The 72,089-nt window shown below is 38.6% G+C and overlaps 1 protein-coding gene across 3 annotated transcripts; it reads left to right on the forward strand.

The window, feature by feature from the left end:
* The first annotated feature begins 18,144 nt into the window (after nt 1-18,144).
* SLC38A4 (solute carrier family 38 member 4) lies at nt 18,145-56,490 on the forward strand. 3 transcript variants are annotated; one of them, XM_036019136.1, is made up of 17 exons: nt 18,183-18,288; nt 18,489-18,550; nt 29,011-29,244; nt 32,995-33,085; nt 33,596-33,711; nt 36,439-36,512; nt 36,975-37,067; nt 40,853-40,934; nt 41,024-41,106; nt 41,207-41,265; nt 42,124-42,396; nt 42,532-42,611; nt 43,876-43,976; nt 45,709-45,833; nt 51,828-51,972; nt 53,119-53,216; nt 54,664-56,482. In XM_036019136.1, the coding sequence occupies exons 3-17, from the start codon at nt 29,123-29,125 to the stop codon at nt 54,763-54,765; spliced, it is 1,644 nt and encodes a 547-aa protein (XP_035875029.1). In that variant the 5' UTR covers nt 18,183-18,288; nt 18,489-18,550; nt 29,011-29,122; the 3' UTR covers nt 54,766-56,482. The 3 variants fall into 3 exon arrangements, with proteins under 3 accessions (XP_028388819.1, XP_035875030.1, XP_035875029.1); XM_028533018.2 differs by lacking the exon at nt 18,489-18,550 and having other exon boundaries at nt 18,145-18,288; XM_036019137.1 differs by lacking the exons at nt 18,489-18,550; nt 36,975-37,067 and having other exon boundaries at nt 18,145-18,288; nt 54,664-56,490.
* The last annotated feature ends 15,599 nt before the right edge of the window (nt 56,491-72,089 follow it).

Here is a 72,089-nt window from a genome sequence, read left to right on the forward strand (position 1 = left end):
ATCCACACTTGGAAGAGTGAAACCAAACACAATGCTCTGCATTATTTTTTATACCAGAATTCCATAAAGTTTAAACTCCTTAACCTGGCAGTCAAGGTCAGCCTCAGCCAGACTCTCCACAAACATTCCATCCGAGCTAAAGTAAACTCTAGTTGTTTTGGGGCCAAACTTCTGATCCCATTTCTCCTGCCTGGAACCCTCTGCTCTCTTGCATCATTCTTTCTCCATAATACCTGCTGTATTGGCCCTAGCTCTCACGCTGTGCTCTCCAGTTCACTTCCATATGTCCTGAAGATGGTGATCCTGTTAGGAATAACACCTCATGCAAAGTACGTTCCCAGTGGTAACGGAATGTCATGAGAAGCTGGACTCTGCAGTCAGACTTGGGGATGTGAGTTCCGACTCAGCCGTTCGTTCACCAGCTTGGGTCTTCCAATGAGTTACTCAATCTTTTTCAGTGTTAGTTGCCTCACTTGTAACATGGGGATAATAACAATACCTACTCCAAAGCTGAGATATTACTGATTTGATACATGTGATGTTGTTTGGCACAGTGCTGGGCTATCGTGAATATGATTATTACTAACGAGAACTTTAAAAACTGAGATTTCAGACTTCACAACATTCACAGAATTATGGTCTGAGTGGGGGATGCAGACCACAAAACTTGATGATTTAGGCTTCTCTGTGTCTCTCAACCCTAACTGCTGCCATAAGAAGGGGCATGGCGCCTCTATACCTATCAGCTGGGAAGAGAGAATCTCCAGTTGCCCTCCCACTGAGATTGGACACAAACAGATTGAAACAGAATGATCCTTTCCTTCTTAGATCTAATAGAAATATGTGTGTGGCTTGGTGGAGATTTTCTTGTGGCATGAGGTAATCAAATGATGAATGAATTTCTGTAAAGAAGGGAACAGATGCTAGATAGTAGATTCAAAGAGTAATTAAAATAGCCTCATGATGAGTCATCTGTCTTTGAAGTATTTACAAATCCAACCTGTGGCCTGAGAAAAGTGAAAATTTCAACAAATGAACTGGTTGTTTGATCTACACATTCAAAATCTTTATGTTTTCTGATATTTCCCTATAAATTGGTGGACATTGCACTGAAGCCTGGCTTCAGTCCAGTCAAGGACGTGACCATTCACGCTTGTTTTGGTCACACTGATGTCTAAACAAACCCCTTTTGCGTTTTGAATTACAGATCTAACAATGGTTGTTTAGACCAGAGCATACAATTATTGTTATTACGAACAGAACAATACTTTGAGTTAGCAGCAAGGTAGATTGGGTTTGGGACAAGGGATGGAGTCCCACATGGATTCTGATTTCCTTCTGTCCAGAGGCCACACCTTAAATAATTATTCTTTGTTAGGTGGTTGGAGCTTTGTGTATGCAAGTGTTTCATAATTTCTGAAGATGTCATCAAAAGTTAGGTGTGGTGCACATGTGCACATGGACATGCATAAATTTCACAGCCACAGAAGAGGGAAATTTCTGCACAAAAGTCTCACTTGTCTGACTAAGGGTATACTAAAACACTTTCTAACCTAATTAGGGAATGAATGTAGTATTCTGGTTAGGAAGAAATCATACCAGCCATAGACTGTCGATTTTCAAAGAATTAGAATACAGCCAGAGTGCTCAGCATTGTTAACTTCAACTATAGTGGCAAAACTCATAATTGCTAGTTAATAGAAATTTCTGGCTGGTTGAAGTAATTTATAATATCTTTGATCTGCTTTCAAACTTTTGGAAGGAATATCAAAACATACATTGTAGTAGTTCCAAACTAAGAAGTTCAAACTTTTTTAATATGAGAAATTTCTAACATATTCCAAAGTAGAGAACAGTATAATGAAATTCCATCTTCACCCAGCTTCCACAATGTTCAATACTTGTCTGTTGTTTTCATCTGTTCCCACATCTCTCTTCCCTCTATGCCTACCACAATCATAACTAAATTATTTCTAAGCAAATCCAAGATTCAATATAATTTGATCCAAACATGATTCAGTATGTATCTCAAAAAGATAAAGAAGTCTTTAAGAATAATTAAAATATTATAACACCTTAAATAAACCAACACTTCCTCGATGTTATTATGTTTCCACACAGTTTTCAAATATCTCTGATCTTCTCTTGCTTTTTGTTTCACCCTTAGTTTCTTTGAATCAGAACCTAAACAGGGTTCATACACTCATCAGTTGATATGTCTGTCTCTTAAGTCTGTCTTAATTTGTAGGTTCAACCACCCTCAGTCTCTCTTTTTTTCCTTTTACAATTTATTTGATGATGCAACCACATCATACGTCCTATAGAATTTCCCATATTCTGAATTTTGTTGATTTATACAACGTTTAAAATGTAATTTTGAAACATCAGTATTCTGCTTCTTCAATCTCATAAAATTACTCTTTGTTAAAAAACAAGTTGCAACTTGTTGTCATTTCTTTGCCTGTGTCCTTGAGGATCTTCTGGCCTATGCTTTGCCCAAGTTTGCCCAAATATCCTTTTTTTCTAAGTAAATCTTCCATGATTTACCTAACACTTCTTCCTAATAGAACCTGACTGACCTGGAGTGGCCATTCAATCAGGTTTCAAAACATGTGCTTGTCTAATCACTGGGAGCTGCCCCAGCTTTCTCAAGGATTACAAGATATCACCAGCCATCAGTAGGGGATGTTTTGATTTTAACAGTTGTGACACATGACTACTTTTTAAAACATACTTTTCTGTTTTTGATATATACAGATATATTTACTAGGAAATTATATATTTGAGATTTGATTTAAAATAATGGGTGGGAGGGGTGGTAGTTTAGATATAATAAGATTGGCTGAGGTTGATAATTTTGAAGCTAGATAATGCACATGTGAGGTTTCACTATGTTATCCCATTTACATTTGTACGAATTTGAAATTTTCCATAATAAGAAATAAAAATGAAATTTACTATTCTATCTAAGCTATGTAATAAAACATTTCATTTGGAGGGTTTATATTGTAACACTTTTACCAAGGATCATGAGAAAATCATGTCTAAGGTGGTGAACACACAATACAATATACAGATGATGTATTATAGAATTATATACCTGAAACCTATATAATTTTATTAACCATCACCCCAATAAATTCAATAAAAAAGAAAAAATAATGTCTAGGGAACAGAAAAGCACTTGCTTTTCTCATTCTACATGTCTGGTTTGCCTTAAAAAAAAAGTACCTAGGAATAAATTCAACCAAGGATGTAAAAGACCTGTACTGGGAAAACTATAGAACACTGAAGAAAGAAATTGAGGAAGATACAAATAAATGGAAGCATATACCATGTTCATGGATTGGAAGAATTAATGTCATTAAAATTTGCATACTACACTAAGCAATCTGTAGATTCAACACAATCCCTATTAAAATACAAATGGCAAACTTCACAGATCTTGAACAATATTCCAAAAATTTATATGGAACAAAAAAGACCTTGAGTAGCCACAGCAATCTTGAGAAAGAAGAACAAAGTTGGAGGTATCACAATACCTGATATCAAACTATACTACAAGGCCACTGTAATCAAGACAGTCTGGTGCTGGCATAAGAACAGACACCTGGATCCATGGAACAGAATAGAGAGCCCAGAAATAAACACATGCCTTTATGTTCAATTAATACTCGACAAAGGGGGCATGAATATACAATGGAGTAAAAACGGTCTCTTCAATAAATGGTGTTGGGAGAACTGGACTGGTACATGCAAAAAAATTGAAACTAGACCACCAACTTATACCATACACAAGAATAAACTCAAAATGAATAAAGAACTTAAATATAAGTCGTGATGCCATAAAAGCTCTAGCAGAAAACACAGGCAGTAAAATTTCAGACATCCCACACAGCAATAATTTTGCCAATGTATCTCCCAGGGAAAGAGAAACAAAGGGAAAAAAACCCAAATGGGACTACATTAAATTATAAAGTTTCCGCACAGCTAAAGAAACCATCATCAAAATGAAAAGGGAACTGACTGTGGAGAACATATTTGCCTCTGATACATCGGACAAGGTTTTAATCTCCAAGATATATGAAGAACTCCTACAACTCAACACCAGGAAGACTAGCAGCCTAATTAAAAAATGGGCAAAGGACCTGAATAGACACTTCTCCAGAGTTGACATACAGAGGGCCCAGAGACATATGAAACAATGCTCAGCATCACTAGCCATCAGAGAGATGCACCCCACACCTGTCAGAATGGCCATCATTAATAAATCAACAAGTGCTGGTGAGGATGTGGGGAAAGGCAAGCCCTAATGCACTGTTGGTGGGAATACACACTGGTGCAGCCACAGTGGAAAACAGTATGGAATTTCCTGAAAAAATTAAAAATGAAACTGCTTTATGACTCAGTGATTCCATTGCTGGGAATATACCCTAAGAATCCAAACATACCAATTCAAAAGAACTTTCGCACCCCTATGTTCACAGCAGCACTATTTACAATAGCTAAGTGTTGAAAACAGCCCAAGTGCTCATCAGTAAATGAGTGGATTGAAAAACTGTGGTACATTTGCACAATGGAATACTGTGCAAGAGAAAGAAGGAATGCCTACCTTTTGTGACAGCATGGATGGAACCAAAGACTATTTTATTAAGTGAAATAGGCCAGTTGGTGAAAGACAAATACCATATTACCTCACTTAGAGCTGGAATCTAATGAACAAAACAAACTAACAAGCATAAGGAAACCAGAGGCACGGAAACATAGAACAGGCTGACAGCTGTAGGAGGGGAGGAGAGGGGAGGGAAATGGTGGAAGGCTGGGGAAGGGACTAGTCAAAGAACATTTATGAATGACCCATGGACACAGACAATGGAGAAGGGATTGACTGTGTGGGAGAGGGGTGGGCTGGGTGGAGGGGAGCAAAAGGGGAAAAATATTGGGACAACTGTAATAGAATAAATAATAAAAATAAAGTAAAAATTCAGCATATCAATAATATTTTATATTAAGTATTTTTATTTTCATTATTTTATATTATTTTATTATATATTGAATATTTAACATTTGGGTAAATGGTTTGGAATGATGAAAAAATATGAGTCATGGAGAAGTGCGTCATTACTTTTGTGATTTATCTAAGCTGCATTTAAGGCTGTGGTGTGGCAAAGCTCATCGACAGGCCCCTGTAAGACATCTACTGATAGCTGACAAAAGCCTCCTAGAAGAGGAATGAACCCACACCATTCATTTATCCCATAAGAATAGACATTAGGATGGGTTATGAAGGTCACACAAGCATTCCCTGGTACTATGCCAGATGAACATGCAGGCTCTATTTTCCAAGGTGAAGGACAATAGCAAACCTTTCCCAAAGCCTACCACCTTTTAACTGCAGTCTGAGTTCTCTTTATTCTGTTCAACTGTTGAAAAGATAGGAGAATTTAATGACTTATGCTTACACTAGATATATGTACTGGAAAATTCTTTTTAAAGGGTCTTTAGCTTTATTAATACTTTTCTATTATTTTATTAGTATTATATTTAAGTAACTTATTTAATAAAATTAATTTTTAAGTGTAATTTGCTATGCACCAGCAAAATGTAAGACTCTGGGAACATTTTAATAAAAGGTGAAAAATTAAAATTTAGTTGTATTAATATGTAGCAATATGATTGGTAATATTTTTATTTCTTTGAGTGTACAAATATTTTACCAATCTACACAATCTCAGCCCCAACCATATAACCATATCATCCCCATAAGCTGTTAAATTACTCATCCTGTAATTCTCTTGTCATGGACTTTTCAGAAATTTAATGCTCTCACCTGGTGAGAGGTTATTCTGTGTCTTCAGATCCCTCTGAGCTGTCATTTCCTTCACAGTCGCTTTTTAAAAACTTTGATCAGAATTAAAATAAAAGTCTAATTGGTGCCCCTTTGTAATTTTTAAAATAAAACTAATATTATATATGTATGTATATTTGAATATCTAAATTTGTAAATATTTTAAGTTTTGCAAAAACTTTAGAGAAACAATTTGAAAAACCATGTGAGTACCTTTTCTTACTGCCTTATTCTCCACCAAAATTAAGTGAGAGAAATAAATGACGGCAACAAACCTTTGAGTAGAGAAAGTAAGGAAATAGTCAAGTCAAGGAAATAGTCAAGGAAATAGTCAATTTGACGGACTTCAAATTTCGTGGGATTTAAGCCACCAAATATACCAAATATTGAGACCAAAAGAAGACCCAGTCATCTGCCCACCTGACAATAAAGCACATACCATTTCCTCACTAAAAAGAAGAAATGTCTTATACTTGCTCTTTGAAATTAGGTGTCTCTTAGTGGTTTTGTTTTAGTTTCCTCAAAGTTCGCTTTTAACGAACATATTCAGAAAATATTAAGTAAAATAAAAATAAGGCATTATATTTACATATCATGTTTTTTATAAAATGATGGCCATTAACCCAAATTCTTACATTGCTGTCTATGGTGGTGTATTCTTTGCCAACATCACTGTTATGCATACAAACACATCACACCTGTAAGACTCCTATTGTAAATAACAATAAGTACTTAGAAATGTTATTACCATATACATTTCTATTTGCAGAAACTCTAACTGTATTTTTACAACTGACATATTTCTGTATGTTTGTTTTTTTAAAAAAAGTCTTCCTTATCTTAGAAACATGTATATACTTCACGGTGCAGTGGTTGCTAAGGCAAGTCTGTATGTTTTACTGAAGACCAGACCAGAGTAAACAGACGCTGCGTCAGACTGAGGTCATGCTGGAGGCATCAGACCTGTGTTGTTATTTCTGCTATAAATATGTATATTTTCAGGGTTCCCTATACATGAAACTTTAACTTCCTAACAAGTTAACATGAGGCAACAAATGCTAATGTTCTTGTGGATGACTATTTTAAGGGGCCCCTAAAGAAAGCTATATCTCCTGAGGATCTGTGAATACCACAAACAACAGAAGTTTGAGGACCATTCCTGGAATGTGTTTGCCCAGTAGGCCAAGGAATTGAATTTGCCATCTGGTTTTTGGCCAAGAATATGGAATGAAATTTTTGAATTGGGGTTTAGTTAATATATGATAATTTTTCTTCTGAATAAAAACTAATATACTGCTTAAGAGTAGATTATCATAAAAACAGTAAGTACCTGGGCTATTTTATGTGGTTCACTGATTTAAAAACATATGTACAACCAATGAGAACAATTAATATTATTTAGTTCTTACTGTATCACAGGTCCTGTTCTAAGCTCTTTACATGTATTATCTGACTTGTGGAAAAGGAAATAAAGAATATACATGCCTCCTTTAACATGGTACCTTTCTGTACAAAATTAAGGAAAAAATGAAGGGAATGAGGGAGAGAAGAATAATAGAGTAAAAAATAAAAAGAGGTCTTAATTTTTCAGTATAGTCAAGATACAAAATAAAATGCCCAAGATAGGTACCTTCTAACTACTTAGAATTCTTGAAAAATCATCTACCCCCTACTGCCCATCCAAATCTACTCAATATGGGCATGCTGCCATGTACATCTTGTGTCAATTATTCCCAAGAAATCTCAGCGGTCACACAGAGAATGCCCAAGTGTGATTAGATAATGCAAAGCTTTGAAAGAAAGTTGTTTCTTAAATATTTTAGAGGAAAACTCATGTGCTGCAAAGCCATGTGACCTCATCTAGTTCTTCACATTGAAAATCAATCAATCAATCAATATATATATATATATAAATATATACCTAATATTTCCTATGGTATATCTAAACATTTGTGATAATGCACATGAGTACTTTTACCTGCTCAAATCCTAGGGGTAAAAAGAATAATCAGAGCCTCAAAATTTTCACTGTAGCTGGGGTGATTTAGTTTATTGAGGTAATCAGAAAGAGATTACTCTGTTGAGGTGACATCTAAAAATGTGTTTCATCTTTACTGCAACATATTTCTAAATCCTTATATTAGTGTGATAAAAATAAGTTATAGTGTTAAATAAATATTTAAGGAATCTTTTCTGTGACCAAACCATGACCAGAAAACACTGAGTAAAATCCTCGGGGGACTTCGAACAGTTTGCTGAAGCTCATTTTCTCTATTTCCTACTGTAGTTCTTGCTCCTGTTGGTTCTCTTCATAACTGAGCATGGGAGTGATAAAAATCTTGCTTACTTCACAATTGCCCCTGGAAAACTAGTCTAGGTGATTGTACACTGGACAAGTAAAAGTTTATCAGACTAGTTATTACTGTCCTACCACGAAATAGTGCTACTGATTTTTTTAAACTACATTTGCCTTACAAAAATTAAACTGAGTTGTTGAGGCCATGAATCTTCCTACTCTGGGTAGGTACTAAGCCTTAAGACATCTATATTTATATAATAAATGTACTTCAATAGTATTCTGTTTAGGAGGAAACAGGCACTTACTCATGTCAGTATATTTACACTCATGTGAGAACAAGTCAGTATGTCAGCAGTAGAAGACCAGCTGTGTGAAAGGGAAAGAGGTGGAAAGGATGTAAAATACTGGAGTGCACATCACCAATTTCTATCAGCATTATATTTATTTCCATCTGTACCTATACCACCCAGTAAGTAAATAAACTGGTATAGTTCTCAAATGGAATAAGATTATTTTAGAAGAACACTAAAGGTTTTTAATTAATGTTATTTTTAATATCAATAAAGCTGCCTATTGGAAAATGCCTGCACATGTGTTTCCACATTTCTAAATTTTAAATAGTGAATTGGGCTGGACCTAATAAAGGATTTAACACTGCAGACTTTCAGACACAAATTTTAAGCAAGCGTATCCAGGTTAACCTCAAATGAGTGAGAAGTAGCCCATATTCATGCCTGTGAGACTTCCTTGTATTTAAGAGATGTGAAAATGGAAGGTGCCCATTAATCATGCAGTCCTATTCGATCAACAAGCTACCTCAAAGAGAGCCAGTCTTTCATTTATATTTCCAGTTTATCCATGGACTAACTCACGATGATTAAAAGGGTCTTATATTTGAATCAATTATGATTAGATCAAAATTACGTGGCTGGCCAATTTAGAAAGGAGTACTAAAATGTTCAGCAGTCTGAAATCCTAGAACGTAAGCATAATGTAGGTCACTTACTTCGGCATTTAGAAAATGTGCCTGGGTACACCTCTGGCTCTTCATGTTTTGTCAATTTGACTGAAAAGGAAAACAACCCATAGAAAGTCAAACCAAATCCTCCCAAATCTACCAGTACATTTGCATGTTTAAACACTGGCTCTGAGGACAAGTTCAGGGGTAAATATGTACCATGGTGCTGTTCAACTTCACAGTTTGGTTAATGTTAAACAAACACATATTGCACGCCATGTCTCATTACGTAGTTGTTTTCTGAGATTCCATGGGTCAGGGTCAAAGTCTGTCGTTCTTCTAGCTTTCCTGCAGCACTAATCAATAGTTTAACAAGTGAAATAATGGCTTAATGAACAGTGACAATATACTTCCAAAGCAAAAGGCACTGAAACTAATTTAATCCTATGACCAATTTTGCTAATGTCATATTGCCCTTATGAATGAATGGTAATAAAAATACCTTTTATGTTTATCACGCTTACATACCCCTTATCTCTTTTAAACCTCAAAGTAATTTTGTATAATGGTTTATATTAGATCCAATTTTAAAGAGAAAACTGAGTTTCAGAATATTTACTTCACTTTACTGTCTCAACAAAGACTTACTGAATCTCTACCATAATTAGGTTTTGATGTTAGAGACAATTCCCTAAATATACACGTCTAACAAATACTTACATCATGTTTACTATGTGCTAGACATTCTTCTAAGTGCTCTACAAATATTAGCTTAGTTAATCCTCATAATAGCAGTGTGAGGTGGGAACTATTATTATCTTCTTTTTACAGACGAGGAAACTGAGGCATGGAGATGGAAACAACCTGCCCAAAAACAGATAATAAGTGACCGGAATCAGGCTTAAGTAAGTCTAGGCACTTGAGCTCCAGGATCTATTACCAGCTGACCCTGTGCTATACTGAATAAGGCATGGTGACTTTAGAATAATTGAGGAGATGAAACCAGTCAGATGAAGCAGAGCCAGGTATTTGTGAGTAGAAGGGAAGTCTACAGACACGGAAACACTCTTGGCCATCCTTCTGGACACATAGTAGGTGTTCAGTGGTTGCTTGCTTGGTTGACCAAAACAGGAAAGGGAAAGAAAAAAAGACCAATGATATTTCAGTCCATTCACCTTTTAACTTTGGGGAACATTTCTATGAGGAAAATTAGTGAAATTGAAATATTTAGAATCATAATTTTATGACAACATATTAGAATTGTATGTCTAGTGAGTCTCTATTGGACACTTTGCTGTTTCTTTGATTGCTATTAAGTTTAGATACCAATGATTTACATTTCTAGGTTTTATAGTCCAAACAGTGGCAAAAGAAGCTCCACCTGAAGAAGGAAATAACTATTTTGCCAGTTTGAACTATATGGTGTTTATAGTGTATTTTTGGCACATTGTAGATACTGAATAAATGAATGAGTAAATTTCATTTCCTCCTCCCAATGGTCTTGTTATAGCCCAGGAATTGTGTGCTCTTTATACATGAGAAAATGAAGGCCCAGGGAGTTCACCCAGTTATTGAACTAAAGCAGTTTTTATTGCCTTTCTTGCCTTAACCCTTAACCATAAAGCCTGGCACATAGGGGTTCAATAATATTTACTGAATTAATAAATGAGGATGACTCCTTATTATGCTATACTAAAAATTAACTGCCTCACAACATTATGAAAAAAATATTGAGGCTCTAAGCATATTTTAAAATCTCCATTTTTCTCAACCATATTTTGAGATCTATTAGAGTACCTCTTGCTGATGAGGAAAAAACAACCCATCCTTCCAGAACAAACTGGACATACACAATTTTATGTAGACTCTAAGTAGCTCATAAGTGCTCATTTAGAACTGAAGACGTTTTAAGAGAGTTGACTGTTCTGGTCCAGCACCCACAGCATTCTCACTAAAAATAGAGATGTAGCTAGTGGCTAACGTCTTAGATTGATTAACAACTGTTACAAAACCTAAGAGAGGAACTCTTTGGTTTTATTGTTCTTGTTTTTTAATAACATTTATTGCTTTTCTCAGAATGAAAGTAATTCATGCTTTTTAAAGCTTATTTGGCAAATATAGGTGAGAAAACATAAAAATTATCTGCATTTCCACAATCTGGAAATAACCACTATTCATATTTTGAGTTTTTCAGTTATTTTTCCTTTGCAAATGTTTTTATATATCATATGCATAATTTTAAAAAAACATGGGGATCATATTACTATTAGATTTTGTATCTTGTTTTGAAAACCTTACTATAATTATAATTTTGCCATGTCCTTATTATTCTTTGACTATTCTTTGAACACATGGTTGCTAATTACTGCTTAGTATCCTGGGAAGGCAGCCCTCTACAAAGGGACTGATGGCTCCTGCATGCACCACGAGCATTTACTTCACCATCTCACACTTGTCTGTGGGCATGAGAAAGAGCTACTGCGTTGTAATATAAGGCAGGATCTACCAATTAGAATATTTATTAGAATATTACTTGTTGCAACCCTTACATAAGTCCTAAAGAATTGTTTTGGAGGCACAGCACCTTTAATAAAAACTTTCATTTATTCAGAATTTATAGGGTACCTCCAATGAGCCAGTCATGGCCTACTGTTTAACCAGGGTAAACAGACAAAAGAGATTGTTCACCACTAATCTAAACTGGCTGTCTGGAATACTTGAGTCCACCCCAAACCTACTAAATATACCTTCTGCCTGAATGTGCCCCCTGCTCTTGTCCTCCTGAATGAGGTCAAGACATTTACTTTTTCTGAGTCAGCTTTCCTACATTTAAAGAGAAAGTGGTGCTACCACTTTTTTACCCAGCCCTCCAGGAATTATAATTCCTAACTCATGCAACCCATAAAGAACAACAAAAAAACAGTTAATCTAGTCATGCTGGCGATGCTAACCCTCGTAGCAAAGTGCCCTGTGGGAGCCCAGCCCTGGAGCTGCTCACAGCTCAGCTGGAGAGGGAAGCACCCCGCACATTCACTGAGGAAACCTGACTCGGGAAATCCTTCTTTGCAGTCACCAAAAAGTCCATTAGGAAATGTTAATGTCCATTTTATGTATATGAACTATCTGTTACATATCTTGCTCTGCTCAAATTCCTTGAATTTGACCACACGCATTCCTTATTTCAACATGCTGAATAGGATACTGCACAGGCAGCCTAGCGCATCCCCCATTACTAGGGACACGATTCTTTTGCAGCACAGATTTGTGTTATTGCCTTTTAGGAGAGCCCTCCCCATTACAGAGCCTGCTGGATACCCTTCTCTGTCTCGTGTGCCCCGTCTCATCCCAGCCTAGCCACTCAGCCTGTTGGGTTACAGCTCAAGATACTGTGGGAGTCCGAATTCAAGCAAGACGACAGATTTATGAAGTGCAATCGCTGATGAACTTACAAAAATCAAAATGCATAGACATTGTCCTGGAAGGGAATTTGTTTTTGAAGGAAAGGAATGGGTAGTACTATGAAAGAAAGCAATGGAAATTAATGTGCTGTGGTCCCAAAAGAACGTAATTTTTAAAAAAATCATCAGTTGCTATTATGAATTAGAAAGGCAGTCAGCTCAACTTAGCACTGTATTAATATTGCATTTCATACAAAGAACTTAAATTAACAAGGTGAGTTAGCTGTTTAGGAATTGTTGTTATAGTAATCATTATAATCATGCATCTCTTAGCGGTGCTGTTTTCTCAGGTAGGCATTTTAAATGGTAGGAATCACTCTTTCGGTCAAACTTCTAAAAGCTCTAATTTATCATTTAGAGGAGTATGTTAGTTACTTTAGTTGCACTCAGTCATAAGCCTTACGGACTTTGGTTTCCTTCTTTACCATGACCCATCCGCTTAGCCAGGAATGAACTAGAGGTACTCTTTCCTCTGCATCCTTTCAATGTGGGATCAAGAAATGAAACTGACCACAAGGCTTTGAGTTGCTTGAAAAGGGAAAGGCAGAGAACAAACCTTCATCGACAACATGAGCTGTCCCCTGTTTTGTTTTGTTGTGTTGTCAGCTGAGGCTAAAAGGAATTTTCTATTTAGGTCTGTGGCAAAGTCAGTGGGTTTGTCAACTCGCACCAAACTTGTTTGCTAATTTTGCAACATAGTAATTGACTATTCAAACATTTCTCAAATGTACCATTGTATAACTGTAAAAGTGGTGTGGGCTGGGCTAAGGAGAGGGGGTTGCCATCCACTGAGGGCTCTGTCCTCAGCCCACCTGGGTCACTGCCTTTCTCTTAGGGAAGTTTTTAGAACAGAAAAGCAGGGCCTCTCCCAGGGGCCTGGACAAGGAAGCCCTTTGGGGCCTCACATTTAGGAGGGTCCCAAATTTAGACTTTTTGAAGTTACTATCCAGCGAGGTTATGTTGGATAAAGTCATTTATGTTGCGTGTGTGTTAAGGTGTTGTTTTGTTAAATGGAATCATTACAAATGTACTACAATGTAATAATCCTGTTTGGGATCTTTTTATTATGTAAATGGAGGTTAATAATTAATAATCATGAAGAGAGATACCTGTCAGCATAGTTAAGCTTTCACCACTCGGTAGGTGATGTAGTAACACGAGTATGTAAGCACTCAATTCACTTTCAGAATAACATGGGATTCTGCTTTTTGAATGATTTATGAAGATTTCTGTGATATTTCTGTATGGATCTTCTCCTCCTCCTCCCCTCCTTCTCTTCCATTTCCTTCTCCTTTTTTTGGGGGGGGGGCATGTATCCATATTAAGAGAGATAAAATAAAGGATTTGGAGTGCCAGAACATGACATCAAAAATGGTCACAAATTCTCTTCATCACTGGAAGCCTGAAGCCCAAAAACCAAGGGCTTGGCAAACCCTACATTAAAAAGAAATAATTAAAATCTTGTTCTTCACTGCAGTTGTGCCAGTGTCTCCCGTCTTTAGGAATGGCTTGGTAAGGCAGACAGGTGTTTACCTCCAGTACCGTAAAAAAGAGTTGGATCAATGTAAATGCTTTTTATATTTGGAGGCAGTAATATCGACTGTAGGATGATGATAGGTATATAACCTTGGGACTTTGTTTACTTTATTAGAGTCTGAGTTTACAACTCTGAGGCTGGAAATGATTAGGGCTAACTAACTCTTCTTGGGAAATAAGGCATCATAAAAACAGTGTAGTACAGAAAGGTTAAAAAGAAATAGAAAAAAGAAAAAATGTAGGTGACCAAAAGGGAATTTAAAGTGGGAGAGAGAGAGAGAGAGAAAAGCAAGTCAATGCAGGTACAAAAGCAATGTAAAATTATTAAAAACAAGATAATCTGGTTTCTCAGTTACCACTGTTTTCTTCTAATTTGGCTATAACCAGATTTCATTTCCAAGTATTATTTTGTCCTATGACTAAAATTAGAAATTTGGGGGCAGTCTTGATTAGAACAAGAAGTTATCTTTCCCAGTGTCCTTGCAAAAGGCCACAATGGTCTGGCTAAGGGATTTTTTTTTTTTAAATTGTTGACCAATTTTGACTTGAATCCAGCTGACACTTTCTGTTCGAGGACATCACTGAGGATAGACATTTTTAACAAGAGGATCAGTGATTTTTAAATATGGGCATAAGTATGATCTGAATCACTTAATTTCTTTTGAGCCAACAATCTTGTGCATTCAGTAGGTAATATACTGGAACACACATTCTAGGACCTTCTCTGTACTATTGGAAAATGATAGCCACAGGTTGCTGAAAGGGGTGCTGGAGGGCATCAATTACCTACCACCATACATTCTCTCAATGTAAATAAAAATGAAGATTTTATTGCAAGTTTTGTTTCTCATTGAATGGAGCATATAACATTTTTTAAAAACTTTTTAAATTTTTTTAAAGATTTTTAAAAAGAGTTTATTTATTTATTTTTAGAGAGGGAAGGGAGGGAGAAGGAGAGAGAGAGAAACATCAATGTGTGGTTGCTGGGGGCTGTGGCCTGCAACCCAGGCATGTGCCCTCACTGGGAATCGAACCTACGATGCCTTGGTTTGCAGCCCACACTCAATCCACTGAGCTACGCCAGCCAGAAGCATATAACATTTTTTTATAGAATGTATTATTAGCTAGTGAAAGTGATAAATAGAAACAGTAGTACAGAAAGAGTCAAACTATTATTGACCCCGAATCAAATCCTTTCCTTTGGCCTTTTCTTCTGCCATCTATTCTCAGACAGACAAATACCGCCAAAGCCAAACTATCAGAAAACCTCCTCGTTGTCCTTGTCCCGACCTCCATCTCTACCCCAGGATCCCACTTGTATTCCTTACCTGCTGATGTTCTGATTTCCTTTAGAAGCTTTCCAGAGTTCCCCATCAGTAAAAATCTGGGTTTCCTAGTCTGAATGTCTTTTACAGTATGGACGATTCCACTTTGCTCTATTTTGCCCCAGAAAGTCTCCACAGCAGCCAGGCGGCTTCTCTGTGCTGCCAGAATGTTTTTAGCATGTTTACATTTTCCCTCCAGGATTTCTCTCCATTTCCTCTCAACCTATTGGAATCTCACCTGGACTTTGAGGCCCTCCTCAAGGTACATGGCCTCCCTAAAGGCTTCCTGGATGGCCTCAGCCCCCTGGCACTCTTTTGAAGTCTTGGGGCACATTGTGCCGTTCTGCTAACATTAATCATGTGGCAGTCTGAAAAGCTAGGTGTCCCTTCACATGGACCTCTCCTACGCTGGCCACCCCTCTGTGCCCTCCGTAGACCAAGTCTTATGTACCCATTCTCAGTGGCACTTACAGGAATTCCTTATGTGAAGGATCAGTTAAAGGGTCACCTCATCACTCAGACTTCCTTACTCACTGCCCACGTATTTTTCATTTTGTGAAATTGATATATATTCTGGTCCATTACCTCTTTCTACAGTGATACTTGAACCAAATCAGAGCCCCACTAAATATGTGGCATTTGCTGTGTTTTAAACATCAAAAGAGTGTGTACCTATTACCAACAGTCTATGAAATCACATTATGGTATGATTTTAAGAAACATTCTGAACACTAAACTATAATGTTTAAGTCTGTGCTTTCCTCATGAGAGGAAAGTTACTGTGAGTGTTGTCAAGACCAGACCACACGTTTCTTCATTAGTTTCGGCATGTCCGTACATGTCAAATATCTAGGGAAGACAGTCAAACAAAAGCAAGTTCCTAAACTATTTTAATTCAGCTGACTTTTGTCAAATTAGTTTTCATATGTGTATATCTGATTTTGGGGTCAATGTTAGGAAACTTGTATGGTAAGAATTTTGCAACTAGGGCAGGTTCAAAAGAAATATAAGACCCTTCATAGAAGTCTCTTATGTGTGCTTCTTATTTTAATCCAACGTGTGAATTTACTGTGATTTTTAGTACACTTAAAGAATATCAGAATTATAAGGAATCCAAAACTGTAAAATTTTAAAGAGGTAAAACTTTAGGTATTTATATATTTATTTCTACCCTATTTTATATGAAGATATCGTATTACAAAATTCATGTTTTGCAGTAGATTCATTCTTTTTCAGTTGACCCACTATCGGGTGGGATTTTATTAGGATACAGGTATTTAATTCTCTAACAATTATTTCAGGGTTTTGCTTGCTTAATCTTAGACTCATCTGGTAACTCTGCAAACAGAAGGAAATTGTAAATTGGAAAGATCACAATTAAATGACAAAAAAAATTTGTAAAGATATATTCTTCAAGTTTCCCTTAAATTAAAATAGTATATTTATTGTTATTCTTCCTTAGACAATAATAATTTTCATTTGATAAAGGGAAAAAAACATAGGCTAACTCTGAAAAACAAAGGACAAGTCACTAAAATACAAATAAAAGAAAATGTATCATATTAAAGTTAATAGACCAAATGGGCACATTTGATAAGGAAAGGAAAAATGGGTAACTGAACATCTTATTTAATGTTTAATGTTTTTCATGAACTTAAGAATTTTTACTCCAAGAACAATGTTTAGTTGGTTTTTCTAGAACCAGGGAATTAACACACTGCTGTGATCTAGCATTTCTGCTGATAGCTTCCCATATTGTTCATTCCTGTTAAAAAAGCTGATTTTCAGTATTTAAATTTTCAATTTTCAATAATTGAAATTGTTTTCAATAATTTTCAAAAACTGAAAATATATAAAAGATTTTAAAAAATTTTAATCTTTACCTGAGGATATGGTTTTTAAAAAATTGATTTGAGGGAGAGAGAGAAAGAGAAAAACACTGGTGTGAGAGAAACATTAACTGATCCCCCCCCCCCGCAACACACACCCCCAACTAAGGATCAAATCTGCAACCTAGGTGTGGGATTGAACCCACAACCTACTGGTGTATAGAACGATGCTCCAACCAACGGAGCCACCTGGCCAGGCGAAATATATAAAGGTTTTCCATAAAGAAAGATATACACAATTTAATTCTTTCTCTGATATGTGGAAAGCCAAGTAGATTTTTTTTTTTGAAAGGGGGAAAATATCTGTTTAAAAATTCTTTAAAACCTCCAAAAAGAGTTTTGCTTACTCAGCACGCTTGCTCTCGCATGGCAGCCATGTGACCGGGCTTATGACTTTGACCTCACAGCACCTCAAGCAACTTGGTACCATTTGGAAGTGCCTGTTCTTCTACAACATTTTCTCTAAATAAGTCAACAAGTCAAAAGAAAATAAATCTTCTGCTGTATAATTAATATTTTCTATGCATCCTGATTGTAATATTTCACTTAACAGTCTAGCTCCATAGCTATTATTGGTGTGTTCTTTTACCCTGACTTCAGTTCATAAACCTGTGGGAATGTGTAGAGTCTTGATACAGAATGACACTGATCAAGGTAGAACTTTCAGTAAGTGAGTATTTTATTGAATAAAAGCCAAAATCCTAAGAGCAAATAGAAATTGGTGTAACTGATGTTTAATCCAAGTGAAAAACAGTCAACTGACTTAGCTTTTCTTTTTTCTGAAAGCTGACGCAAGTTGGACCGAGGGCGGTGTCGGGGCGAGGTGGTGGTGGTGATTGGCCCGTCTCCTTCACGCCCACTGGCCTTTAAATCAATGTCTAGATGCCCAAAGGTTCACAGAAGTCAGCTCTGTTTCAGGGTTCTGTCATTCTAAACAATTCTGGAAAGACTTCCAGGACTGGATGAATAGTTAAGGTAAAGCTGTTTTTCCATGAATATATGCAGTGTTAAAATAGTGTTTTTTTCTTGTTTTTATTTTTTATAAGTTAAAAAGTTTGAAAATAGTATCTGGGTAATTTTTTCTCATTAAAAAAAGGATCAATTTAATATAATGTCAGACATTGAAATTGTTTACCCAGATCCTGATTGCAGTTTTCCTTCACTGATGATGTTAGGTTTGAGCCTAAAATCAGAACAGTGGATAACGGGAATGGAAATTACATTTTAAAACCAGCAGGTAACAAGGGTTCAGTTCTTTGTATCTCTTGGTTAATTGTTGAATAGAGTGAAGGGTTCATATAATTGGTCTTAGGGAAAAATATATAAAGTTTTAGAAGTACATTCTCAATTTATAAATTTGAAAATTTTCTTTAGCTTGAAAACAAAAAAAGTCGCCAAAGAAGGGACATCACAGGCAGCAGATGGGAAAGGCTAAGGCCTTGGGCGGCGTCACCGTCAGATAAAAAAGAGACAGTGGTGTCTCACCTTGTCTTCATGTGTGCCCATGTTCATGGGGTATTTTTAGAGCAAATTTACTCAAAGAAACTGATACATTGAATAGAATATAAGCATAGCTTTTGATTTTGAAGAACTGAAGGGAATTGTCTAAAATTAGAACTCTACTCAAATGTATTCATTAAAAAGGGGGAGAACTGTCCGTGGATTTAGGTAGCGGTACATTGGGGGCATCTTCTGGAGCGCACGCTGACAGTTTTAACTAAATGTCCAGGTGATAAAGCTGAGACTGTTCTCTAACTCAGTGGGAAAATATTTTAACTGATGATGTAGGTCATGCTCATGGACGGTTGGCTGAAAGTTTTGCTTTTGACAAACTAAAGAAATTTAGGTGTGTGTTCTAGAAAACACTGCTATTTTATGTGCCAACTTCTACCAGTTGTTCAGACTTATATTTGGTAATGTTTTGGTTATTTTCTTGAGAGTCTTTATACTCCTAAGAAATATATCAGTAACATTTAAGTACTGAGACACGTAATTTTGAGGGCTAAACTCTTGAGTTTTCTTTAACTGTGTTGTTTAATTTGTTTTCATAAAAAAAAAAAGATACCTCCAGTGGTGGTTCGCTATCGATTATATAGAATGCAGACATTTTAGAATTTACTGTATCCACAGCTCATTCTAGCTTATTAAATACCACGCTTTAACATGGGCAGCATAGAGTTCACTGTGTTAATATTACACATGTTAACATATCCCTGTACGTTTTTGGAAACTACTGTTTGGGGAAATTGGAACTAAAATTTAAGCAGGAATTTCAGATGTTTCTTGATGTTTAAGATGACTAGAGAATCCTTGTCTTCTAAGAGCAGAGGTAGAAAGTCTGTAAGCAAAATAGCATATTCAGATTTTATGAATAGTTCTTTATACCTCCTCAGGTGTTTGCTTTAATTCTTATATGAACAAGTATGTAATCTTCTTAGCAAAGGGAAAAGACCTCACTATGGGGTTATTTAGTTTAACTTTTCTAGTTCTCCCTCGATATTACTTGTCAACTATGTCTGAGTAGAGGGGAGGAGTGGAAATGTTATGTTAGCACCAGTGGTCAGGAGTAGCCAAGCAAATACGGGCCTGCTGTTACTGGCAGTTTCTTTTCTAAGATGCCCCTCAACTGACTGTGGTGAGTGCTTTTATGAAAATCAATTTCTGTGAGAAAGCATGTCGGAGACTAACAAGCCATCCGACTATCAATGTGTGACTAGAATGGCACTGTTTGGGAAATAGTTTAAGAGAATTTAATATAAAAATAACATGAGGTTGATTTCATCGTCAAAGCTATGTTTATTTATCTGAGATATGTTTTGTGTGTGGGTTTAAATCTGTTCCTTGGATCCAAGGTAGTTTGCCTGTTAGGAGTTGCATGACCAGCTACTTGCTGCTTGCTCAACCAAAAGATAAAGGACACTTGAAGCTATCTGCTACCTTCACCCAGATTGCAGAGTGGATGTGCCAGAACTGGGTTGGCGTGAAAGAAAAACAGACAGGGATGGCGGGAAGCGCTGTGACGTGTTAGCTCCCTGTCTACCTCCACCTGTCACATATACCAAGTGTCGCAGTAGCTAACTAGGGAAGGTCATAGCTAACTAGGGAAGGTCATAACTTTTGCCTCTTGGCTCAAGGGCAGGTTTGCTTTCCAGACTTGATGTTCTTCTTTGAACATCCTAAGTAAGAAAATGAGAAATTTGCTTATTTTGAGAGTCTTCTATCCCAAATTTCTTAGGTACTTATTCAAAGAACAAGGCATTCTAGTGTTTAAAAAAACTAGAATTTGGGTGTTAGGAATCAGCTAGGTATGGTATTTAGGCATCTCTTAATAAATGTGATGAAACAAAGTCTCATACTGCTAATAATATTCTAAGTACTTTTGTTTCACGTTTTGATTTCATATCCTCATGAATGAGTGAATTCGAGCAACAGTGCAAAAGACTGCCACACTGAGACACCCAGTCCGTTTCTGCGAAACACCTTCCTGTCACAGAGCAGCTTAACTCCATGGGAAAGAAAGGCTAGACCACACGAAGTTCTGTCAAATCAAATCTGATTTTTGTGTTAGGGTAATTTTGAACATTCATTGTGCAACAAAACTGCTGTTTCTCTGGTAGAGAGAGGAAAACTTTATATCTGACTTTGAAATGTTAACCTATCAGTGAATAACAAGGATGCATACTGGTATTGATAAAGTAAATCACATAAAGATGCATTGGGTTTAGTGGAATATAACACCAGGCACTGCGCTAGACACTGAGATTACATACGAGCCTATGAACTGGCCATCGCTTCCACCTGCATGGAGCTTTCTGCCTCGTGGGAGAGACACTTCTTTATCGAATAATCACAACTAAAAGTCTAAGTGCGAAGCGGGACAAGTACTGTGAGGCAGGGGAGAACATGCTGTGAGAACGTGTAACGGGGGCGTCAGTTTTCAGGGTGGGGCCTCTCTGACCATGTGACATTTAAAAATGTTTAGGTTCTTTTGGTTGACTTTGGAGGATCCCCGGGTTGAGAATATGAAGCAGAGCACTCCAGGCAGAGTGGACAGCGTGGTCCAAGGCCCTGACGGAGCCATGGGGAAATGAGAGGAGGCCAGCTACCCAGTGAGTGAGGGCAGGTGCAGCTCAGCCTGGGCCTCAGGACTGTGTCTGGGTTAAAGCACGTGCAGCCTCACAGCACATCAGGGGATTTGACTACATTGAAAAAAGTTGTGAGAAAATTATTTTAGGGCCTTGAGCAGGTGGTCATTTGGCGGAACAATAATGGTCATGGCGAAAGAAGTAAATGAATTTTAAATAAATACTGAAAAAGGACCGAGAGGACTCAGAGACAGACTGCATCTGGGAAGAGGGGTTCCGGGGAGAGGGTGAGCGGCGCCAGCACTGGCAGCCAGGCTCCTCGCGTGAGCGGTGGGTGAGTGGACGTCTGTGTCCCGAGACACAGGGAGCCGCAGAGGGATCTGTGCCCGTGGAAACCACGTTGTGCAACATGCTGTACATAGTATCCTATTCTGTTATTGTGTTTTTCATTCTCAGTGTTTGCCAGCATCATTCTTTTCTCACCTCCCCATGCGGCGAATCATTGATTAGTTCCATAACTATCTATTCAGAGAAAAAAGTCAAAGTGTAAATTATGTTGTAAAAGTTTGCTCAAAAATCCGTTTTCTCTACTAAACAGAGTTCATTGGGTGCAAGGATTCTGTCTTATTCATGCTTTATCTTTCATAGTTTCTGTTTCATGTTTCATTATCAATATGTATTGGATGAATGAATAAATACCACCTGTAAAATACTTCTCCACTGGAGAAGAATTCCGTGACTAATCATGAGATTAAGTTTTAGCAGTTATGATACAGTATAAATTTTTCAAAGTATGTGTTTTGAGCTGCAGGCAAATGGTTCAGAATATCTAGCTTCTCCTAATGTTCTATTATTTTAAATTGTGTTTTTAGCTGTTGTTCCCTTAAAACAGATCAGTAATAGAATGTTAAGAGATAAAGATATGAGCTCTGAAAATGTGTTCCAACTTCTGTTGTCTCTTGACTGAGGCCAAAATTAGGATTAGGGGCCGAGGTCTTAAACCACTACATTTGGGCATATTGTTCTATTACACCACCTTAAAAGAGAGTGGAATAAGTATTTTACAAATGGCAAAGTAGCATAAGTTCAGGTCTCTATTTGCAAAGAGGGTACCTACCTTTTTTCCTGATGTTTGTGTGGGGTTTGAGAACTGTGTAACTAACTGCCTCAGGTAAACTCTATGCATGCATGCATATGCATGTAAAATGCTGGTTATTGGGAGAGCAAAAGGTATTTAAATTTATTAAGGGCCTACTACACGCCAAACTTCGACACACATAATATCTTCTAAACCCTCACAGCACTGCTTTGTGGTAAATGATATTTTCCTCATTTTTACATCTGGAAAGACAAATCAGTGTGAAGTTAGTTAATCTGGCCAGGATTTACACCCGCTTTTACTCATCATCAAAGCCAGACTTCTGCTCCCCGCCTGGGCTTAGTTCCCTGCAGCAAAGACAGCAAGCCGTGCAGAGGGGGCAAGCTGTGCAGTAGCACGGAGGCCACTTACCCTCTCCATGCCTCCACTACCTCACTTGTAAGATGGGAATGAGGACAGAAATAGTGCGCAGGTCAGAAGGCGGCTGGGTTGATAGACATGATGCCCTTACCACAGTGTCTGGTGTGGAATACAAGCCACATGAGTGTTTGATATTCTTCTTTTCTAAAAAAAAATTCTGGGATTAGCATGGTTTTAACACAAATGCAGTCAGTGAGAGTGAGTTTCCTATGAGTAAGTACAACGTGAGAGAGGCTCCATTTGAAGTCCCCAGGACTGCCCACCTGTACAGTGTGTAACTGCCTAAGGGGCTGGCTAAGTCATGTGGGGGAGGTGCAGGGGTAGCACACTCCAGGAACCAGGGCTGGAATGTGCAGATGGCCTGAGGTGGTACGGGACAAGGTGAGTTCCTGAAGGCTAGGCAGCTAGAACAATGAGGCAGGGAGGAGTGGAAGGAGATAAGACCAGAGAAGTAGGTGGAGCACGTAGAACCTTGCGGGCATGTTGAGAATTTTAGACTTTATCCTAAGAGTAAAAGGAAGACATTAAAGGGTTTTAAGCAAATGAATGATCTAAGTTTTGTTTTTAAAACACCACTCTGGCTGTTGTGTGAAAACTGAATAGGTGGGCAAGAGAGGATTCAAGGACATCAGTTAGGACTGTTACAAGTGATAATGTAAGAAATGATGGCAGCTTGGACAACAGTGATGGTGGAAGAAATGGAAGGAGACTAATCTAAGAGATACTTTAGTTACTTGTAAAACCAGCCAGACTTTGCAAAGGACTGGATTCTAGGGGCAAGAGAGAAAACATTGTAGCAGAAGACGGTACTTCAGGTTTGAGTAGCTGGATCAAGGGCGACAACATTCTTTGGATAGGAAACATTGGGAGAGGAAAGACCTGCCACAGTTAGATTCTGGACACATTTAATTTCAGCTGCCTTTGGGATGTGCACAGATGTGCATCCATTGGGCCACAGGACACATGGAACTGGACACCAGAGTAGAGGTCTGGGCTACAAATGAGCTTGGGGAGTCCTCGGTACATAAAGTCTTGGGAGTAGATTGGAAAAAAGGGGGCTCAGGACCTAGCCTGGAGGAATTCAGGCAATGAAACTTTAAACAAAATCACACTTTTTAAAAGAAAAGCAATTCTGAAAAATAAGAAACAGAAGTTGTAAATACTTCTGAGGAGCCAAAAAGCAGATAAAGCTGGAAAATCTGTGAAGGGGAGAAAGAACCAGGGTAAACCAGGTTATGTAGGGGGCGGACCCAGAGGGAGCCTGGGAGCAGCGGGTCAGTCTGGGCTGCCGCTTCTGCCCCTGCTGTGACCTATTCTGTGAAGAAGTTCTGAGAGTAGATTCTAGAATGGGCATAAGGGCCTTCACAGCAGGCAAAGTGGGGTAACAAGCAGGACTAGAAGCTCCACCAAGAAGACAATGCATCACAGCGTTTTGCTGCCAGAGGAGCCTCTCTTTCCCAGAGTGCCAGCTGTGCCCAGGGAGTGGGCTCCCCAGAGGGTGCCCCACACAGAGACAATGGCAGAGAAGCCACTTCCACAGGACCTGCGAGGGAGCAACCCATCAGTGACATGAGCCTGCAAGACTTCAGGGAAACCCTGAGCACCAGCTGTCTAAGTTAACCAATACACTCTTCATTCATAAGTATGAATAGACAACCAAGGATCACTGGGAATTTAAGGAAAATCAGCAGCATGGAAGAGAAGGGCCAAAATGAACAAATAGAATAACTAACTCCATAAAAAATTACATAATTTGAGGAACAAAGGAACTCTTGAAAACTTCCAATCAATATTCTGAGAAAGAGTTGAGAAAATACTGCATCTGAAAACAAAACAAAACAAAGGTAATATGAAAAAATAGGAAGTGGATAGGAACAAATTATTAGAAATTAAACACCTGATTGTGAAAAATAATCAGTGAACTAGTTGAAAAATAAAATGGATACAGTTTAAACAATGTTTATCTACTCTATTCTCAATACTTCCTTCCAGTACCAAACATGTGTGTTCTGTCCCACTCACCCATTTTCTCACACCAGCTGGGTGTCTTAGGATTCAATTCAATTCTGACACTGTCTACCAGGAGTCAGTGTCAGACCCACAGGGTAAGGGCTCTGTCCCACAAACCTTGCCCCACTTCAGATGCAATTGCAAGTCCTGACATCCTGTACTTCTGATCACCCAGCTGTAAATTGAATTCAGAAATTCACTAGAATTGTTCACAGAATGCCAGAAAAACAGTTTACTTATTAGATTACCGGTTTATTATAAAAAGACATAACTTAGGAACAGCCAGATGGCGGAGGTGCACAGGGCAAGCTCTGAGGGAAGGGACACAGAGCTTCCAGGCCTTCTCTGTGCTCCCTCCCAACAACTCCAGGCCTAACCGATCTGCTAGGATTTGTACAGAGGCTCCATTACTGAGGCATGATTGATGGAATCATTGACCATTAGTGATTAACTCAACCTCCAGCCCCTTCCCTCGCCCAGGATGTTGTGGGGTGTGGTGCTGACAGTTCCAACCCTCTAATCACATGGTTGATTTCCCGGGCAACCAGCCCCCATCCATAGGGGCTTTCCAAAAGTCACCTCATTAACTTGAAGTCAGTAGGTTCAAAGGGGCTTGTTATGAATAACAAAAGACACTCCTTTCACCTTTGTTATTTCAGAATTATTTCAGGAACTAGGGAGAATAAGTAAATATTAATGTATTGTATTGCATTAGGAGCTCTGTGCCTGGGAAACTGGGAAGAAGACCAAATACATATTTCTTACTATATCATGCAGCAGATCAACTGTATTATTTTGTATATGGCATCACGGATATATCCCTGAACATTGAGTAGGAAGAGTAAGAGATAGAAAATAAAGAGGAGAATTTAGCCATATAGATCAAGAGGTCTAATGTTAACTAATAAAGTTTTAGAAGGAGCAAATACAGAGGAAGAAAGTTTTAAAATAATAGAATGTTTTTCTCATCAGAAGAAAGATACAAGCCTTTGAATTGAATGGGCTCTCCATGTCCAGAATAAGATGAATTTTTAAAAATATTCACATCTAGTCGCACACTGGAGAAATTTAGGATAATAATGAGGAAAATTCTAAGGTCACGCAGACGGGAAAACCAAACACAGAAGAACCAGATGCATGGGTGGAAGCTAGACGTCAAGAGACTGATGTCTTCAACATTAAGAAGGAAAATGATTTTGAATCTAGAATTCACTCGACCAAGTTTGAGGGCAAAGTAAAGACATTCTCCAACATGAAAAAGAAATTTTGTTTACAAACATGGATATGTTGTGTGAAAAAAAAATGTTAAAGGTGGTATTTCACCACAATGCAAAATCAGCTGAAGAAAGAAGGTAGGATGGCAGTCAGGAAACACTGGCAGCTGAATGAGACCCAAAGGGTGAAGGGGAAACCACTCAGAAAGTAAAAAATGCGGCAAATTCACTTTCACAATTTGAGTAATAACAGACTATATTTCATTTATTACGAGTCAAATATCCCACTTGGGGCTTTGGGGCATACCGTTCACGCAGTCACAATGCTGCGAGTCCCAAAGACTGGTTTTTAGTGTGTAGAAACAATGTACAGAAAATCACAAGAGATTAGTTTTGCAGAATAGCATGAAAATACGAATCTCAACTTTGTAAAAGGATTTCATTAACTAAAAGAGAAATATGTGATAAGGAGAGATAGAAAGAAGTATGTAATTTCCTTATCTTTCATAGGTCCCAGTCCAGAGTTGGTAAACCAAGTCAGAGAGGTTTTAGTGAATAATTTAAACTTAGAATGACTAAATTTAAGTGAAGAACTAAAAACAGAAACTGCCATTAGTGGTTGCTGCTAAGACGTGAAGCTGGTCTGTGTGACTGGTGAGAGAAATCTTTGTACTCACTTAATGCAAGATTCTGTTGTTGTTGTTGTTGTTTTAATTTTAATTGTTATTCAAGTACAGTTTTCCACCTTTTACTCCCATCCCAGCCCACCTCCCCAGTGCTCCCCACCTCTCTCCCGTTTCCACCTCCCCCTAGTTTTTGTCCATGTGTCCTTTATACTCGTTCCTGCAAACCCTTCCTCTTTTCCCCTGAAATTCCCTCCCCTCTCCCCTCTGTCAGCCTGTTCTCAATTTCAGGGTCTTGGGTTATATTTTTCAAGTGTAGTATCTGTTCTCATCAGTTTAAGGTTCTGTTTTTATTCTTAACCATGTACATGTCTGACTACTATTCTTTCTGGTGGTTTTTAAGACTTTTCTCTTTATCTTTGATGTCTTACACTACCTCATACTAATGAATATATTCATTTTTATTCCTCTTGCTTGAAGCACTGTGTACTTTTTTTTAAGCCCTAAAAGCCATCATCTTTTACTCAGTCCCAGACAATTCTTTGCCGTCACGTCTTTCTATTTTGTCCCTCCCTACTCTCATGATTCTCTCATATTAGAATAACAATTAGGGTATATTTAAACTTCTTATTCTTGTTTTCCCCCATGTCTCTTAACTTTATATTTTTATCTCCTTGTGATATAATTTGAGTGATTCCCACAGATCTATCTTCCAGTTCCATTATTCTCCCTTCAGCCGAGTTTTCTTTATGTCATGACTCTATTTTCTATTCTTAGTATTTGTTTTCTGTCTCTTTTTAAAACCAGTCTGGTCTTCTTTTATCATGTTCTTATTCTATAGATGCTATTTCTTATTTTAAATCTGTTTATTATTTTTATTATATTAATTTTAAAGTTGCTTTTTAATTGCGTTGCTATCTGTAATTACTCAGGTGTGAGTCTTGTCATTTCGCATGCCTGCGGACACTCACGAAGATGAGTTCCCATAGGTGTTTCGTAACTTTTGTAATTTAGGTCATGAGTTGCCTTCCACAGACATGCTGCAGCAGCGTGGGGTTGTGTAAGCACTTCCATGTACATGTGCTGGGGGATTTGTGGATATCACGAGTTCTAAAGCAATTTTTATGTTAGTTCCTCTGCTCAGGATTTCCTAACCAAATGGGCAGCACACATTCTAGAGTCACACGTTGCGAGAGTGATAGTATCTTCCCCAATATAATGGTTTAACATGAATCAAATGATTCTAATAGTAAAAATGTCAGAAGAAATTATATCAACAACATGATGGGTTTGTAGTTTTTTTGTTCCCCACAATGCCCGTCTGCCACTTTTCATTACAATCGAGGAAGTAAATAAGGGGCAAATAGTTAAATAGCTTGTGCTGAGATCGACTGAATTAAAGGTAGAAGAGAATCTAAAAGCTGAATCCCTTTGTTGTTAAAATGTATTTTAATTTTATGTGGATGGTGACTGATGCTGACTCAAAGATAAACCTGTACCTTTTGTTGCTATTCTTCACTTTGGCTTCATGATCCAAGGCCCTGGAAGGCGGCTGCCTGAGCCTGATCCTACCCTGTGTCACATGTGGCTAAGCATCTTGGTGGTGTTAATTCTTTCATGCACAATTAGCTGATTAAAGTGGTAATTTTTGTGTGTTAGTGCTAGTAGAGACACTGACACATGCAGATCTTCCTTTGTCAATAATTTACTTTTGTCTCCCTTTCTTTTATGTCATGCAATCTGCTGACAAATACCTAAAGCTTGTTGGAGGTAGAGGAGGGTAAAAGGGGGATAAGAGGTGATGGAAGGAGGCTTGATTTTGCGCTGAGAACACACAGCACAGTACACAGATGATGTATTATAGAATTGTACTCTTGAAACCTACATAATATCATTAACCAATGTCATCCCAATAAATTCAATAAAAATTTTTAAAAACCAACTACCTAAGCTTCTTGAAAACTGTTGCTACATCTTAAGGTTTTTTTTTCCTTCCCATGGTGACTAGCAAAGCATGTGCCCTGTACACATACATAGGCACTCTTATTATAAACATGTGCAGATTTGGCGATTTATTAATAATTTTTCTTCCTACAATTCAATCATTCTGGACATATTTCTGTGAACTTTTCAGGAGTGTACTTCCTTTCCATGTTTTTATAGAGAGGATACACAAAGTAGGTAAGTCTTACTCATTTATCTCATGTAAAGGAAATCATAATGATTGTTTTGTGTTCTGTTTGCAGAACAGTGTGTACTGACCACCAACACAAAGCAGAAGAGCCTTCAGCTGAAGGTACAGTGTACGGCTCACACTGAAGGAGCTCTCCAGTGGAACAGAAAGCGCTGACAGCTCAGATGGATCCCGTGGAGCTGAGTAATGTCAACATGGGGCCCGATGATGAGAGCAGCAGCAGCGGAGAAAGTGCTCAAGATAGCTACAGCGGGATGGGCACTCTGGAAAAGGCAGCAATGAGCAGGTATGAGGTTCAAAGTGACCAGGCTCCATGGAGAAAGTAGACGGGTTTATGGACAGGAAGAACAAGGGGCTTGTGAGGAAGAACTGGGCTGATTTGAGAGAACAATGACATCGATGTTAAACACATCAACTGCCTGATCCTGAAGTGTACACATCATACCATTTTTACATGCCAATCCTTTGTGTGACTAGTTTGCAGTTGAAATTACAGTGTTCCTACCCCTCATTAAATAGAATAACTTAAATTATATTAGGTTATCACTGCTTTTACCCATTGGATCATTCTATCTTAAATTCCTCTCCCTTTGACTACCCTTTAAAATTTGCTCCATCTCGAGTTCTGTAGGGATTCTTGTCTCCCTGAGAGTGTCCTGTCAGCAAGCTCATTCCTAGCTTTCGTGGTTTCACCCACTGGACATACACCATATAAATATATGGAAAGGCCACTGGGAGGAAGCACTATTCTTCTCTAAGGAGCCAGTGCAGTAAATTTTAGAGTTGTTGGACTAGAAAGGCCCTAGAGATGTAAATCCTGGCGTTTTCTAGAGCAGGAGAACAATGTGGTAAAACACGGGGCTTTGGAATCTGCAGAGCAGTTGCCTAACGCTGGAGAAGATATTTATCTTCTTTGAGCTTCATTGGAAAATGTGGAATAGCAAACCAGTACCCACTCTTTTGGGAATAAAATGAGTGCCTAGAATAGAGATGGTATTCAGTAAACCTCTGTTCTTTCTCCTCTGCTTCATCACCCTTAGTAAATTGACCTAAATCTGAGAGCTCTTTTGTTTCTGAGAAGGATGCACACAGACACGAGCTCTGCAGAGGTGGCCATGCTAAAAGAGACACTGTCCCAAGAAGAGTCCTATAGGGCCATTCCACTTGGTCCCCTGAAAGCCGCATGGAAAGAGCAAGGAGACTTTTGTTAAGGTTCATACAACAGGCTCTGGAGTGCTCCCGGGGACTTACCTTTTCACTTCTGACTCATGCGTGGGCCGTCATTTCCCGATTGAACAATCACCTTAAAATGAGTTTTGTTTCTGTTTGCTTTGCATTGAGCCCTTACATGTACATTTTTGAGAAATTCAACATAATGCATTTATTTGGAATCATTATACTTGTATTTTCAATACATGCTGGATTCATATTCAAAACATTTAAGACACTGGGGACATTTCTCATATATTTTATACAGTCTTGGCATGTTTTATGAGTACAACTCATCCCATGCCAAAATAAGAGCATGCAAATGCCTTGAAAAAGAAAATCTAATTACTTCCATATTCTAAATTTTAAAAACCACTTATGGACTAAAGGATTCTAGTTTATTGATTAAGGTAAAAAGTGGAATGTTGGATATTTCAGCATTGAATTCATTTTTGTTTGTATCCTTAGGCCAATTTTAGGCTCCATTTCATCTTGTCTCAGATTCCAATTCTGAATATTATACACTAGTCTCTACATAGCAAGTACATTAACTGCAGACTCAGTAAGGCACCAAAGTGGGGGAGTGCAGAGGTGGAAGGAGGCAGAATCTGAGGGCATTATGCTTCCCACGAGAAGTAGAAGGAGAATGCCAGGAAATGCTCCTAACTTGTATGTGCACTTGAGGTTCTTGAAAACCCACACCTTAGGTTGTAGAAAGCATGTAAAACCTTGTGATTTTGTCTGCTTGTTCTATCACCTGATAATTGTTCTCCATTTTCAAAAAGTAACCTCATTGTCCCTTTTCATCACAAGATTATTTTCAGGATTCATTCCAATTATTAACTATAATTTGCACAGATCTCCCATAATAATCATTTTCCACTTTGCTGTTTCTAAGGGTTATTTTAACAAAATATTCTCCAATTATTTTATCTTACTATGTCATGGAATAAATGTCCTCCAAATTGCAACCTATCTAATTATAAAGCACTCTTCTAATTAAAATTATCCTTGTTATATAAACCATGTCTCTGATGACAAGGCTATGCATTACATTATACAAGAATAACATTATGATAACCAAAAGCCCAGCACAATGGCAAATACTGATAATTTTCAACCATACCCATTCTCTCCTTCTACTTCATTTTTTATTTTTATTTTTTATCTTTATTGTATTTTTTCACCATCTAGTCCCCTTATACCCTCCTCCCACCAGCAGTCACCACACTTTTGTCTATGTCCGTGAGTCCTTTTTCCTTCTTGCTCGATCCCTCCACCTCCTACCTTCCCCACCACCCTCAGCTGTCATCCTCTCCATCTATGAGTCTGTCCCCATTGTCCTTGTTACTTCAATCCATTAGAGTTCACATATGACTGAAATTGTGGCATTTGTCTTTCTCTGACTGGCTTATTTCACTGGAGAATATTAGCATAATATTCTCCAGGTCCATCCATACTGTAGCACAGGGTAAAATTTTATTCTTTTTTATGGCTGAGTAGAATTCCATTGTGTAAATGTCTCATAGTTGTTTTATCCAGTCATCTACTGATGGGCGCTTGGGCTGCTCTCATATCTCAGTGATTGTAAATAACACTGCAATGAATTTAGGGGAGCTTATGTTCTTTTGAATTAGTGTTTGGTTTCCTTTGGACATAGTCTCAGAAGTGGGAAGCTGGGTCAACAGGCAGATCCATTTTTAATTTTTTGAGGTATCTCCAAACTGCTTCCCACAGTGACTGCATGAATCTGCATTCCCACCAATAGGGCAAAAGTGTTCCCTTTTTAACTAAGAAGCATGCATAGTTGAGCATTTCATATTGCAGAAAGCAAGCCTGTATGATATTGTGCAGTGTCAAAATGCAATGGTGGCAGCCAGACTCATTAGTCAAGCCTTCTGGAAATGTGGCTGAGACTAGATTCATATCCTCAGAGCCCCTGGCATGTGACCGCAGGAGCTGACCAGGACACTGAGAGGAGTGCAGCTTCCAGCCTGTGTCCCAGTAGACCACCATCACGATGTTCCATCAGGAGTGATGTTTTAATGCCCTGCTTCCCTCTCAACTCTCCTACTAATTCATTGGGTTTCTTCAATGTTTTTCTTAATTACATCCATTGCCTAATAATCCAAGCTTATTTTCAGAGTAATTAAAATACACAAACTCACATGATGAAAACAACCAAACACAACACCGAGCTACCGCTGAACTGCTTTCCAGCAAGGGCTACATGAATAAACAGGTGGAGTGAAAAAAGAGGAAAAAATCAACTAGATGCTGGACTTGGAGTCTGGGCAAGGGGGTTAGGCATGCCACTTCACTTATCTGAGCCACAGTCACTTCGTCCCTAGAGTAGGGACACAAACAAACCCTCTCATAGGGACATTTGAGCATCAAATGAGATGAGGACCACAGTGCCTACACATTAATAAATGTTTATTGGATTAATTATCTGCTTATGTTGTGCTAGTAGTTGGGGAACACCCATTACTACTCTTCATTCTTCCTTGGGAAGGGCTCTAAGTGGGAGCAAAAGTAGCTCTAATTATTCTCTTTCTTGCGCAGTTAATGTGGGGAGAAGAAATGTGGTTTTAAAAATTCCAACTAAAACTAACATCTTCTTCCATCACAACTCCTTCCCTCACTCCCATAACTGGAGCTCAGTCATTGGTCTTGAAGGAACACTGGAAAAGAGACAGAAGAGTTCTAGGCATCTTGTGTTTACTCCCCTAGTTAGTTACTGAGCTTGCCCGAAACATAAATATAATTCAGAGCATTGACTTAGATGTGTTTACTTTCTTATTTTCTTTTTTATATGTATGTTCAGTCAATTTGCTAACAGAGATGATGAAAGTCAGAAATTCCTAACGAATGGATTTTTGGGGAAAAAGAAGCTGGCAGATTACGATGATGAACATGTAAGTGAACCTCTGCTTTCGGGCAACAAACAGGACTTGAGGGTGTCTGATCTACCAGGTCTGTGCGGGGAAAACAGTGTGACTGAAATTTTCCAAGCCTTGATCAGCACATTCTCTGTTTATTCAGGCCCTTACTGAAATAAGGGCTTGTTTTTCCTGTTCGCCATATGGCTACATAAATCATTTATGAAATTTATTTGTTTTTTGGAAAAATCATTCTAACCCAAATGTAATCCGCAATCATACATGCTTTCCCTTCTTTATATTACTCAGCCTGTATTTTCTGTTTTCATTGAGACCCTTGCTAAGGCTCAGCACAGCATTCCATTGAAAATTACATGGATTTTATTGAAGTTGAGTCAATGAAAAGCTTTCATTCGCTGTGATTTTATCCTAGTCTTGTATCTTAGACACTAATCTCCTGGAAAGATAATGTGAAAGCACGAATAATCCAAAAGTAGCTCATCCTTGGAAAAATATTTGCTTATCATGCATCTCTTTTTCTTTAAGCATCCTGGAACCACCTCCTTTGGAATGTCTTCATTTAACCTGAGTAACGCCATCATGGGCAGCGGAATCTTGGGCCTGTCCTATGCCATGGCCAACACAGGGATCATACTTTTTATGTAAGTGAATGGGCATACCTGCATTTGGTTCGAACCTGGTGTTCTTTTAATTAACAAACTGTAGTTTGATCTTTGTGAACAGAAATAATCTGAGGAATTATCAGCATATCCCTCTTGCTTTTAGATAAAACAGCAACTTGAAGAATACTCAGAGCAGTCTAATCCTAGTACTTGTTCAACCAACCATTCCTAACCAAATGGCAGAAACTCTATGTGCTCAACCAAGCAAAGTGATGGAGAGGCTCCCCAACCCCAGTCTATAGAACCATTTGAAAAAGTAATTCATTATTTAGTGGATGCTTACAACAATTTAGTGTGTAATAGTCAAAAGATTTTTCTTGGATACATATCAGACTTTATAACACACTTAGGAAAAAGACCCATACCAAACCAGGGCCCTGCACGCTCTGTTTCCACGTCCCACCTCATCCCTCATGTCTCTGCACATCAGCCATGCCGGGCACACTGACCTTCTTTCTGTCTCATGAAGACGCCATGTTTTCTTTCACCACAGGGCCTTCGCACATGCTCTTGGAATCCTCCCCTTTTCCTTTTCATGTAGTTAACTCCTGATAGATGAGCTCAGCCTCGTCTCTGTGCTGGCTTCCCTGACCTCCATGAGTGTGTCAAACTACCTTATTATACACTTACTCACCAGTTTTAACATTTGAGTGCAGTTGTATGATTCATTTGATTAATGTCTAGCTCCCTTGCTACACTATAATCTCCAGACAGTTGAGCTTATGTCTGTTTTTACTTATCACATGTCTGTATCCTGAAGACCGAGTACAGGCTTAGAACAGGGAATATTTGTAGAATGGCCCAAGTTTATTCCTAAACCTATGCACTTTAATCAAACGTGGTCAAATGCTGCCTAAGATTAGTAATGCCACATAGCTGACCTGGAGGATGGATACTGCCTTGTCCATGATGGACAGCCACAGATGTCTGTGTGCATTACGTACTGCCTGGTATTTTCCAAGACACAGTTGGCAGCACTGGAATTCTTCACAGGAATAAAGTCTAATGTTAGTCAGGCATCTGTGTGAATGCAGATCACAATCTCCAATGCAATGCAAGAGCATTAAATAACTGTCTAAGAATGCAGCATTTGTATTATCCATACATGCCACTTATGTCCTGAGCATCACTTATGAGACAATCACACAGCTATTCGAGGGCTAAGAATCAGGCAGGACTACAAATATTTATATTGTGGTAGTGCTTTCATTGAAGTGTTTTAGTTATAATATTTTTTAGCTGAATAAGTTTTTATATTCAAAGTCAACTATACTTTTATAAGCCATGTTTGAAATAAACTCATTGTTTTCAATTTGCTGAACCTTAATAACTATAGATGTATTAATATATGTAGTTATATATATTTTTCTCATTAATTACATATACTATCAAAATAATTAGGAAGTTAGCATAGATCACTGATGAAAAGAAGAAGTGTTTCTCCCAACACGAGAGCTGCAGATCATTCTGATGGGAGGAGAATATTCTACTTTTAAAACCAAGAACCTCATTTCAGGCTTATAAACATGTAGCAGATTAATTTGGCCAGAGAAATTAAATTTCTAGACATTGTGGGTATGTTTTAGGTGTCTAAGCAGCACAGACTAGATGCAGTTCCCTCTCCTAATTCACAGCAAGTAACACAGGATTTCATTGGTTTTGCTCTTAGTATTTTCAGCCAGAGCAACCTTGAGTATAGAATACAGGGAATGTTCAGTATTTTTCCAAGAAACAAAATTATGTAATTTGAATTACATAATTCTTTAAAAACAGGTAAGTTCATAAGGCATACAGAAAAATATATGAACAAGTCATTGATTATTTAGTTCTGGTACAGCGTAGTAGAGTAGTTGTAAAATTAATAACTCATGGTCCAAATGTACAGTTGTGACACTGAATTCAGCAGGGATTACCAAAGAATATGATCACTTGTGGGGAAAATCTTTAGTGTGCTCTTATCATGTCAAAACAAAGAATACAATTGTTTTAAGGTCAGGTAAAGTTTATACTACTCCTTAAATTATTACGTAACTGCCTCTATTCATCTTATTTTTACTCTCCAATTCTTGGTCACTGTCTACATAAAGAGATCATACGTGCATGTGGACATGCAGAGGATCCCAAGGTGATTTTTTCTGATTCTAGAAAAGCAATTTCTCTGCACCCCGTACTTACCTTTCTCTGTTTCTCTCTTACACAGGCAATTGCTTGACCCTCTGGGTCTCCCACTTGACCTCTAAGTGCCGGGTCAGTAGTGATGGAGCTCAGACTCTGCATGCTTTGGCTTCTCTGGTTTTAGATTTTAGATTAAGGTTTAGTCAGACTATTGAATAGCCCTCCAATTATAAATGTTGGTGCAACTATCATGCAAATATGAAGTACATAGACCCATGGGCTGAGTAAGTAGATGTGGTATTTGCTAATTTTGCTATACATTTAGCATCTAAGTTAAGTTATGAACCAGATTTTACTACTGGGTAACATTAAAAAGAAATATGTCAGGAATTTCAGGTAGTAGGTTTTGGTACACAAGTAGCAAATTCCAGTTTTCTGACACTACAGAGTATGTGTGGAGCTCTGAAAAGAGTGTCTCAGCTTACCCCAAATCCACATACTTTTGAGTATTAATGATTAAAAAGACCAATGTGAGAATTTACTATCTGTTTTTATATCTTATTTATTTTCTGTTCTCTATTTGCCTCACAGAATCATGCTGCTTGCTGTGGCCATATTATCACTCTATTCAGTCCACCTCCTATTAAAGACTTCGAAAGAAGGAGGTACGCTACCCATTCATCAAGTCTGAAATGTTCTATTTTGATTCTCATGAAAGGGTCTGTCAGCCTATAGCTCTGTAACTGTAGGATGATTTGGGTCAATGCCATGTTTCATTTTCTTCTGACCCCAGTGATGTGGTTTCTCAATGTTTTTAGTTATTGAGCAACTGAGAGGAATACAAGTCAACTGGCTCAAGTACAAGCCAAATAGATAAAGAGGTTTTTGGTGAATAATGCAAATAAGAGTTTCGGCTTGCTGTGTGGAGCTCACATGAATGAAGCCACTGCTTCTTACTGAGAATATTTTAACATATTTTGAATTGGTTTTTGAGATTGTGCTTTTTGAGTTTATACTTTCTACATGGTGCTTATTCACATGTGGGACGCCAGTGTAGAATTATATTACAAAAATATTTTAGTCATTAAAATGCTTTTTTAACAAGGCTATTTTATCTTTGATTGTAGGGTCTTTAATTTATGAAAAATTAGGGGAAAAAGCATTTGGATGGCCTGGGAAAATCGGAGCTTTTATTTCCATTACAATGCAGAACATTGGAGGTAAGGGGATGATGTAGCTTTCAATGGGCTACTTCAACTTCCTAAAGAATGACTGATATACAAGGAAACTCTTACAGCAATGTATGGCACTTTAAATACAGAAAAATGGTTGCTTTGTAGTTTTTAAATTAAAAAAATAAGTTTTTAAAAATAGACTCACTGTTCCTCTTTAATTAAAAATAGAAACATGTAAGGATGAAATACTATATAAAACCCTACCCACTGAATTTTAGAATTAACATATAGAGTAAAAGCTTCCTTGAAATCTGGGTGTCAGCCTAAATGTTTCCCTCTCTCTCTAACCCTGAACATCCAATCAAATGCCAAAGAGCTCCTTTTCATTTTATCTCTTCCTTAACTTCTTCGATCTTTCTGCTCATTCTGTCATCACCTCCACAGTGGTCACCTGAGCCTGAGCTTCCCCTGCTCCCATCTCTAACTCATTCTCCAGATTTACTTTCTCAAATTCAAATCTATTTTTGCTTCTCTTCTGCAGAAGATTCTTCCGCTGCCTACCTTTCCAATACCTTTCTTACCCATCCTCATATCTACCTATCTATTAATATCTACCTCTCTGTTTCTCTGTCTACCCCCTATGTGTCCTGTGTCATACCATAACACACTACCTTCAGTTCCCATTCCTGTAGTCCTCTATCCTAACACACAAACACACAACGACACAGATTCATTGTCTCCCTCGCTGTCTTCCCGTGATCTAGCACTTTTCTAGGCTTTTAGGATCTAGGGTTCCCTAGGTCCTCTGGGCTCCTTTAGCCGTCTTTGTAGGTATCTTGTCCATCACTATTTTTAAAAGGTATTTTAAAACCCCTGCATAGATAACAGAATTGTGGATTCTGATGCATTGTGGATTCTGAATTTGAGTCTGTTTCTGTCACTATCTGTGATCTTGGGAAAATCATTTTACTCCTCCAAGTCTAATTCTCCATCTATGAAAATGAGAGCAATATTCTATCCTCACAAGGTCACTGTAAGGATCAGATAAGACAACATGAGGCACATGATATGGGTTCAGTGCATGCTTCCTTCCTGCCTGGTTCTCAATTCAATATCCATGTGTCTGCAGCCCTTCTGATTATTTTTTTAAATGAGCAGTATTATAATTTTAAGACAAATAAATGCTAACTGTGAAAACTAAAACATTGCATAAAATATAAATGACAAAGAAATGTTAATGTAGTCACCCTTAGAGATAACAACTCCAGGTTTTTCTCTGTGCCAAAGTTAACAAATACATTGTTTCTGTTAAAATTGGATCTTTTTATAATACTAGTTTGCAGTTTGCTTTTTCAGTTTAACAATATGCCTCAAATATATTCACATATTATTCTTTTTAGTAACTTTTGAGTTTTCCATTGTGCAAATGCAGCATAATTAGTTTACTAAACCCTTTATTGACAAACAGTTGGATTGTTTCCAGTTTTTCACAATAACAACAATGCTGCAGCAAATACAGTCGCACAGAGATCTTGAAAATAGGTAACCTTTTTTGATAAATAAAATCTCACTGGAGTCATCTAGGATTTCGGGAATGCAACAGTTCGTTATAACCTTTGTCTAACTGTGCCTGCTCCTGGTCGTGGATAGTTGTTAAGCAGAGCCAGGATAGTAGTTAAGCAGATGAAATCCAAAGATATATTGATTTGTATTTGTGTCTTCTCATATTTTTATATATTAGGACTACAGTCTTGGGCAGCATTTGGCAATAATGCCAGGATTGCTCCATTCCTTTTACAGGTTTGGGGTCATAAGCCTTTCAGTGCACCCCTCCCCCCACCCCACGCCACCTTCCTGTCTTCCACCCAATAGACTGCTCTGCATTTGGCTTAAATGTTCAGCCTTATCAAGATTTATTAAAGTACCAAGGATTTCATAGGATCACCTCATAGTTGATCTGTTTTACTTGTTTGGACAACTGAAATAACCATGCACATATTTAGCCCCGAATCCCACAGGCTGAGTGACAATAGCGTGGCCTGTTGATCGAAATACAGCTGCTATTGTGCTTCTAAATAATGGAATGAGCTGTAAAGTGGTCTCTTGAACAAGCCACACACACAATAGGAAGTGTGGCTTTCAGGGAGTAAGATACAATTTTATATTGTCCCTGACAATGCTCTCACTTTGGTTACCCTATATGGTCAGTGGTTATTTTGCCTGAAGGGAAATCACTTGTATTTCTGTATTTAGCAACTCCACATTTAGAATGTTCAACTTTCTCAGTTCCCTGAAAATTAACATTTACCATAGATGTTTCAACACTGGCAGAATAATGTTGACATTACCCAGACAGGTCTGGATCATTCTGAATTTTTAAAGACCAAACACATTAACAGCAGTAACATCACCGAAAGTCAGCAATAATAGCTGTCTAAAATTGCACGGTACCTCACAGAGCCAGTTAATCAGAAATATCTCCTCTGTTTACACTCTGTAAGATTTAGTTGTAGCCCAGGTCTTTGTAAAGATTAACCAAATAATGTTTGCAGAAGATACACCAGGTATTGTAAGAATTATCCCACTTCCCAATAGAGAGGAAGCCACTAGCTCAAAATCAGGAAACTCACATTTTGCATGTGGACTGTCATTTTCAAGCTATGTGATCTTGGACATGTCATGTAAAGCTTTCTACCCTCAGTTGTGGAATGAAGATAATAACATATATCTTGCTGTTTAAATGGAGTAATGTGCAGAACTGAACAATGTGGGGAATTAGTATCACCGTTATTACTTTTGTTTGAGGTTAAGGAAATAGCTTAATATTATTAATATTAATAGTTCAAACTACAACTGAGGGTTTGCTTTAAAATGTCTTGTAGCAAAAACTCACCAGAGGGATGCAGCGTACAGTTAATGCTACCTATGTAAAACTTCTCCATTTATTTTTAATTGAATCTTTTGACCGTGTGTCAAATACCAAATCAGTATTAACTTCACTGAGTGGGTGGACTTGAGAAAGAGATGTTGCAGAAATCCCTACAATTGGTGGCAAAATTGTCTATTGTGCATTATATATACATACACATATTTCCAGGGTTTGGGTTTACAGAGTTCATCAGGTTTTCAGAAGAGTACATGATCACACATATATTGCTTACTTAGATGCTCAAGAAAGGTTCCCATTTTGTGTAATTTCTTATATGGCCAAAGGGAAACCAGGATATAAAGGAGGAAAAAGCTCCACTGAGAAAGCAAGGAGAAGCTATCCTCTCCTGTATTCTCACCAGCCCCACAGGACTCCAATTTAGACCATGGTGGCCCAAGACTTTGCGGGCCCCTTAGGGAAGATAGAGACCTAGATTGGCACCCAGCTGGGGACAGCCAGAGTGACCCTGAGTCAGCCCTGCTGCGTTCTGCCATTCTGGTCCCCTCTCCTGGCCCATGCCTTTTGTTGCCAGCCCCCTCCTCAGACTGTACAGACACTGGAACAGGCACACTCAGTACAGTCTGTGATGACTTAGAACTAATGAGGGGGAAACATTCCCGGTGCAGCTTCACTGAAAACCTCAGAGCAGAATTTAACACAGAATCATCATTGATACCGTTAGTGAAGTTCCACTTGCAAGAGCCAGAGGGCCAAATGTGTATTTTTGAAAAGAACTTGGAAGCAGTACAACATACACAGTGGGTGACTTTTCATGCAGTTTGGTGGATTCAATGCTCATCTTACTGGAAGAATATATATCCCAAGTGCAAGGATTTCTCACAACTCACCCGTGACTTCAGTGCTGTGCACCCTACTGAGTTGTCATGTTTTTTCATTTCAGCAATGTCAAGCTACCTCTTTATCATTAAATATGAACTACCTGAAGTGATCAGAGCATTCATGGGACTTGAAGAAAATACTGGGTATGTCTTAGATTCTCTCTGTAACGTCCAGTGACTCATGTAGTTGGTCTTTTCCAATTTCAATATTCTGGCTGGTCTTTCTCTTCCAGAGAATGGTACCTCAATGGCAACTACCTCGTCATATTTGTGTCTATTGGGATTATTCTTCCACTTTCTCTTCTTAAAAATTTAGGTAAAGTCATTTGTTAAATTTTATTTTTATTTTATATTGTAATAGCAAGCTGATTGTAGATGCCATGTTAACCTTCCAGAATTTCTCTGCTAACTCCCAGGTTACCTTGGCTACACCAGTGGATTTTCTCTTAGCTGCATGGTGTTTTTTGTCAGTGTGGTAAGTGATTTCTTGACGTGATTCCTGTAGCTTGGGGAGTGTGAGATGCATTTAGTGCCTGAATTAGTGTTCTCTTTTTTGTTCAAGCAACTCACTAGCATGAAAGAGTTCTTGCATCACAAGCAATTTTTTTTTTGTATTCTAATTTGGGATGAGAAAAGAACAGTCATGAGTTTAAAAATAGTTGAGTTAGAATGTCAAGACCATTGCTAATAGTATGTTTTAGGCTCACAATATATATTTGGACAAAAAGAACACTTCAAGCAGGAACATGACAATAACCCAGCATTTAGCAAGGTGGAGAAAGAAGATGATACGAGCCCCAGAAGAGAAATGAGTAGGCTACAGAATCAGCCACATCCGCACGAATCAGCCGTCTTCTCTTACACATTCTTCCCATGAGGAGAGGGCACCCACAGTGGGATTAAGACAGAAATCTCTCCCCACCTCCCTCCAATCCCCACCAAAAGAGAATTTCTCATAATATCATGGCTGCCAAATTTTATACAGCATTTCTCCAAAGAGATAAAGGAGAAGAGGAGAATTTTTAATAACCTGTATTATTGTTAGTTTAAAGAAATAAAAGATGTGAAATAGAGCAAGGCAACGATGGTCTTTCTCACGGAAGAGTATGCCTGAGGCTTAGGATGATTCATGCAAAATACTGTCCTGTGACTCAAAGAGGAGGGCTGCCAACCACAGTTCCAACTCCAGAGGCTGGAGCGGGTCTCCACTGTCCATTAGTCTAAATGGAATCCTCAGCAAAGGCTCTCCACCGTCATCCTGCAAGGTGCACAAATGGATTTTCATTTCATTGTTTTCCTCAAAAGGCTAACTTTTTTTAATGACTGTGTCTAGGTGATTTACAAGAAATTTCAAATACCCTGCCCTCTGCCTGTTCTGGATCACAATGTTGGAAATCTGACATTCAACAATACACTTCCAATGCACATGGCCATGTTCCCCAACAACTCGGAGGGTAGTGGTGTGAACTTCATGATGGATTACACCCACCAGAATCCTACAGGGCTAGATGACCACCAGGCCAAGGGCTCCCTTCATGACAGTGGAGTAGAATATGAAGCACACAGTGACAAGTGTCAACCCAAATACTTTGTTTTCAACTCCAGGGTAAGTACGAGGAGACCTGGGCCTCTAATGAGCCCAGCAGTGTGGCCCCTGAGTTTTTCTTTCATTAGCTGAGATGGTCTGGGATTGCCATCTGCGCTGGAATGCTGAACATGCGGTGTTGTCTTTGTTTTGCAGACGGCCTATGCAATTCCTATCCTCGCATTTGCTTTTGTGTGCCACCCCGAGGTCCTTCCCATCTACAGTGAACTGAAAGAGTAAGACAGCCATCCTTTTAGCGTTCTCATTTGCTTTGAAAATGGGCTTCTATGTGCAAAGGTGCTTTATCCAGAAGCATGGTTTATAGCTTTCTCTTCAGAGAAAGTTTGTTACAACCACTCTTCAGTAATGTGCTTTAACCAAAAAGGTGTGAATTAGACCCCTCACTGCACTACCCCGTCTTCTTCCTTCTCTTCTATTCCTCCATCCTAACAGTCCAGGGGAGGAGGGTAGGAGCCAATGGCTGTAAGGATTTGGGCGGGCAAGGAGAATTTGAATTTTGATGGGAAGAAGTTATGTCACCTGAACTGGAAATTACCACACTCATGAAGATCAAAAATTATGACTAGGTGACTTTAGTAAGTCACTGATGTCACCTGTGGTCAGTCCCTAATCCTTGTCTAAAAGACACTCACCACAAAGATGTGCCAATATCTGACCTTCATGGTCTTGTCTGGACAACGGAGACACTGGCTAGGCAATCTCGTTTCTCTCAGCTGACATTCCATGAATTGCTGATACCCTCTGAGGGTGTTGGCAGCTACTATAGGGGGAGTTGGGTCTGAGCCCACTATAGCAGCTTCCCTCTTTACCTTTAAGGGACAAGGTCATATAATAATTTTCGACTTCTTTATCCCAGACAACAATAATCCCAGTCTTCGTTTTCACCAAATAGCAGTAACTTTCCCCGTAAATTCTGATTTACCTCATAAGAAATTTTTGGAATTTTCAAGTACTTTGATGTCTTTGATTTACTTGGAAAATCACATGTAGTAGTTACCTTAGAGGCCTGATGATGGAATTTTAGCCACTAGGTGCCTTCTAGAATGGTTTCTAGAAGTTGTCCCAGTAAAAATTTCAAGCATCCTGGTAATAATATCAGAACTCCTGGAAGCAGGGCTTTCCTGGTTCCAGCAGGTACTTGTCCTCATTTAACCCGCCTCACTATGAAACATGAAGACTTTCATGTTGATCACATTCCTAAATACTCAGTAGACAAGCTTACTTATCAACACAAAATAAACCAGTGTTCTTCTTAGAAAGTGGAAGACTGAAGGAGTAATGTTTTGGAAAAATGGAAACAAATCCTTCACAACTCCCTAAGATAAATTTAAATAAGCTGTGTTTCTGCACCAGAAATGAGGTTTTATAATGAATAGCACAAACATATATTCTTTCATTATTTCCTTACTTTACTTGTAAAAAGCAATCTGTTCATAAATTTTAAAAAAACCACAAACTCGGTGTTCCTTTTCTTTTCAGTCGGTCTCAGAGGAAGATGCAAACAGTGTCAAATATTTCCATCACGGGGATGCTCATCATGTACCTGCTTGCTGCCCTCTTTGGTTACCTAACTTTTTATGGTAGGTCACTTTGTCCAGGTTATTTTCTTTCTGCAAATCCTAGTTGGACTGATCATTAACCCGGGAAGGTATTGCTCTTTTAATTACCCTCCCAAGCAGAATGGACTGTAGATACAAGTACTCAATTAACATGCTATCTTAACCATGCCACTTGACCTAAGAAAATGGGATCTGAACCAGTTTGGCTAACAGGTTACAACAATCTGAAAACCCATACATATTGTATTTAAAAGATTCTTCAAATTTAATTATTTTCCTGCTGGGATAGATGGTATTTCTTTGGCTTGACACTCTAGTCCATCTCAGGCTAGAAGCAATGAGAGTAAATCTAATGGCATGTTGAAAAGTATCAAGCAAATGGCAGACAAACTACAACATTACTGAGTTGGAGCCTGCTTCTTAGTTACCAGTCAAGTTGGATTTGAGGGCCTGGATCATTAGGCTTTTTTTTTGCTCATCCCATTCTATTTTGTTATAGTGAATGGTTTCCTAAAGAAAGAAAATTACATGACAGAATTCCCTTCAATCTGGGAATGTACTATCGAAACAAAATGTGACTTATCTAATGTGGCCACATTAGATAATGCCTAACACATTTCCTCTATGGCACCTCAGCAGGACACAAAAGGGAGTAGGACTGTTGTCCCCCTCCAGGAAGCACAGCCTCGTACACAAATTCCAGGGGTCAAACATGGAGCTGCTAGCATTCGTTCGCACTAATCAATGTGACCAACATATATATACTTTCTTGTATAAACTTAACTTTTTGTGTTCTTCTGAATGACTTGAAAAATTAAATTGATTGCAAGACAAGTTGGGGAGGAAAAGACTAGGGGAGAGGGATCATCCTGTGATTGAATTTTATTCTACTTGACTAATATTTTGGCTGTTAATATAACCAAGTACTTGCTTTACATTGGGCATTAGCTCCTTGCTGGTTGTGAGTTAGTGAAAGTCAGGTCAATACCACTGAAGGAATTTTTTTATCCATCTTTGTCTGATTTTGAGGGGGGTAGTGGGAAAATCACACTACATTTGATTCTATCAGCATCTCTTTGTGCCTGAAATTCTGAATGAATGTGTTTTCCAGGAGGGCAGCATCTTAGTCTTAGAGCAATATTCATTGGGAGACTTTGTAAAAATCATACTAACTCATCCTTGCATGTTACTTATACTGACTCTGAGTTTCATAAGACAAGCAAGAACTTGAAAAAGCCCAACTGTACCTGTGTGTCAGTGTTGTCATGGAGTCACAGCTGCTGAGCTTGAAAAAATGCTAGAAGTCATCTGTCCTAGGGTTTCCCTACTGGGTTAGGAGAAGCTGCCTCAAGGCTGGCCGGGCAGGTAGGGGCAGAAGGGGAGTGACCGGATGTGAGGGACAACTGGTGGGGCTCAGCCTTTTCATGCCCTTCAGCCAGAGCATCTCAGTCTATCGCCTGTTTTGTGATGCTTCTGTAGAGCAGAGATAGATTCATCGCCATGCAAATGAGCTCGAGAAGCCTCTCGGCAATTTCATGTCAGCTTCTGCAGCTTACAAGCTTCAGGGCCCCTTTGTTCAATGGTCACACAGCTAATAAGCTCAAAGACATAGTAAAAACAGAAGTGTCTGGATTCCCAGACATGGGTTTTTTTCTACTGCACTATGTTTGTTCCCTCTATAGAATATTGACACCAGTAGTTGGAATTGACTTGACAGCACCAAACAAACCCTTTCTATTCTCCCTCTTTGTAGGAGAAGTTGAAGATGAACTACTTCATGCTTATAGCAAAGTGTATACTTTTGACACCCCTCTCCTCATGGTTCGCCTGGCAGTCCTTGTGGCAGTAACACTAACTGTGCCTATCGTCCTGTTCCCAGTAAGTACATGGAGCTCTGAGGAAAGAATCCTGCTTGACTCTGTAGATTAGCACATATGTTCTGACTTGATATGGACTCAATTATAATGTGAGTTTGCAATTGCAATGCCTGAGGACATTATTATTTTTATATAGCATTTTAGAGCCACTTAAAATTGACTATTTAATATGTAAATAGAGCAAATATTTTTTGTTGTTAAGTATTTTTGAAGTGTAGGGAAAAATTATGAAACTTATTTTTATTTATTTTCTAGCCTTATTGAGACAGAAATTTATTTTTAAATTCAAATTCAAAACACAGATCTTGAGCTTCTATTTTGTGGATTAGTAGAAGTGAGTGGGGGTTCATCTAACTTCTTGAAAGCCAAAACCACAATAACTTGCGAGTCATATTACGTTTTCACCGTAGTTTTGAAGGCATTCCATCTTTCCCCCAGTTTACTGTGCAACAATAACATCCAAAAGTCACCTTATTTAACTCCTTGAAGACTAATGAAAAGGGGATTCATGCTAAGTAAATTACACCCTAAAACCAAATTTCTTGAAAACGTGAAATTACCCATCATATATCTCTCCTCGTGCTCCCCAGACTGACACGTGTCCTCAATGCATGGCCCCTTCTTGGCATCTGCCATTGACGTCAGTTTCTCTGGGATCACAGAGTAGGGCTGGTTGTGGGGATTTGGGCTGTGCGAGTTAAAACCACCACCTATGGATAAACATAGGTCTGAGCTCTCCTGCCAACTCTTCTCCTTTCATAAACACTGAATTTACTCCTTCATTTTAGGGGAAGAAATAAACGACACAGTAACCAGCACTGTCCTGTACGGAATGTTCCATACAGGGCCAAGCATATGAGGACTACTTATATAATGACTCTGTGGTCACTTTAAATGCAGTCTGTGTCCTGAAATATTTTTTTGGCACATTCCTTTTTCATGACTGCATGGAATCAGATCCCTATTACTCTGTTGGCTAATATTTACTGTTAAATAATGTCTTGCCTCTCATGTATCTGAAAGTATTTTAAATGACATGCATGCAGCTTTAGCCTACAGTCAGCTCCTCGGTGGGTGCAAGGCAGAAGACAGCTGGAGACAGAAAGTGTATTCCAGGGGCACATTTCTAAGCAGACAACGTCACTGGGGAAAGAGTACCAGAGCCCTCCTTTCTGTGTGTAAAGATAGCACTAACTAAATTTTGGGGAATGGTGGACACATCATTGTTCAATCAAAGAATTTTATCAAAGAAGGCTGGTATGTGCTTCTGTATTGCTTTATTCCTAAATGCCAGCTGTAGTGCTTTCAAGTCATGGTCTTGGGAGATTAACGGGCTTGGCTATGCTCACACAGCTAGTCGGCAGCATTTGAGCTAATGCGGTGCTCCAGGCGTGACACCAAGGGCTGTATCATGACAATGGAAAGTCCAAGCCAGTCTTTCACTCACTGACGACCTTTTCACCTCTACATTAACAACCCTGACATCCCCATAGGCTTTCTTCCCCTGTGCCGTAGGTAAGGCACTGGCATAAATCTGACCATCAGGAGCTGTAGTTGGCTGGAAATACTCCCATTCGATGTCCATTAGAACCAAAATAGACCATTACAAACAAAGTTCAGAAAAATAATTAACTACTATCCTTCATTGCCCAACCTTAGCTTTTATGAAACAGTGTGCATGTAACTCAGTTTTGCCCTCACAGTGTCACATTGAGATGATCTGTTTACTTGTCCACGTTTCCCTGGGCAGTAAGTCCCTGGAGGTGCGGGTGTAAGGGTAGACTCAGCAAAGTTCACTGAGAAAAATGGTCTCCAAATGAATCCTGCCTTTGCTGGAGATGTACAAACTCCCCTTTCCAGCAACAACATAGACCATTCTCCATGCTGACAGTCGCCATGAATCCCAGCTTGGATGAGGGTCTGGGCTGCATGAACAGACCAGATCCTCTGTGGATGTGATGGATGGATGACATGGAAGCAGGGCCAGCCTCCTTGTCCCAGTCAGTACCGCAAGGCCACATTCCCCCAAAGGGACAGAAAAGTTGTTAGTGGTGTTTTTGTTTGTTTCTTACAGTCTCAGAGCCAAGATTTTCTAGGTGTCAAGAGCTGAGTCACAGCATGGTTCTCCTGACAGGTTTCTTTGTATCAAGAGACTCTTGACCTGTGAGAAGTTTATTTACTTTATCTTGATATCCCCATACTAATCATAAAACAAACAAGCAAGTAAAACCTAATCTTGATTAAAATATGTCTATTTTGTGTGGGGGGGCTGGTATTATCCTCCTTTCAATATATAACTGGGATCTCTTTCTTAGAAGCCCAGGGAGCTAGAAGAAGGGCTTTGTTGCCGTGGGTTGGTTGGATGGTTTTTCTTTTGATTAATCCATTTATCATATTTTTTTCTCCCATCAGGTTAGTTTTTCCCTTCTTAGTAAAAGGCCCATAGTGACAGCTTGAAATGTTGTTTGAACACATGAATAAATGAAGTGAATTAAGACTCTGCATTTTCACTAGTGACCCAGCATTTCTTTTCTCTTCCTTAGTAGGGGAAGGGAGATGATACGAGGCAGCCATGTGTCCTATCAGACTCACCTCCTCCCCACGCTCTAACAGTGCCATGTTAGCTAAGGTTCCCTGTATGAAGTAAACTTCACACAGCGCCATGAAAAACAGAGAGACAAGTAATCCTAACAGGTTTATTAAGAACAGAAGCTCAAGTTCCACCTGCCACAGCTTACAGAAAAGAGATCATGTCTCAGATTCTCTGGCTGCTTTTATTTTATTTGACCATAGTACAGTTATTCTTTCCAGGTATGTTGCCTTCAGATCTCCTGTTCTGAAGTGTCTGTAGTTATAGGCATAGAATTATGGCAGACGTTGCTAGGAAAGCTGGAATCCAATCATGATCCATAGGGATTGTCCTAAGCAATCCTGTGAAGTAATGCTGTGATTTATTCCCTTTTGGTAGAATTCAGACCTAAGGCTCCGCCTTTCTCCCCTCCCACTGCATTTCTGACTTTGCCATTAGGTCCCCACATTGCAACATCGCACCTCCAAAGAGACTCTTGTTCAGAACACTCTCGGCTGCAGAGAACTTTTCTGGAATCATTCTGAGTCAAAAGCCGTGGCTATTGCTGGGGACTCTCCCCAACCCCACAGCATCTGACCTATATTTCCAGGTTTTTATCAGTTTGTGTCTGTGGAGGAAAGGGCACTGAGATAAGTCTAATAGCAGGCAGTGCTTTGTGGGTAATTGGCCAGAGTGACCTCTATCCTGACATAGGTAAACAGAATTGCTGAGATCTTTTGATCCCAGGTTCACTTCTCCAGGTTGCATTTTAACATGGAATGACCAGCAAGTTTCCTTCTATTTTTTCCACCACCACCTCTCCCATCACCAGCTCCCTGCTGTCTCCCTGTTTGCCTGGTTGCCTTCTTCAGGAATGCACTGGCTGCTCTCTATGCCCTCAGTTCTGCTCGGGGTTTTGTTACTCCTTATTCACTAGGAGGAGCAGGCGCCCACCATTTACTCCAACCATTATTCCTGTAAACTTTCTGTCTCCTACCGCATTGGCCTAAACCTTCATGTTTCTGGAAGCCATATGACCGTTAGAAACCTCTGTGTAGAATCCTAATGCAGAATCCTATATTCTACATATAGGATTGCCTCTAACTCAGCTTACTGAGTTAAAGGTATTATTTTAATGAACAACTGAAAATCACATAGCGGTGACCTCTGCCTGAAAATAACCTGTATTCTAGTTGTTTATTCTAGAAACTTAGCACTTTCAGACAAATAAATCCTTAAGCACTATGTATACCCCATAGAAAGCTTATTTTTTTATTTTAATCATTGTTCAAGTACAGTTTTCTCCCTTTTACTCCCAGCTCACCCACCCAACCCTCCCCACTTCCCTCCAATTACTACCCTCCCCCTAGTTTTTGTCTATGTGTTCTTTAAATTTGTTCCCATAAACCCTTCCCATTCTCCCCTGAAATTCCCTCTTCTCTCCCCTCTGGTCACTGTCAGTCTGTCCTCTATTTCAGTGTCTTTGGTTATATTTTGCTTGAGAAAGCTTATTTTAACCCTACTAATTAGAGCAGTTGGACATTATTAAGCAAGCACTAGCTGTAGGACATAATGTAGAATTTATAGTCTGCTGGGAAAACAAATCAAGGCATTTGCCTTCCTCGGTCCTTTCCACAATGGCTTTCATAATTTTTGCTAATCCAATTTTTGAAATCTGTTACAAAGTCTCCCTTAAACCATTTCCAGAGACTATCTGGTTTGCCGTTCTGGAAATGAAATTGCCTTTTAAATCTGAACAGATGGCTTTAATTTTTGGTGGAGTGGAATGAACGGAATGTCACATTAGAAACTGCAAGCAATTCAGTTGGAAGTTTTTGTCATTCATACATGTGTTTCAAAATACTAGATTTTACATTTTCACTCTTTTAAGTAAATTCCCATCTCCATACCACAAGAGACTTCCGAAGTAAAATTTTAAAGTGAAAATGAATCCCAGCACTTCTAAAAGTGTGAAGTCCCAGCTTAACTGAAGTGCTCACTTATTGAAAGCCAATAGAGTAATTCCACTAAGTCAAAAGTGTCTTCTAAACAGTTCCAAAGATAAGATTATGTTCAGCTTTGTTAAGCTGTTCAGACAGGACTGGCCCTCCCTCCCTCCACCCATAAGGACCTTTTTATCCAGTTACATCAGAGTAACTTGAGCGGCTGCTGCTGCGAAAGCAGACTCTCTTGACCCTTCGCCTAGTTATTTTGGTGGTTAAAATAGGGCTGAAATCTCTCAAGGATCCTGAAGGGAGGGGAAAGATACATTCTGCTTAATTTAATTCAACATGTATTGAGCGCCTGCTGTGTGCAAGACTCTAAGCTAGAAAGTTGGAGGAATGTTAATGTTATTAGTTCCTTGCTTTCGTGCATTTATAATCTATAACTGGGGGTGGGGTGATAAAAGAGGAGAGAGAGAAAGGAGTAAACACAAAAAGTATTATATTTAAAAATATATATCACGTGGAAAAAAGAATAATGCAAAATTAAGGAAAACCCAGATTTGTAAAAATCCCATTTGCAATTCCAAGCAAATCAATTCAGTGCTTACCCCTTAATATGTGATCCAGTCTGATGAGACATAATTAGAAATCGATAAGGGTTTTACTATATCTCTGAATTATACCTCTTATATGATATTTTATCTTTTTCTGACTGAGATTATTTTTAAGAAAAAATTCTCAAAGCTGAGGAAGTGAGCACAAGATAAATATATCAAGGAAAAATAGCACATCAAAAATCAGCATCAAAGTTGCACAACAATATGAATTTACTTAATACAACTGGACTGTACACTTAAAAATGGTTAAGATGGTGGTGAATTGTATGTGTATTTTACCACAATAAAAAAATTCTAAAAAAAATCAGCATCAAGATCTTATCTGGGAAAAACAAAGAAAATGCTGAACAGATCATTATGCTGAGTGAAACAAGCCAGTTGGAGAAAGGCAAATACTGTATGATCTCACTCATATGTGAAATCTAATGAACAAAATAATCTGACAAACAAGAGTAGGAACAGAGGCATGGACACATGAAACAGACTGACAGTGGTCAGAGGTGGGTAGGGGACTGGATGAAAAAAGGTGAAAGGATTAATAAAAAATATATATATACAACACAAAGACACTGACAACAGTGTGGTAATAGCCAGAGGGAAAGTGGGGAGGGTGGCAGGGGACTGAGAAGGGGGGCAGGGAATGAGGGCGGAAAGAGACTTTGCTCAGGGCGATGGGCACACTGTGTGCAGATGACGTTTTGTTGAGCTGTACACTTAAAACCTGTATGGCTTTGTGAACCAATGTCACCCCAATAAATTCAATCTAAAAAAAAAAAAGAAAATGCTCCAGAGCAATGAGAATACTTGAAATAATAAAGTTGAAAACATAGCTGTGACCTTGCCTTTGAACTTCCTTGTTGCAGATTCGTACCTCAGTGACCACACTGTTATTTCCCAGAAGACCCTTCAGCTGGATAAGACACTTCCTGATTGCAGCCATGCTTCTTGCACTTAATAATGTTTTGGTCATCCTTGTGCCAACTATAAAATACATCTTTGGATTCATAGGTAAGTTTCAGAAAGGCTGTGTTTTTCTATAGTTTTTAAGTTTTATTTTTGAATTACAGGTTACATTCAATATTATGTTGCATTAGTTTCAGGTATATGGCATAGTGGTTGGACAATCACATACTTTACAAAGTGGTTCCCCAGTATTTCCAGTACCCACCTGGCACCGTACACAGTTATTACAATTTTACTGACTATATTATTATGCTGTATTTTACATCCCCGTGACTTTTTGTAACTACCAATTTGTGCTTCTTAATCCCTTCACCTTTTTATTTAGTTGACCCGAGCTCCTTAAATAGCACAGAGGGAGCCTCTGCTGGGAGGTCAAGGACCTCCATCTGTCTCAGGCTCACAGGATTCCTAGGAGTCCAGTGGGACTCCAGCTGTCACCTTCCCTCCCTCCCAGGTGACACTGGAAGTTATTCACAGGATCAGAAAATGTCAGTGCCAAAAGCTACCTTATTGGTCATCTAGTCCTTTTCTGACAGACGAGGAAACTGAGCCCCATGGAAGTCAAGTCACATACCTTAGACCCAGGATTTGCATTTAGGTCTTAACTCTGCATCAGAAAGTAAGGAAGATAGATTTTACCTATGGGGTGCTCTCCTGGTCTGTGAGTATTAGCTGAGCAGTAAGGATATCTTGGGAGGAGGAAAAGATTGATATTTTGTAAAGCATATTATTTTCCTTCACTGTGTGGCCTATTAACTTAATTTCTTTATTCTGTTGATTTGAAGGATTGTTCCAATTTAAAATTCAGTACCATATAAAACTTCTAAACATTGGGTATAAGCCAGTTGAAAAGTTAAAAGGAGACAGAAGAGTGTGTGATGAGTTCTGCCTCCTTCATAGGCGTTTACAGCATTACTAGTTTCCTGTACATGTGACAACCAGCTGTTTTATTATCAATTATATCTTACGCATACTTTGTATGCAACTACAATGTTAGGTACATTTTAATCTTCTTTATGAACCTATCTATCTCTTTTAAATAAGCAACCAAGAGGATCACATGGTGCTGTCAGCGCAAAGATGAGGGTAGCTGTGGACGTGGTGTGTTCAGAGTGCTTGCCCTCGGTCTCTGCCGCGCTGCGCCAGACCTTCTCCGTAAGCCACTGACCTGCCCTGTGTTTCTGTCCGCAGGCGCTTCTTCTGCCACTATGCTGATTTTCATCCTCCCAGCAGCTTTTTATCTTAAACTTGTCAAGAAAGAACCTCTTCGGTCACCCCAAAAGGTTGGGGTAAGTAAGGCTTGCAATTTCCCCCATTATAAGTTATTCTTTCGAGACTTAGAGTAAGCCAGAAAATACACATGGTTCAAAAAAATGAATTGATGAACAAGAGTGAAAAATTAAAGATGAGCTGGAGAGAAAGTGGGGTACCCAGAAGATTCCTGTATTTCTTCTGTTGAAATGTCAAATATCTTGTGTTGAGTTCTCCCCACCTGTGAAAGGCTAACGGAGTTTTCCCACCAGCAGCACGCACACCAGTTTCCACCGCTCAGCTATTGCTGCACTATCTACGGTGAATTGCGCAGGAAGAAATTAGTCTCCCCAGCAGTGCTATGAAACAATTTAAACACTTGGGCCGTATCCATTATGTCTGTGAGGCCAAAAGAAAAGATGTTGCTTTTGTTCCCCTCCACAGTTACCTGTTGTGCTCTGGTGTGGACGGAGGTCCAGAAAGGAAATGTTTGTTTTCCAGTTAACCTCTTTAGATATACAATGTAGTTTTATTGAACTAGAGAGTATGTATTTCTTTTCCAGAATAAAAACTATAGAAAAATACACTAGAAATCATTGTTTTTCCAATAATTGAATATTATCAGTGACTACTTAATGAAGTCTTGTATTAAGGCGTGGAAAGAATATCTTTGACTGAATTACCCCGAATTTTGCCTGGGAGTCATCTACCTCTCTAGCTGTTTAGGCGCTGTGAACAGTTTGACATCAAAAGCTTCCCCCTTCAGCTCACCCCCAGATTTCCACTCACTGTAGTCCATCCTTCTTGGACTTTTATAACAATGTGACCTTGGCAAGTTACTTATCCTGTTTGAGATACCCATTTTCAGTTTTATCAGATGTAAAAGAGAGTAAATTATATCCTAGATTCTTTCTACTGAAAAAAAATTAGTGGCCGCTTCCTTCATATATAGAATTAGGAGGTTGATCTGTGCAGTACTACATGAGGCTGTTTCTACTATTAAAATTCTTAAACATTGTATTCCACACACACACACACACACACACACACACTTTTTCCCCCCCAAGGAATATGCAACATGTATGTGGATCTTATTTTTTTGGATTGCTTTATAAATTTTGATTATATCATACATGCTACTCTTTCATGACCTGCCCTTTTCACCTAAAACATTGTGAGCTCTCCCCAGGTCATTAAATTGTTTTCTGTTACTTGATTTTTAACGTAACAGGAAAAAGGTATCCCAGAGTATCCCATCCTTTTTCTGAACCACATCAATGAGCCATTACTGTATTTTGAACACTTGAGTTCAATCTGTCCAATGTGTTCATCTTCTCTCCCCAACTAGGGCTCTAAACTGACTGAACTGCTAGGCATGGATATCTGAGCTGTAAGAATAATACCATTGACTGTGCAAATCAGAGCGCTGTTTGGTAAGCAATGTGCTGTTTCGGTGCTCCCTAACAAGTACTCTTTGCCTCGCAGGCTCTGATTTTCCTGGTGGTTGGCATCATCTTCATGAGTGGAAGCATGGCGCTCATTATACTCGACTGGATTTACAATCCCCCAACTTCCAAGCATCACTAACCCAAAGAAAAAAATACCTTCTTTTTCTACTGGAAGTGATTGCATATTATGCTCCAAAAGACATGTGAGTTATTTTGCCCCAAGGATTGGGATATTATTCACAGGAAATAACAAGAAGATTCCGAAGACGTTTACTAGCAATATCACCAGGCACCTTCAGAAGAGGAAATCATCATTTTTGTCAAGAATGGCTGTTTATGTGTTTAAAATCTGTGGTGTGCATTTCTACCCAGGTTTTGCAAGAGGTGAATAAGATGATGTATTTTTGTTGCTGTATAAGCAGAAGAATACGGGTAGCTGAGTGTCAAGGTCATTGGATAATTCCCTCCCCCATTCCCTCCTCCTTCCCAAAGTACCAAATACTTGTATTCTCAGAACATCAAACAAAATGCCCTGGTGGCAAAGCTATCACCAGTTAATGCCTTTCCCTAATCTTGCACCAAATACTCTGGGTCTATTTAACAACAGAGGTGAAAAGTATGTCTTGTGAACTGTCCCAGTAAGGCACACGAATGATCAGACACCAGGCTAGAATCTCTTATCATCAACAGTAAAAGAATATTTTGCCCATTCTGTTTGTGACATTGGATTAGTGACTTCTTCATTTAGATATTTTTGTAAACATTAAGAGAGGGGTTTTATTTAAATTATAGAGGAACAACAAAAATAATGCTTATACCTAAACTGTCTGTTCTGGAGGCATTTGCTTTTTAATGTTATTCTGAGTCCTCTTGCTGTACTTTTATCATTGAACAATGCCCTCCCTCTCGTCTTCCATTCTCATTCAGAATTTTTAGAAGACCACAATTCACGTGGAGGTGTACTACCCAGTATTGATACATTTTTATTTGATAAACATTCAGTGCAGGAAACTGTGATTGCTATGTGTATGTATATAATCTTATTCTGTAGTCTTCAGAATTTTAGTGTATGGTGCATTTGATTTTTATTTTTTACATGTGTAGTTTTTCTCTCATTACAGTCAACGCATTTATATTATTTGGGGTGGGGGTAGGGAATTAAGTTGATGGACTCAAACATCCATTTGTATGTATCTGTCTATTGAGGATATTTTAAATCTGAAACCCAAGTTATATATAGTTCAGTAATGCTCTTCAATGTTTACAATAGCATCATAATCATTTACAAGAAAGTAAGCTCTTATTTGCAAATCATTATTAATACTAATGTTCATTTAATTTAGCATGTCTAAAATAGCATTTAGTTCATTCCATCTTACACAGGTATTTGCTGACATCCATTTGCCATTTAATATAGCGTTGAGTGGTTCTCCGTGAAAGTGGAAGTGCTGACACTACGCTGAGGAGCAAACGGTTGTCCTTGCCCACTTCCACAACACACAGGACGTGGAGCTTGCTACTTGTTATTCAAATCAGGAGCAGGAACATTTGTTATATATTTTATATGTTAGTGGAGTCAAGTACAAAATATAAGTATCTTATAAGCATGATAATATTAAATCACATTTCAATTATTTCCCTGCAATGTGCTTTAAGAAAGTATGTATTTGTTTTATGTATTATTTTCTAGGGGCAAAATATGTAAAATGGTGCACTTTTTATGAAAATTGAGCATTACTAGAAACTATCATAACTTTTAAGTTACTATTATCAGAAAAAATTTGCCAAATAGCATCTTAAGGTATATCTTCCTTCATCTAAAGAGATAGCAAGTAGAAAAGGTACTTCCTGAGTGTCAAAAAAATATTTAATCTGAATATATTTAAATGTAAATATCAAAGATTAATCCAAAAAATGGAAAACTGTAACATCTGTATATATTTTGAATGTTTCACATTTAAAATGACTAACTTGAAAATGTCAACACGTGTAATTATGCAAGCGCTCAGGAGAAGTACCACAGTGCCAAACAGCAGAGCACCGCCGCTTTCTCGTGGCCGTTTCCGGGGGAATTCACACAGACTGCAGGGCAGGCGTACACATCTATCTTGTACTAGTTAATTTAACCCCATTTATAAACAGATGAAAATTTTATTTTCTTATTTCATTTGTAAGACGGTTCAATGTATTGGGAGGCTTTTTTTTTTATTACAGAAAGTGTATATTAGTATGTAATAAATGAACTTTTCAAATGACTGTCAGGTGATTTTCTTTCTCTTGTTGAAGAATATGAATTATTTATATAAGAAAACACTTTAAATCTACATATTGTCTTTCTTAAATGGGTGTAGGTTCTATTTTCATTGTTATTCTCGACATATAACTAACATCTATAGCTGTCAAAAACAGTTGCCCTCTTAATTAGGCAAAATACACGGCTAATCTTTAATCACCTTCATGTCATCAAATATATATACCTCCTAGAATAAATGTGGAAGAAATGAGTCTTTATGATTAATTAGAGAGAATTTATTTGAGGCGGAAAGAGGGATTCTTTTCACTAAAAGAATCATGAGAATAGTAAAATAAAGATGTGGAAGATTTAGGAGAAAGGAAAGCAACATGAGTGTTGAGGATTGGATCGAAATGGACAATCAGTGGGAATGACGAGTCACATGGTGAGTGTGCGCTTAACTCTCTGAGATGCTTCCACACAGTGCTCCACAGTGACTCCACCATTTTCACTTCCGCAGCGGCATAAACACGTTCCAGCTGCTCCACATGCGGTCTTGTATTTTATACTTTATAACCTTTCAAGTGAGTGTGAAATGGTATCTCACTGTGATTCTCATTTTTATTCCCCTGATAGCTAGTGTTGGCAACATCCTTGTGTTTCATGCCCACTCATGTCTCCTTTTATAAAGTGTGTTTGAATATTTTGTTTATTTTTAAAATTAGGTTGTCTTTTTATTGCGGAGTTGTCAGAGTTCTTTATATATTCTGGATATATGTCCTTTGTCAGATTGCAAATCTGTTTTCTCAGTATATGGCACACCTATTCATTTTTCTGAGGGTGTCTTAGTCACATCCGTCTGGGGCTCGGTCTTCATGGCTTGAAGTGCTGCCATTTCTGTTTTCCTAGAGTAAGATTAATCGGAATGGTATTGTCATAATTAGTGCTTAGATTTTCAAATTTGGAGGTAAGAGTCTTCTTCTTTTTTTTTGGTTGGTTTGGGGTTTCTTTGGCCTTGTAGTTAGCTTATTAATGTATGCTAATCTAGCTCTTGTTTTATACAGATATTTGATTTAAAATAACTTCTTCTAAATCACTTTGAGTCTTGGTTGAGACCCAGTGCTACACAGACAGACCTGGGATATCAAAAACCCATATCGGCTACTCATCATCCACTTTGCTAGTTTTCACAGCCCTTGTTACAAACACATAATAAATGAAACAGGAGCAATGGCTTTGTTTGATTCTTATTTACCACACTGGACGTTCTGCTGTCTTCTCTTGACTCTGCCTTTTTCTTCATGTGCAGAAGCAGGACATACAGCCTTTGCTTCAGCAGCATGCACACTCGTGACTCTCCTTTCCCAATACAAGTTTTGCACTAATTATTTAATGGATAGTATTTAAGAAACTGATTGAAAAGGGGAATAAGTTTAGAGTCTTTCTTCACATCACACGTCAAAATGAAAAACTTCAATGTGAGAGTCAAAACATAACCTGAGGACATCCTGGGAAGAACTACTAGATAGCTGTCTCGGAAAGCAAACACAATGGAGAGAATCCCCAAAGTGGTGATGAATGTGCCCATAACTGCACAACAGCAACAAACAATGCTGAGCCTTAAAGAATAAGTAATTTTTAAAAACTAGCTACTACAAAGAAGAACAATATATCTTTAACGTATGAAGAGATAATAAAAATCAGTAAGGGAAATACTGAGAATCCAATAGCAGATTGGGTAATGGACATGAAATCAGAAGAAAACTGATTGGTTAATGAGTATTTTCAAAGCTTGACCTCACTATGAGTCAAAGACACCCAAGTGGGTGTGGGCACTGAGCACTCCCGCTCCACACTGGTGGCAGAAATCTTGGCTCAGCGTATCTGGACAGTACTCCTGCGACACTTACAAAGGTTCCTAAAAACGTCGGTAGCAGGCAGAACACCCTCACCCCACGAGGATGTTCATACCAGAATCCCTAGAACCTGAGAATGTTACCTTACGTAGGAAATTGGACTTCACCAATACAATTGAAGAACAAATCTTAAAATAGGGGGGTTATCCTGAATAATCCGAGAATTTTCCTCAGCTGACTTTAGAAAGATTAAAGCCTGAGAGGGACTCCGCCCGCCATTACTTTCTTGAGGGTGGCAGAGACTACATGGAAACTGTGAGAGGGAAATGAATTTTGCCAACAAGTTAAATGAGTCATGATGATTCTCCTCCTGAGCCTCCAAATAGGAGCCCAGGGTACTCACACCCTCATTTATGGTTTGAGAAACCTAAGCAGGTTAGTAGGGAGGTACAGCCAGTACCCTAAGCAGAGCACTGGCTGCTGAGCCAGTTGGCCTTCTGACCAACAGATCTGTGAGATAGCGAGTAAGTGCTGTTTTAAGTGCTAGCAATAGGAAACTATGGAATATAATGTTCATGCTCTTTGACCCACTAGTTTCTTTCCTGAGACTCTAGTCTTAGGAAATAATCAGAAAAGTGATTTGACTTTTATGTACTAATGCATTCTTTCAACATATAACAGGTTACAACTTGGAAATACTGCAAATGTCCAAACTTGTGGAATGATTAAATCAATTCTAGCATCTTCATTTGCTGGAATAAAATGTTTTTGAATAACCACTAATGAAATAAAAAACTATGGTATAATATCAGGTGAAAAAAGAATAAATGTTTTCTTATCTCATTTCACATATTAAAAATGCATGGAATAGAAAAACAGGAATAGGAAAAAAGGAAATAGATCTAAAGTGTTAAAAGTAGACGCCAGTCTTTTCTTTATATTGTATCTTTATGAGGGGATGGATGTTAGTTGAGCCTATTGTGGTAATCATTTCACAATATATGTCAATCAAATCATTATGCTGTACACTTTGAGTGTATACAGTGATGCATGTCAGTTATCTCCCAGTAAAACTGAAAGGGGAAGGGGGTACTTATAGATGGCAAAAGCAATGAGTGATATTAGTTTTCATCTTCATTCATTTCTGTTACTTTCTAGATTTTCTACAAAATTCCTTTTACAGCTAGAAAAAACTTTTAAGAAGGGGAAATTTCTTTCTGCCAATTTGTATTTTCTGGAAAAAGACATAAAGCATGCTGCCAATTCCTATATATTTTTATATTTTCAGCTGGGTCTAAAGGCAGAGCTGGATGCAAGTACAATTCACAATTAGAGAACAGTCACCAATGACTGAAGCAGAGGGTGAAAGGCTGGGGCAGACCCTAGCCAGAGGGGCGGCTGGAGAGAAAAAGGAACTACTTGTTCAAAACCCAGTGTGGCACAGCCAGTAGATGAGGATTCCAGTCTCAGATCCATGACATGAGCAAGTCATTGAATTTTATTGAGCTTTAGAATGAAGCTCAATAGAATTGTATTGAGATTGAAGAATCATTTTTGTTGGGATAATTTTCGTGTAATGCAACTACTAAGACCATTTAGCTCTGGATCATTGGAAATATCAGAAGGTCCTTATAGCAGTCATATCTGTAGTACAAATGCTTAGCAATAGTCGTAAATAAAGGATCATCGAGAGCTACAAAGAATATCTTGCAGTAGTGATTTTTGTAGCTTGGTCCTTGAAAGTGAGTAGGTAAGTCAAATGCTTCTGAGGAATACTCTGCCTTTTGCCACTCAGACTGAATACTTTAATAGATAAACATTTATTCAGTAAAGTCCATCTGCCAGGTACTTCCTTAGGCACAAGAACAGAGTAGTCCTTTCACAATCCTGAGTATGGGCCACATATATACAGAGAGCCACAATATAAAATGGCAAATGCTACATTATGTACCCAGGACTCAATAGAGCATCTAAAGGGAGTGCACAGGTCAGCTCTGGGGAGAGATGAGTAGTCAGAGATTTCTGGCAGCAGATGCCCCCCAAAATGAATCCTTAACGACACAGTGGAGTTATCAGGCAAAGAGAGGGAGGAGCCCAGTGAGCAGCATGCACAGAAACATGACTGTTCTTATTGCCCTCCTACCCCACACATATTCGCAAATACCTATATGCATATACCTTCCACGAACTCTATATTGGATTCCTTTCTCTGCTACAACAAATAACCACACACTTGGGGGCTTAAAAGAACACATTTTACTGTCCTACAATTAGCACCAGCAAGGATCAACAGAAGCCCCAGCAGAGCCATATAAACCAAACAGACCAAGTAAAACAACAGGTTCTTAAAATTAAACTGTGATTTAATTCTACAGCCACAAAGTAGACCAGGACCTATGTGCCAAGCCTAGACAGAGTGACAGCTTGCTACAATAAAAGATTTAAATAGAATGTCTGACACAATAGAAAATTACCCATCATACCAAGAACCAAGGAAATTACAAATGGAATGAGAAAAGATAATTGGTTGATGTCAACACTTAGACAAATCAGATATTCAAATTAACTGATAAGGATTTTAAAGCAGCCATAATAAAAAGGCTTCAATGACCAATTGCAAATATTCTTTAAACAAATAAAAAAAAATACACCAGGTCAGCAAGAAACCTAGTTTTAGAAAAGATCCAACTGAAAATTTAAAGAAAAACTCAGTGGATGTCCTCAGTAGTAAAATGGAGATGACAGACTAGCATCCATGAACTTGAGTAAATATCAATAGAATTCACTTAATTTGAATAACAGAGAGGAGAGATACTGGAGGAGAGAAAGGGCAGGGGAAAGGGAAAGGGGAGAAAAAGGGCTGTGGGCCTGTGGGACAAAAAGTAAAAAGTCACAGTCCCGTAAGGAAAAGAAAACAAGATTAGAACTAAAAGGCAATTTGATGAAATAATGGCTGAAAACTTTCAACATTAGTGAAAGTCACCAAGCTACATATTTTAAAGAACTTAGTGAATCTTAAATAAAATAAATCCAAAGGAATCTACACCAAATGTGGGAGGCCACTCTGCGTGGTGTGGGCTCAGCTCCCACTGGGAGATGCACATGACCCACGCCCACGGATAGGTTTTCCCGTGGGAAATCAGGCCTGCAATGTACTTAGGCTGCTATGAGTCTTGCTTTTTGCTAAAACTCCCTCACCCTGAATTGAGGACATTTACTGCAAAACAACTTCCTAAAAACCATGCTAAACCTTCCAAGGATGAGTGTAACTGGTCCAACTACTTTTGCCTTTTCATTTGCAAATACCCCTCTTCTATGATGTGATTACCAGCATCCTCTCCTTTGTTTTCTGTGTAAGGTAACCACCTAAATCGAGCCTGTGCATAGTTAATGAGGACCTTCTTGTAATGTGCCCAGTAAGACAATAAAACCTCATTGGAGCAAGGGCCAAGGCTTTAGCTCCCCTTGAGAGAAAAGCCATGATGTCCCTTTTCCTCCACTGGATTCAGTAATCTGTGTGAATGTCTCGTTTTCATCCATAATGACATGGACCCCACAAGCCGGGGTCCACATCAACCAAGTAATAATCAAACACCTGAAAACTAAAGACATGGAAAATTCTTGAAAGCATCCTAAGAGAAACAACACATTGCCTGTAGGGGAACACTAATTTGAATGTCAGAGGGTTTCTTAGCAAAACATGTGGAGATGAGAAGAAAGTGGCACATTTTTCAAGTGATGACAGAACAGAATTGTCAACTGAAAATGTATATCCAACAAAACTCTTCTTTAGGAATAAAGGGGAAATAGCATTTCTAGAAAAAGAAAAACTAGAAGAATTGTTGCAGACCTATCCTTAAACATTGACTAAAGAAAAATCTTTGAACAGATAGTAAATGATAAAAGAACAAATATTAGTACATTTACACAATGGGATTCTATGCAGCAGAGAGAAAGAAAGAGCTTCTATCCTTTGCGACAACATGGATGGAACTGGAGAGCATTACGCTAAGTGAAATAAGCCAGGTGGTGAGAGACAAATACCATACATTCTCACCTTTAACTGGAACATAATCAACAAAAGAAAAAATCAAACAAAATCTGACCAGACACATTGAAATTAAGAACAATCTAACAATAGCCAGGAGGGGGGAGGGGACAGTGGGGAGAAGGGTTTTCAGGAATTACAATAAAGGACACATGGACAAAACCAAGGGAGAGGGTGGAAGCAAGGGAGAGAGGTGGATTTGGCTGGGATGGGGGGGAGTGGTGGGAAGAAAATGCAGACAACTGTAATGGAGCAATAATAAAGTAATTTATTTTTTAAAAAAGAGCAAATATTGAAGCATCAAGAAGAAACAAATAAAAAGTCCAGAAATATGGATGCATATAATAGACTATCATTTCCTTCATGAGCTTTATAAACACATTTCATTACTGAAACAAATGTTAGAATGCCATTTGATACTCACGGCAACATTTTTTTAATGTGAGGAAAATAAAAACGACCTAAACAAAAATGAGGTTTTCACAATTTGCTCAAGGTGGTAAAACATTGGTAGCAATAGACTAAATCACTTATATGTGCTATAATACTCAGAGTAGCCACTACAAAAACTTATGAACAGACACACACTTAAAACACTTTATATAAATCAAGATGAATTTCTCAAAAATGTTTAAGTAACCCACTGGAAGCTTAGAAATGAAAACCAGAAAAAATAAAGAGAAAATAAATAACAGAATGGCAGATTTAAGCAATAACACATCAATAATTACTTTTATATAAAAGTGTAAGTATACCAGTTAAAAAATGGAGGTTGGAAAATGAACAAAAATCATGACCCAACTATACGCTGACTGCAAGAACTCACTTCAAATTCAATGACATAGGTAGTTTGAAAGTAAAAGGGTGGAAAAGACATACTTGAAAAAAGTAATAATAGAAAAACAGGAGTGGTTGTATTCATAGCTGATAAAGTAGACTTCAGAGAAAAAATTACTAGAGACCAAGATGTGTCCTTACGTACACAACAATAAAAGGATCAATCCAGCGGAAAGACATACTAATGTTAAGTGTACACACACCAAACAGCACCACCTCAAAATACATGAAGCAAAAACTGACAGAGCTGAAGGAGAAAGATGAATCCACAATTATACTTGCAGACTTCCACACTCATCTCTCAGAAACTGGCAGGATTACTAGACAGAAAATCAGCAAAGATATGGAATATGTGAACAACATAATCAACAGATTCTAACTGATATACATATAGAACACTCTACCACCAGCAGAACACACAGTTTTTCAAGCACCCATAGAACATTCACCAAGATGGACTACATTCTGGGCCATAAAACAAACCTCAACAAATTGAAGAGAATTGAAATCTTACAGAGTATGTTTTCTGACTATAATGGAATCAAGTAGAAATCAGTAGCAGAAAGACATGGAATTCAAACAACATACCTCTATATATTCCATGAGTCACAGAAAAAGGATAAAAAGAACTAGCAAAGAAAATTTTAAACACATAGAGCTGGATAAATATGGGGAAAAAACATATCACAGTATGTAGGGCACAGTTGATGTAGTGCTGACAGGTAAATTTATAGCACCAAATGCTTACATTAGAAAAGAGGAAAGGTCTCAGATCAATAATAAACTCCTATATTAAGTAACTAGGAAAAAAAAAGCCCCCGACCAGTGTGGCTCCATTGGCTGGGCATCATCCCATAAAGCAAAAGGTCACTGGTTTGATTCCTGGTCGGGGCAGATGCCTGGGTTGCAGCTTTGGTCCCAGTCGGGGCACATACAAAAGGCAACCGATTAATGTTTCTCTCTCATGTTGATGTTTCTCTCTTTCTTTCTTCCTCTCTTCCTCTTTCTTTAAAAATAAATAAGATATTTTTTAAAAAAAATAAAACTAGAAAAAGAAGAATAAAGTATACCCAAAGCAAGCAGAAGAAAAAGCTAATAGAGATAAGAACATATATCAATGAAACAGAAAACGGGAAAACAATAGAAAAAATCGATAAAGTAATAGCTGGCTCTTTGGAAAACTTAATAAAATTTATAAACTTCTAGCAAGACTGACACAAATAAAAAGAGGAAAGAAAGCATTGTGTCTCATTTTAATTAGCAGCAGTTTTCCTCTTCTAGGGGTATATAACATAGTGGCTTATCTTAAAATAAAACAATCTTATATCCAATAAAATACACTTTTGTAAAAAAAAGACCCTAGCCTTCTATGGTCAAAAGGATATGGGGCTCATGTTTTCTAGGGTTCTGTGCGCAGTAGTACTAAGTGGCATGGTAACCACCACCCTGTGCCGCTCTGAGTCTAGGATGGAAGAGTGTGTGTGTGTGTGTGTGTGCGCGCGTGTGTGTCCAGACCAGACCAAAGGAGGGTTACAGAAGGTAACCAAATAAAACATGAACTCTCTGCAATCTAATCTTTTTCCAAATTCATCTGACTTTAGTTTAATTGATTAGCATAGTAGACCCACAGGAGGAAAATATTACATCCATTTTACTGAAGGCACATAGAGGCCCCAGGAACAGAGGAGTAACAGCGAGATTTCACCACACTGCAGTTGGCCCCCTGGTCTCTGAAGCTCCGAGCCTGGCCAGGGCCGCGTGCAGCTCTAGCAATAGGCTCCTGGGCATCGATCTGTACTCTCAGACTGACATTAAGTTTAAGTGTCACTAAGCTGGGGTTTTTCCACCAGCCCTGTGGGGAGAAAAACAGAAACCCGATTCTTCTCTGCTGAGCCTAACCCAGCTTCACCCAGCACAAGGTCACAGAGCATTTTATGCTCCAGGATTATTTGTGAATAAGTTACTTGAGATTGATTACTTTATAGCCCGCTTCCTGGTATTATTGTCTCAGAGGAAAACTTGACTGTTGGCCATAAAGTGATGGGCATATTTCTTCTATCATTGTCAGCTTTTAACTTAAAATTTTGGAAACTCACCAACCTTTCCTTGGTGAATAAGAGGTTATCTAAACCTGGTGTGAAGCCCAAACCTCTGTTCCCAGAAGTATAATCAGCGTTTCTTCCAGCTTACGCAAACTCAGCAATTTAAAGAGGGACAAAAATAGTTGCCATTTTGCTTTGCTCTCTTTTTCTAAAGGTACAAAACTTGGTCCTCCACTGGCAGGTTGTTGGAAAGCGGACAGCTGTTAAGACGACAGCAGCCCACTCCGTGCTGTGCAAGAAAGTGAGAGGATAAGACAGACAACGTCATCAAAAACTATTTACCTATAAGGGATGGTTATCACATGAATAATTTCCTATTTAATAATGTTATGAAATGAAGTACTGTTTAGCAGAGGTTTACTTAAGGATTTGGACTACTTATTTAGAATAAGAGTCAACTAAATTAAATTATTTTACTTCCAACTCCAGCGCTACTGATGGCAGAGTTAAAGTTTGAGAACTGAGACTTGGAGGCCCGAAGGCAATCCCTGCCAGGCGATCTGGGAAAGGCCCTCCCTGTATCATAGCCCGACCAGCAGAAAACACAAATGAACTGAACTGGATCTTCCCTAGGGGCCCTCAGAGTCTACAAAGGCGCCTTCAGCTAGAGGAAAATTTATGAAGTGAAAGTTGGAAAATTGCTGGGTTCTTGTGATATTATTAAAATCTCCCTGAAAGACAGACTGGCCCACAGTTTGGACAGAATCTTGTGTTACAGTCGAGAGCCAGGATGAACCTTCCTGGTTTGTACAACTCTTCACACCCCAGTCCCACATTTCTCTGATCAGTATAACACACACAGACCACTGTGGACTGAATGTTTGTATCACTGCCAAATTCATATGTTGAAACACTAACTCTCAACTTGATGGTATTTGGAGGTAAAACCTTTGGGAGGTAATTAGGTTTAGATGACGTGTTTTGTATTGGTCTCAGCCTAGCAAAACCAAAGTAGTGGCTGGACCAGCCTTTGTGCTTCTAATTAGGATTGCAAGATGTCCTTCAGCAACAACCATCAGGAAACTTTGAAGAAAATAAAGGTTTATCACTCACAGGACCTGGAAATTACATAGCACACCTGGGGCCACACAGCAAGGTGGGAGGGAGGAGGGAGAGAGACAGAGAGAGAACATGGGCCTGAGGTTCTGCTTTTATTGGGGTCAAGGGTGCAGGAGTGAGGTTTTGTGAGGTCACTCTCTATTAGTGAATTCAAATGTAAGAGTGAGAATTTAAAGTGTCAGAAGAGAGAAAAAGTACTCCACATGGACACTTACTGAAATCAAACAAGATCTCTAAAACAAAGGATCTTCAGTGGGGGGAGGCGGCCTGGCTCTTGTGCGTCTGGCTATGTGTTTAGTTGAGATAGCTGTCTTAGAAGTGGATACCTCTTTGAAATAGATGCCTCTGCAATCATAGTTTTAAGTCAGCCACTTGTAATACAAAACAGAAATAAATAAAATAATTGTTAGCGCTTACACTACAGGAGGTCATGAGGAGGACCTCATACATCATAAAGAGATTAGTGCCCTTATAGGAGAAGAAAGAAACAACTTCCTAAATCCTCTCAAACATGCAACAGCTGGCCTCAGTGAGCCCCAGGCCCAGCACTAGCAGCAGCCAGCTTAGTTTCATAGATTGGATTCCCCTGGGAATCTCCAAGCCCAGCACAAGTAGCAGCCATCTCAGATTGCTTTATAGCTCAGGTAGGGTAGCCCTGGGAAAAACACAGGTAGGGACTGACCTTGGCCTGCACCACCTGGGAAACCCCAAAGCCAGTGCATCCAGTGGACAGCTGTAGACCACATCAGAGTACCACAACCCTGCCCCTGCACAGCTGATCCTCCATGGAGCACAAAGGGTGGTGGTCAGCAGTCACAGCCAATCCTTAGAGCTGACTGGCCTGGGTGAATCCCTCCTATTGATCTTCCAATAGCAACCAAGGCTCAACTACAAGAGGAGGGTGTACTCAGCCCACATGAAGGGCACACCTCAAGTACCTAAGCATGGGTGATATGGAGGCTGTGCCACTGAACCCTACAAGGACACCTACTACATTAGGCCACACTACTAAGATATGGAATCAAAGAAGCTCCACCTAATACATAGAAGCGAACACAGGGAGGCTGCCAAAATGAGGAGACAAAGAAACAATGCCATGAAAGAGCAGATCAAAACTCCAGAGAAAGAGCTAAATGAAATGGAAATAAGTAATCTATCAGATGCAGAGTTCAAAACACTGGTTATAAGGATGATCAAGGAACTTAGTGAGGACCTCAGCAGCATAAAAAAGATCCAGTCAGAACAAAGGATATGCTAACTGAAATAAAGAACAATTTACAGGGAAACAACAATAGAGCAGATCAAATGGATCAAATCAATGAGTTGAAACATAAGGAAGCAAAAAACAACAAATCAGAATAAGAAGAAAGAAGCCAAAAAGAATGAGGATAGTGTAAGCAGCCTCTGGGACAACTTTAAGAGGTCCAACATATGCATCATAGGGGTGCCAGAAGAAGAGAAAGAGCAAGAAATTGGAAATCTATTTGAAAAAATAATGAAAGAAAACATCCCTAATCAGGTGAAGGAAATAGACATGCAAGTCCAGGAATCACAAAGAATCCCAAACAAGATGGATGCAAAGAGGCCCACTCCAAGACTCATCATAATTAAAATGCCAAAAGTAAAAGATAAAGAGAGAATCTTAAAAGCAGCAAGAGAAGTTAGTTAACTACAGGGGAGTTCTCATAAGACTGTCAGCTAATATCTCAAAAGAAACTTTGCAGACCAGAAGAGATTGGCAAGAAGTATTCGAAGTTATGAAAAGCAGAGACCTCCCAGCCAAGATCACTCTACCCAGCAAAGCTATCATTTAGAATTTAAGGGCAGATAAAGAGTTTCCCAGGCAAGAAGAAACTAAAGCAGTTCACCATCACCAAACCATTGTTGTATGAAATGTTAAAGGGACTTATTTAAGAAAAAGAACATCAAAACTATAAACAATAGAATGACAAAAATACATATCTATCAATAGTTGAATCTAGAAAACAAACTAAGCAAACAAGAAAAGAAACAGAATCATGGATACAGATAGCATTTTGATAGTTGCCATATGAGAGGAAGCTGTGGGGGATGGGTGAAGAGGTGAGGGGATTAAGAAGTATAAATAGGTGGTTACAGAATAGCCATGGGGATGTAAAATACAGCACAGGAAAGGGACTAGCCAAAGAACTTACACACGTGACCCAGGGACATGAACAATGGTGGGGGGATTGCCTGAGGGAGTAGGGGGTGCTGGGTGGAGGGGAGAAAAGGGGGAAAGTCAGGACAACTGTAAATAGCATAATCAATAAAATATAATTTTAAAAAAAGAGGAGAAAGAGAGCAGGGCTCTTTCTTTTTCTCTTACATGTGAGGACCCAGCAAGAAGGCAGGCAGCCTGCTGCAAGCCAGGAAGAGGGCCCTTACCAGATACCAAATTTGCAGGCACCTTGACTTCCCAACTTCCAGAAACAGTGATAAATACATGTCTACTGTTTCAGCCACCCAGTCAATGGTATTTTGTTTAGTCAGATAGAGGCAAGACACACACACACACACACACCCTTACCTTACTGTACCATGTACATATATACTTACCACACAACACCCAAACATACACTTGCACACATGCTGCCCCCTCCCTGACCCACACATACATACCTCTCAGTACCATGACCTTGACTCACACTGATCTGTAATTCTCCAGGTATGCCATGTCTTCTTTCACCTTTCAGGCTGTGGCACATGCTGTTCCCTCTATATGAAACATTTCTGTGCGACCCTGTTCATCTGGCTCATTCTTCTTCATCCCTTCAGTTCTCATCTTCGAAGGATCTACCTCCAGAAAGCCTTTCTGACATCTGACATCCCCCTCCTCCTTCTACCCCATCTGATTTAGACCCAGTGGAGCAGTGCAGTTGTCTTGTACTGGCTTTCAAGATCTGCCGATCAATACAGACCACCTCTTTATAACTCCATCAGTAACGTCATGTTGATAGCTTGAAATTGGTTGGAGTTTTCAGACTGTGGAAATTCATAAGCACTACAAATCGGGGAGAGGGGTATTCATTTTGTTTTGTCTTTTGGGTAAACACCAGCATACCACTGTTTAGATCCCTCTGTGGTGTTCCCATAGCACCTTATAACTTCCCTTTATTTGTACTTAACACATACTACTCTTGTTGTTTCCTTATCTATATATCCCATGCAACTATAAGCTCTGGGAGGGTAGACCCTGCCTGCCCTGTTCACTTCTGGTACACCCAGTGTCTTGTATGGTATCCAGCTACATTGACCTCAACATGTGTGTTTGAATATATGACTAAATGGCCTCTTGTTGTCCCTCTCTTATTTAACATCTGGCATGGCCAATAACTAACAGTGCCCAGAAAGCCATGGGAAAGTGGTTACAGGACACTTCTGTTTCAGGTAACCATGGACACCTGTCAGAAGCTCAGAGTCAAGCTCTGGGCAGCATCTGTGACTGGAGAACTCAGTCCCTGCAGGGTGATATTACCCTTTTATCCCCAGCCAGCTTTTAAGAAGGTGGATGGGGTGAAGCACTTAGAAAACCATGAGGTGTGACTCTAAAGCAAAACTCTGAAAAGCGCTCTCCCCTCTTCATAATGCCTGAACTTGCCTTAAGAGAGATAAATCATTTCTTGCCACAATCTGAGAGAGATATAAAACGTAAATGTTCCATTACAAGGGCTTATCTTGTTTCAAGTTCACAAGTCAAGTAAAAGAATCCTATAAAATCTTCTTAAAAGCTAACTTTGATGCAGATAAATGGGAGATAAAGGAGCCAAGAGCTGGAGGATGTTAACTGCTTAAAACAGGGAAAAGAGAGTAGGTAGATCATCTCTAAAGATGGTCACCATAATTCCACCACCAGTACCACCGCCCACGTGCTTGCTATGCCTCCCACCATGAGGGAAGCCCCCTCGAATCTGGGCTGGCCTGGAGACCTTCTTGGACTTTGAATGTAGTTGCAATGACCCAGTGGCCGTTACGGGCACTTCAGAGACCTAGAAGCTTCTTCTTGCATTTTCTGTGTATTCTTCCAGACCTTTTTCTATATTTTTATATTATAAATAAAAATATAACATTGTTTTGTGTCATGTTTAAATGTAAGTTTATATGGTACCTTATAACCTTGTTTTTCTCAATATAATTTTTGAGATCTGTTTTTGTTCATTCATACAATATTTCATTTATTGCTTTAACTATGATAGCCCCATTGTATGACTATATCACATTTTCTTTAACTACTCAAGTAATATTTATTGTTTCTGATTTCTTCATTATTACAAAAATGCTGCAGTGACTTAATGCAGACCATAATCCATATCCTCCTATATACCAATACAAATGTTTTTCTAGCTGTGTCATACAGTCTGCACATCTTTAATTTAATTGAAACTGCCACATTACTCTCTAAAATTATGGCAAAAATTTATTCTCTCACCAGTGGTATATGAGAGAGTACTCATTTTCCTACAATTTGATAACTCCTTGATAGTCTCATTATTTGATAATTGCCTCTATGTGAGGAAATACAGAATTTCATTATTTTAATGAGCATGAATCTGACTATATATCTAGTAATATGTTAATAACAACTGCTTCATCATTGGAAAGTTGTTTGCTCATATTCTTTGCTCATTTTTCTGTTAGAATGTTTCCTTTTGCACATTAATATGTATTATTATCAGTTTCTTATAGACATTGTGCTAACATGAATTCTAAATGACCCGGACAAAGTCTTCTGATATCAGATATATCAGTACAGGAAGTAATTTAGTCACCTGATTTGATTAGAAGAAACAATATATTTATAAAGCAAATATTCATAGTAATGAAAATATAGGGCAGAAAAATCACATCAGCAAGACCCTTTTGAAATAAAATGTTACTTTTTGAATAGTTTGTTCTGAGGTATTTAAAACTGTTAATGTTTTGGAAGGATAGTTTGGCCCCCAGCTTAGAAATTTGAGTGTTTGTTTTTTAATAATCTTCCATCAAATGATAACATTAATACTTCCTAATTTTCATACATTAGTTAGTTTATTTGGAATTTTGGTATTTTGGTATTTTATAACTTCTCCTTACTGCTTAGTGTGATGTTATTGTCATGAATGAAGCTATCCAGCAATACTGAGGGTTGTTTTTTTTTTTAATTTGGCTATTAGCAAGTTAGGTGACTGGTAATATAAAAAGGAGAAGTAGGTCAAAACAATGTCTTGTTGCTGATTTCATCATGATCAGTAGCAACCTTGTGTATTTTCAGTTCTTCACAGCACATTCAAATATACAATATAACCAGAAAAGGAAGTTCATAGCTTCATG

Source organism: Phyllostomus discolor, chromosome 2 (assembly GCF_004126475.2).
Source record: "Phyllostomus discolor isolate MPI-MPIP mPhyDis1 chromosome 2, mPhyDis1.pri.v3, whole genome shotgun sequence".
Classification (NCBI taxonomy): Eukaryota; Metazoa; Chordata; class Mammalia; order Chiroptera; family Phyllostomidae; genus Phyllostomus; species Phyllostomus discolor.

What these genes read in the sequence shown, in the direction of transcription:
- SLC38A4 (XM_028533018.2), top strand. Translation starts at nt 29,123, where the DNA reads ATGGATCCCGTGGAGCTGAGTAATGTCAACATGGGGCCCGATGATGAG. An exon ending in TTCTCTTCTTAAAAATTTAG is followed by an intron (nt 41,107 to 41,206) that starts GTAAAGTCATTT and finishes GCTAACTCCCAG; the next exon opens with GTTACCTTGGCTACACCAGT. An exon ending in TGGTTACCTAACTTTTTATG is followed by an intron (nt 43,977 to 45,708) that starts GTAGGTCACTTT and finishes CCCTCTTTGTAG; the next exon opens with GAGAAGTTGAAGATGAACTA.